A 60948-nucleotide genomic window follows, 5' to 3' on the forward strand; every position below is an offset into this window, starting at 1 on the left:
AGCTTTGAAAAGAGACTGAAAATTGGGAGCCACATCTACTGATTCCTGAGCTGTGAACSTTCTTTTTCCATGTTGATTCTGTGTCCTTTAGAAAAAGACGCGTTTCCACTTCTGCCGCTCTAAGGGCTTGTACAGATTAAAAAAATTGTGATCCTGCTGCTTAACTTTGCTATTACTCTTGCCCTTATCCTTTATTCTAGCCTGCAACAGAGCATTTGAGGTTCTGGTGTGGGCTCCTCAGTGTGTAWATGAGGGAGGGCTGCTGATAAGAGACCTGCAGGGCAGCCCACCATTGAGCAGAAGGCAAGCAGTCTCATGGCATCGGAATGRATAGTGGAATGCTTCATACAAAACTCTAGTTAACTTTCTATGTCATTCTTAAAACAATGATTAAAAGCTATTAGGAAGATGCAGGGTCAGTTAGACAAGCCTGTGTGCGTCCAGCATTTGACCAACACTGTGTCCTTGGGGCCTGTGAGAGGTCAATGCCACCTGCTGGCTCAGAACTACTGTGAAGCCTCCCCTGCACCTGGAGGAAGTAGACAGCAAGAAAATAACCTGATGAGTATTTTCAAGTCTTARTGTAGGATTAGAAAATCCTGCTTTTGGCCTGTTTGAATGCTCATCTGCAGAGAGGATAATTATTTTTCCCCTCCTTTCCAAAGGTTAAGTGTATGGTAGGTGTTCAAAATCTACTACTGAAGAAGGATATAACTGATGTAGGATTTCTGTTTTCTTCTTTACTCTCCTTTTGAAAAAGATATGGCATATTTCTCTCTGTATACTTTTTTAACTACTAACTTAATATAACAACAAATTTGGGTGCTTGTTCTATTTGTCTGGGGAAAGCTTAACTACAACTGCAAGTGTTGTAAAACACACATTTTCAGTGATAAAGAAATGTCTACGTTACAAATATGGCAGAGGTTAGAACAGTAAGGTATTCCAGAAATGCATCACTTCTTTAGTTATTTCTTGAATGTGTGAAGGAGCTTGATGAAAAAACTGGCATTTATGAACTACCCATAAACTTCGTGATATTTTTTCTTCTCCAGGACACTGGAAACACAGGTGTGATGTGAGAGTGTTTGACTAGAAGAGTGAGTTACATGTGCTCTGTTTGTAACTGATTTAGAGGTTTCATTGAATGACCTAGCATGAAAGTTAGCCCTACATAGAGCTGGCGGTTCAGTCAGATGACCCTGAGGTCCTTTTCAACTAAATTATTCTATRATTCTTTAATATTTAAGGTCCTATGTGTGAAAGTAGATATATCTTGTTTCTACCTACATCCAAAACTTTACTGAGTTTTATTCGTGGTCATTTATCAAATGCTTTTGAAAGGATGTCTGCCTTTCAGGTATCTACTCCAAAGTGGGTGATAAAACTGGACTAGCTTTTAGGATTCTGCTAGTACAGGTAGAAAACCTATTTTAACTACAGCCCATACTGGACTCGGACTCACCAGGATACTTGTTTCCATTTCTGATCCTGTGTGAAGTACTGCCGTCCTCTTCTCAAATCAATAGGTTCAAGTCTTGCTGCTAGACAGAGTATCTCTGTGATTTGTGCCACAAACTACTGTTTCCTAGGATGTTCCCTATGCTTGGACTGAGAGGAAAAAGATGGTAAAACTGTCCCTTCTTGCAGCACGCTCTTGTCTTCTGCGCTGTGATCGTTCCTTTGCAGTCCTGTGGAACTGATGAACCTGGTACATCAGGACACCGAGGTGCTTGAAGTTCAGCTGTTAATATCTTTCTCTTCCAAATTTCTTGTGTTTTTTTTTTTTTTTTTCCTTGGTGTGTGGATGCTCTTTAAGTACGCCTTTGAGATGTGCTATCTTAAAACCTAGGAGTCATGTAACACTGCAGTAAGGTAGCTACAGAAAAGCCTAAGGAGTGATTGTAAGTGGCAATACGGGTGGACTCAGAGTTCAGTTTAAATGGACCTTCAGTATTGTGGTTATGTCAGAGTAAAATTGATGTTTTTAAAGTGCATTTTAAAATTCTAGACACCCTGTCTTCTAAACAAATGTACTTGTTTGTGTCTGTGATAAAACYCTTTATGTTCAGGCCTACTAATGTGGAGGTGCTGTTGCAGAAAGCTGAAAGAAATTCTAAGAGTTTGCATGTAAATTTTATGATGAGAAGGTGAGGGATACCTTGCCACATCTGTGAAGCAAAAGTAGCTATTGGAAACTGCAAGTGCCCTTCAGGTTTGTCAACATAGAGAGTGTTTAATCTCTGCAGTGGCTAATTCTTTGAAGTTCTGCATTCAGACTTGTTTGGTTCTGTTTCTTGGAAGTCCCAGTCCTTCAAAGAAGGACTTTACATGTACTGTAAGTTAATACTTTTTGTGTATGTGTATTTGCATATTATTTGGTGTCATAGCTTTCCATTTGTATAGTTGTTGCAGAAGGAGCTCTAGGTGACAATGGTTAGGAATGATTAAAAACAGCTGTTCTCTTGGACACTTCCRACCGGCCTTCTCCAGATACTTTTTCCAGCTTGGTTGGTTATACGCACAGCCTGAGCTTGTCTTTGCATTGAAAGTTTGCCAGAAGCCAAAGTTTTGCTCCCAGGCCAATGCACCTGCCTGAAAACACTAAGCTCAGTGRATTTTTACGTGTCATTACTTCACCTAACTATCTCTGGATGCAGGAGCTTTCCAATTGGTGTTCTTGATGACATCTGCTGAGAAAGTTACTTAAAAGCAGGGTGGAAGACTGCAGTTTAGAGCTCCGAGGAAAATGGGCATTTCCTAGTCATTTCGGCCTAGTGTTCCATTATGCTGGAGAGAGTTGCTCTGTTGATAGTTTGGCTTCTGTGTATGCTTTATTACAGCACAGTTACTGAAAACGTCCAGTTGTATAGTACATTATATATCATTTAAACCCAAATCCAGATTAGGTACATTAGTGGAATATACTTGGTCCTGCGGTACAGGGACATATTGTTTTATTCTTAGTATTTAGAGCCTTTGAACCTTGGTCTGAGTGATTTAAAAAAAAAAATCCTGCTTTGACTTCTAAAAACACATAATGATGGTATTGAGTAGAAAGGAACAATGCGTAAAAAGTTAATGGGAGGCTACTGCAGCCTGCCTTATTGATGAAGATCACTTTTGTTCATAGTCATTTCCAGCAGGTTTGATTTAACACTTAGCACAACACAAGGAGTAGCTGTGTTTTGTTCATACTGATTGGAGGAGAAAGAAAAAAAGAAAAAATTAATCACCTCCTTTCTTTGGTTCCTTTTGGCAGAACAAGATCCTTTCATCACTTTTTTTTTTAAATTAGAGAAATAAGTTTAAGACATTGCAGGCTAAAGATGAAAGTGTAACATTTCATAGAACATCTTCACCCTGTGTTCCACGATGTATTGGTTAAATCCTTGGGCACATTGTTACGAATTAAATTGGGGCTTGTTCTTATGTTTTGAACACATCTGTGCACACATACGTTTGTGTGCACCTTGGTGCTCACCCAACTTGAATAGCAGTATATATTCACTGTCGTAATCTTGGTATAGGAATTGTATATATACAAAATCATATTCTTTTGTTCCAAGGACCCAAGTTCACTTGCCTTCAGGGTCCACCAAACTTTGGAGCAAAAAAAAAATGGGCCTGTGTGTTCTAGTGTTTGTAATAAATACTACAGTTAGTATTTATTATATATACTACATATATATATACTACATATATATATACTACAATATATATATTGTATATATATATATACATATATATATGTATATATATAATATATATACTACAACCTCTTTGGAGGTTCTACTCTGTTATCTTTGAGTTTGTGATTATTAACATGATTTATAGGAATAATATCTTTTTATGCTCTTGACATAGCTGATAGTAGATAACAGTTGTGAATATTCTCTAATTCTAAACTTCGTTATTTTTAAAATAGTTTAGGATAGCAGATTCTAGCTCATTTGCTTAAACCAATACCTCTTATGAGACAGGTCCCAGGTTCAGAGATTCAGTATGGGTTGTTTTTATGTCTTACAAGATGCAGACCTGCTGCGGGATTTTTTYAGTATATAACACTGTACTTCAGCTTCCTGTTCCTCAGCAATTTGAGGATATTATTTGACTAACAAGAGATTAGTCTGAGGTGCAGTAATAATCTCGGCTTCCTTCATGGTATCAGTTTTATGCTGCTATTTCCACTGGTCTACATGGAGTGTTAATCATGGTGGCTTTGCTCGTGCTTCAGAGGCAGTAGAAGTGGAAAAAATAAATCTAGGGAAGGGAAATGAAACATTTAAACCGGATACTGCTAGAGACTTCTYCGCAGTTCTCTGCGACCCTCTTCCCAGGTTGGTGCTCATAGTCGTTAACTTCTTAACCTTGATTCTGCGAACAGGTCCTCTAGGAGACACGTTTGTGTGCTGGTCCTTGAAAATGGCKTGGAGTGAATTTTAGATTCCCGAGACATTGAAGGTGTCATGTCTTTCTGTCTGAGTTTTGCCCTTCTTTCTATCACAGTCCTATTCTTATTTTTCGGGTGTGAGGTTTGGGATTGAAATTCAGGCTGTAGTTGTTGCCTTGTCTAGAAATTCTTCTTAACATAGTAAGTTTTTATTAGGACAGAATCCAATTTTATTGCTACAAAAGGTGAATATCTGAATGTCAGCACCATTCTACCATCTAAATACTACAAGTTTATTATCAGTAGATAATAAACCTTATTTAGTCTTAAATACCTTATTTGTAGTCATTAACAAAACAGAAAGTGTGGAAAAGAAACTTTCTTACACTTGATTATCAACTTTAGCACAATTTAAAAGCTTAGAGTTATGATTCTTTATGGAGAATGCCAGACTGGCTTGTTTTGGTTTTTGTTTTTTTTTTTTCCCAGAAGGCTAGAAAAATGGTTGCATCTGCTGGTACGTATTTGTAAAACAGTATGGCCTTCAGTAGATCACTTCATAAACAAGCAGTGCTCTGAACTGAGGTTCAGTGGAAGTGAGCCTGCCCTGTGCCATGAATTTTGCTGGAATGATGGAATATTTCATGGTAAAGAACACATACTAGTCCCTATACAGTGCCAGAATAGTGCTGAAGCTGCTTGAGGCTTCCTGTGTCTCTGGAGCTCACATGTATGAGTGCATGAGTATCTATCTATATGTTGATACTGTTATCTGTAAATTGTCAAGTGTTTGAATTCCTTTCAAAACTCATTGGATTGCCCTTTGACTAGCTTGCTTGCTACTTGTTTCCCTCTTAATAGGGAGTGCAACTGACTGGGTAGTTCAGTCCTGGATGCTGTGTTTGTTTCGATTGCAACTTTTAAGTGGGAACAGAGGCTTGCAGGTGTGTGGAAGCACAAATAAGTGAAAACTGGGCTAGCTAGGATGAYTTGTTTCAAAATAAATTTTCAAGAAATAAAAGCCAGAATCTAGGCACTTCTATGAGCTATGTGTTTCTTGTAAAAGTCAGGAAAAAATGGATAAGAGTTTGGCATTTCTTTAGCTGAGACAACCACAGATTGTAAATAAATATCCGTTAATCAATTAAAAGGATGTTGCAGCTAAACAGCTGCAGTGCTAAATAAACTAGCATTAACCTGAAGACAAGTCTTTAATAATTTGAAATGATTCAAAAGGGTAGGGTTGGCTTTTGAATTGCAGCTTGTCTATCATGTTGTTGTTGCATTAAGCTCAAAATGGTTGTGATATCACCCAATATAAACCGAACACCGTGGTGTCGTGGGAGCTGGATTTGGAGGGGTTTAGTTGAAGCTTGGGTAGCGCCGAATGGGCAGCGCTAGTGTGGGGCAGAGGAAAGGGCACCGGAGCTTCTGCAGCCCCTCATTTCCTGTTCTAGGGCTTGAGAGAATGATGGTGAAAATGTACGTGCATAGTGTTTGATTCCCTTCATAGAGGAAAGCTTTGCAAACTCATAAAATGGTTCTCTCTCCATAAAACTTTGCAAGAACYGCTGGTTTCATTCTTGAATATCATATTCCTGTTACTACAGGMACTGATGCTTAAGTCTTAGAGGGACTTTTCATTCCTCTGACTTAAAACTGGTCAAGGATGGTTATATTCTGTACGTGTCTCAAACGGAGCAGTACAGATATTGAAATGCCTAGAGCTCTCTGGAAAAAGTGGGCAGTAGTTTAAGGCGGTAATCCATTGGTGGAATGAGGGGAAATTATTTGTGCCARATTGAAGKGGTGTTTTTGCTGGAACTAACTTGAATGGCCCAGCAAGGTTTTTGTTCTGCCTCAGGTGATCAACTGCTATTCTTTCATGGATGCTTCTTATAGATGAGGAATGACACCTCRTCTTTTAAATGCTRGTGTTYATTCATTGGATATTTGCTATGATTAAATCTACAGCAAGTTCAGTATTTTGCACTCTGAAGAATTATTTCAAACAATGGAGACACCCTCTTCACTTAAATTGCCATTGAAGYTGAGGAGATATCTTGCTGAATGCGTAGTTTGTGTTTTTTAATCTTTTTGTAAAAATAGAGATGTTTTAAAGCAATTTTTAGACAATTGTGTAGTGTGTTCAGGGCTTGTTTACTATGGTAAATATGTTAACACAACAGAATTTGATGCAAGCAAAGCTGTGTATTTCACATTCTCTGCTGATTTAGCTTTTGTATCTTGCTTTTGGAAAACTTAAAGTAGGTCCAGATGTGATGCGTGGGCTTTGCCCCAGCACCCRTATCTCTCAAATGATAGCTATGTAAGATAGAGAGCTGGTCAGGCTCTTTTATTGTTGTGTTCAGGAGAAAAAAACAAAACCTCAAAACCTTTATKTTTTTTCTTTTTCTCTTTAAGGTTTGGACCCCATGGAATCCCTGTGACCATATTTCCTAAAAGGGAATACAAGGATAAACCTGAAGCCATGCAGCTCCAAAGTAAACCATTCCAAGATGAGGCACAAGTGAAGTGTGAATCTAATGCTGCAGTCCCTGATGACTCTTCCCCCACGCAGCCATCAGAACCCAGCTTAGCTAAAAGCCTATGGACTTCTAAACCACCTCCGCTCTTTCACGAGGGAGCTCCGTACCCTCCTCCTTTGTTTATCAGGGACACCTATAACCAGTCAATACCTCAGCCTCCACCCCGGAAAATTAAGCGGCCCAAGCGTAAAATGTACAGGGAGGAACCCACTTCTATTATGAATGCTATCAAGCTACGACCCAGGCAGGTCTTGTGTGACAAGTGCAAAAATAGTGTTGTTGCAGAAAAAAAAGAAATTAAAAAAGGTGGCAATGCAAGTGACTCTTCAAAATATGAGGATAGTAAAAAAAGAAGAAACGAGAGTGTGACTACTGTGAATAAAAAACTAAAGACTGATCATAAAGTGGATGGAAAAAGCCAAAATGAAAGCCAGAAAAGGAATGCTGTGGTCAAGGTTTCAAATATTGCCCACAGCAGGAGCAGAGTAGTTAAAGTTTCTGCACAAGCAAATACTTCGAAAGCGCAGTTAAATACAAAAAAAGTTCTCCAGAGCAAAAACATGGATCATGCAAAAGCTCGGGAAGTCTTGAAAATGGCCAAAGAAAAGGCACAAAAGAAGCAGAGTGCAACCTCCTCTTCCAAAAATGCACATTCAAAGGTCCACTTCACGCGGCGTCTTCAGAACACCAGCTCAGGTTCCCTCCCACCCCGGTTGCGTTTAAAGCCACAGAGATATCGGAATGAAGAAAATGACTCTTCTCTCAAGACAGGACTTGAGAAAATACGGAGTGGCAAGATGGCAACTAAGCCCCAGTCTCGCTGCTCCTCCACCCGCTCAGCAGGTGAGGCCCCTTCAGAAAATCAGAGCCCCTCAAAAGGCCCTGAAGAGGCCAGCAGTGAGGTTCAGGACACAAGTGAAGTGCATGTAACTGTTGATCAGGATGAACAGCAGACATTGGGCAAGAGAGGCAGCAAAAGCAATATAACGGTTTACATGACCCTTAATCAAAAGAAATCTGACTCTTCCAGTGCATCAGTTTGTAGTAGTGATAGCACAGATGATTTGAAATCTACCAACTCTGAGTGTAGCTCTACTGAAAGCTTTGATTTTCCTCCAGGCAGCATGCATGCACCTTCCTCCTCCTCCTCCTCCTCCTCTTCAAAGGAAGAGAAAAAGCTCAGTAATTCCTTGAAAATGAAAGTCTTTTCCAAAAACGTCTCTAAATGTGTCACACCAGATGGCAGGACCATATGTGTAGGGGACATTGTTTGGGCCAAGATTTATGGCTTCCCTTGGTGGCCAGCCCGTATTCTTACCATAACTGTGAGCCGGAAAGATAATGGCCTTTTAATTCGACAGGAGGCTCGTATATCGTGGTTTGGGTCCCCAACAACATCTTTTCTTGCTCTTTCACAACTATCCCCCTTTTTAGAAAACTTCCAGTTGCGCTTTAATAAGAAGAGAAAGGGCCTTTACCGCAAGGCCATCACAGAGGCAGCTAAGGCTGCTAAGCAGCTGACTCCCGAAGTTCGGGCCCTGCTGACACAGTTTGAAACGTGAACATGGAAAGTAAGGTAGGCAAGAAATCTGAAGGCTCCGCAAACTCATAGCCTAGTTACAGAACTACCATGAAGGACTTACCAAGTCAGAAGTTGCACTCGGTTGACTGCTCTTTTTATACTAAAACTGTTCCATTTGTAGCGGTTTCTTGGAAGTTAAACAAATTGAACATGCAATCATAGCTAGCCTAAAGTAAGAATTTCAGTATTTTTCAAGTTTTTGTTTCGTTTTGTTTATTTTTTAACTCCTCAAGCACCCGATGCATAGGAGCCATAGCCTCAGCTGAAAGGCAGCTTATTTGCAGGGAATTTTTTAGTAGTTTCTACCCAGTATGTACCTAGTTGCTGTGTGGCAAAGGGTTAACACAAGGGATGAACGTAGTAGCTGTGACTTTTATTTTATCTTTTTGTGGCCCATCAGGGAAGTATAGAAACGTAAGCCTTGTCTAAATGGTCTTTAAACGTTATTTCAAATAGTTTCTAATGTATTTAGTCTGGCCGGTGCAAGTGGGTCCAAAGCGCGTGTAAACATCTTAGGACGGACGGCAAGCCCCAGTCCACGAGGGCTAGTTTAAATGACATTAGAAAACTTAACTCAAATTTTTAAGGAAGAAAAATTCATGTAATTTAAAGACCAGGTTAAATGGGGTTTTAACTTAGTGACCACTTCTTGAACACTCAGCCTTTCTATGCACATGGGGGCACAAAYATAACACTTCAGGGTCGGAGAAGCTGAGAGGGATGCCTGTAGCTCTAAGACAAAGCTGAGAAGTTGCTCAGTATTTGGGATCAAGGGCTGTTAATGCTGCATAGGTGTGAATTATAACTTCTGGTCTTTCTTCCTGAAGAAATCTTTCAGGCCATTTGCCTGGAGGTTTAGATTAAGAGAGGCTTTGTTTTGAATGTGTAAATAATTGATTGCTTAAATTGGTCAGATTTTCTCCTGACTGGTTGTTCCTAAATTCTTAGGATACGTCCTAGTAAATTACACTTTGTGAATTGTCAGATGTGTAATTGTTGCATTTTGGATGTATCTAACTTTTTTTTTTAATATTTCCGTTTAAGGTATCTGTTTGCAGGTCAGAAAATGAGAATATGTAATTGTGTAATGCTCTGAAATGTAAAAAAGCAAAATGTAAATAAAATTGACTAAATCAGAAATATTTGTGTGTGTTTCTCAAAAAGCTTTGAAAAAATTTCAGGATGTTAGAGTATTTTATATGTATGCCGTGTATTGAGGACACCCTTTTAAAAAGTAAATTGTCCTTTTTTTCCCACTCATTTTTAAAGATAACTGCTTGATATAAAATACTACTTGTATACTTAAGATTTAATTTTGAGATTAAGCAATTATCTTTTTGCTGAAGCCCTGTAGAGGGCTTTCTATTTGAGCTGAGGTGCATCAAAATTTTCCCTTAATTTGGTTTGATTCCRTATGATTGAAAAAAGACTGTGGATAATGTTACTCGTGCAGTGGGGCAAAGTTTTCAATTTTTTCCATCTGTCAAAAGCCAATGAGACCCAACTCTCCCCTGTTACCTCGGCTTTTCTTGCATGTCTGTTGCTCAGTGTTGGGCAATTTCATGCAGTTGATTTCACTCCCTCCCATTCCCCTCCTTGTAGTTTTGGTCCTTATCTGACCATACAAACGACCCTGTCTTCTCCCACCCACTCCTGTTTCAGCCTTGCACTGTCTTGTGAAGAATTTGTCAACCTTCATCCTAGAGCAGTTTTCATCCAGTATTTTTTCTGTAATTGCCCCTGTGGGCAATCACGACAGATGTAAAAATTTAAGCCTAGAATGAAATTAGGTTTTAAAGATGTAAAAATTTAAGCCTAGAATGAAATTAGGTTTTAAAGAGATGTGAAAATGGGGATTTAATCATCAAACCCTTAAACTTTTCAGCTTAATCCTAAATCATATTCATTCATGCTACTGTGTGGTCTTTCCAAAGTGTTCAGCTTATTTTAACCCTTTCAAATTGTTCTGTTGTGCCCACAGAACTAACAAATCTAAAGTGTTGAACACATGGCAGTCCAAATTTCCTGAGAAAAGTGTGGTAATCTGTTAGGTGCTAATTGAGCTTCCAAATATATTGGCTTTTTCTTGGCATTCTGTTACTACAAAAAAAAAAAAAAAAAARAAARAAAAAAAAAAAAAAAARAAAAAAGTCAATGCTTTTTGAATGTGATAAACACACAAATTTCATAATGCAAAAATTCCTGTTTCAGTCCTATGTATTCTTTCCTGCAAACAGAAACAGTTGCTCTATTGGAGTAAATAAGCCTTTGTTCCTAAAGCAGGCTGCTTTTTGAAGCCGAGAACGCAGGCACCAGGGTTAAGATGTCTGAGCTGCAGCTTCTTCAGGTTCAGAAGCTTGAGCACACTGGTTATGTTACAGTTATTCTGAGCCAGGTAGTGGTAAAAATATTTACCTTGTTTTGTGCCTTTTTTTTATTAAATACGCCAGCTTTGTGCACTAACTTTTTCTAGATAGAAGTTAGTACTAGAGCATACGTCAAAGGTTGCTCAGGTGGTCACAGCTGAAATAAGAGCTTTAAGCATTGGGGTGAGGTTTCTTTAGGTTGTTTCATGGTCARAAAAAAGCTATTAGAAGATTTCTGAATTGTAGTTATGATACTTGCTTGATCAGTCTTTTCAGGAGTGGTTATTAATGGGCATCATTGCTTTAGATTTACCTGGTTTCAAAACAGCTTGATAATTTTTTTTTTCCCATGAAACACATTAGGCCAAAAGCATCCTGTTCGTTCTGTTCTGCTGTCTGCATGGTTGTGGTATGGATATTGCGTGTAGCTTTAAAGGTCTAAAAGCTAAGCCAAAGCCTAGTGCTCTTTTAACAGGAGAAAAAAACACCAAAACAAAACAAAAAGAACTATTAGGCACGCATCTGATCCCAGCAAAACTAGCTGATAAAGCATGGGCTGCTGTTCTGGCAGCTTGGTGCATGTCTACCACGTCTAAGTTAAATTGGCAGCATAAATGATTTACCAAATAACATGACAGGAGTGTGTCTTTACAGTGCCAGGATAAGTGCATCTGTGTAATTAAGCTGGGCAACTGTTGCAGGCAGCCTGTGCCTTGTGAAGACGAGCACCAATATAGACAGTGACTGTAAGTTTTCTATCAGTTTAAGGTAATAAATTGCAGAAGATATGTTTTCAAATTAAATTCAGTCCCTCTGTATAGTTGGTATTTCATGGCATTTCAGTGTGGGGTGAGGGATAGTAATGAGTTTTTAACATGAGTATGCTCTGCCTTTGTAGAGCTTTAAATTCAGTTAAGTGTTTGGGAGAGTAGTGTTCCAGTACTTACAAACTTGTCCTTTAAAAGGGCTGTTTGATAGTAGGATTGTTTCATAAATGAAGCTAAAAGCAAATGGAACATGTTTGCGTGTAAAGAGAATTCTGTGGGAATCTGAACATTCTTTATTTTTTCTAATCAAAGTTATAACGGTATATGGCAACACTTAAATGAACCAAGCATCTCTGATCATACTGTATTTTATTTTGCATGGTGTTATCTTTAGTTTGGAAGCTAAGAGGACTGAGAACTACTGCACCAAAAACTCTGAGGGGAAAGCGCAAAGTCCTTCCCTTCTCACAGGCCAGCTGTGCAAGGCCTAGCAGATTTGGTTTTTAGCATGTTGCAGAGTATCAAGAACAGGAGGAATTTCTAAATGTGATCACATTTAAGAAGGATCGTGTCAATGGAAGTGCTACGAGTTAYTTGCATTGCTAGCCTCAGGTTCTTGTTTTAGCAAAACTCCTTAGTCCAGAAATTAATTTTCATTTATGCTGTCCATTGACTTTTGCATGAGTTACCATTGTAGAACAGGAATGAGAACCTTGGAAAACCAATCTCAGTAGCTAGTCCTCAGCAGTGCTAGCCAGGGTGTTCTGAACAACATAGAGGTAGAACTGGCTGCTTGGCTGAAGAGCTCAGGAAAGAAAGAAGCTAATAATCCACACAAGGCAGTTTCAATTCACTTCTTTGATATTACATTCCAGCAAGTACCAGAATAAGCAAATTCAGTCACTGCAGTGGAGTCACCGTTATAGTTATGGCCGTGCATTGAAGAAAAGTATAGCAAGCTGATAATTACAAGGGTACCAAGACAACATTTTTGTCAAAGCTGTTTAAGCATGTAGGTAGGTATCGTTGGTACAAGCAAGCCAACAAGCATGAACATGATCTTTCAATACAGAGCTTACAGCAATTAAAGGTTGGGATCCTGTGTCTTTTCATTTTTTCTTTCAGGTTAGTTTTGTAGGGATGTAAATGGAAGAGTATTACGGGACCAGAAGGAAAGAAAACCCAGATACACGATAAGGWGGTGAAGTATGAGTTGGTTGCCTAAGGAAAGTGCTACCTTGCATATTCAGTAGGCAAAAGGGAAGAATGGTTTGTCGTTTGAAGAGCCTGCAGAAAATTCTAGTGAAATGTGTCTTTGTCACATAGGTGAACTGTTCAAACTTCTTTCCAGAATATAAATTAAAACTATGGAAGTGGAGTGGCTTGTTACAGGATTTTATGTCAGTTTAGACTATGCTTATATTAATTGTAAGACTTATTTTTAGCCTAGGATGTAGCAGCATACCTTCTGTAAAGATCTCCTTTTGTGGGTGTGCACTGGCTATAGCTGCAATAGTTTAGMAAAATCTTGCCTATGAACAAGGCAAGTTTTACCAGTAGCAACAGAGGTCTCCTTGCATAACCAGCTCGTGAGTTTCTTCTGTGGCTGAACTCATCAGTGATTGTCCACATTTAACACGGAGGCAGTTAGAAGCCTGTGGTATCGATAACCTTTAGTAGCTATCCAGCTATATAAAGATCCATTAAATCCTGTTATGTAAGATACAGATGCAAGTATTCAGCTTCAAAGTATTTTTAATTAGTATTGATAACCTCTGTATGGGCATTAACAGTCACGATGACAACTTCCTCCACAACATTTAAAATACCTCAGTGCTGTTTCTTGAGACAACTTTATAATTCAGTTTTAAAGGTTCCCTCACTGTGGTGGTTATCTTCCTGGTGTGTATATACAAATACATATATACATATATATAAAATATATATATATAAAAAAATAGATTGTGGCCATTTAACTAGGTGAAATAACACCTTCTTGTAAGATGGGTTTTCTCTTCCCTGCTCATCTTACTGGCATTTCTTCACACTTGTTCTAGTTTGAACTCATCTTTCTGGGAGATTAGTGGTAAGAGCTTTATCCAGTACTTGATGTGGAGTTTTACAGGAGTCTTCTAGAATGACAGTAATTTTCCCTAACGCAGAAATATCTCTGAAGACTGTTTTAATTGTTGCTTTCTAATAGTAGCTGGAAAATATATATTAATCTATACTATAATTTAGATTAATTCATACACTTAAAATAATTTAAAAAAAAAAGCCTATAACCAAATTGCCATCTATGAAAGAACAGGAAGAAAACCGGCAATTCTTGGGCATGGTTAGGAGACAGTGGCTTACAGACTGTTTTGTTGGGCGTATCAAGTTCAGCAACTTTGGGCTTAACTACATGGGGAAAATTGCAGCATTGACAAGCTTAGCCCCAGTTACTGACATTTGAAATGAGCTCAGGTCCACACCCCCACTTATTTCTGGAATTTTTTTCAGTGTTCTTGGTATGGAGTAGGATGAGTGACATGTAAAATAAATGTCATTCATAAGAAAAGATCTGAATATTGGCAGACCTGAGCCACCTTTCACTTCTAGCAGGGAGTCCAGTGTTCCCAGGCAGCTGGCATAGGCACAGCGCTGCAAATTCGTGTAAGTTGAAGCAGGAAAGAAATAATCCTGCGTTCCAAGTTTGAATTCAGGYTTTGCTCTCCCAAACAGATCATGAAGACAAATGACTTTGTGGAATTTATTTGGTTACATGTTGGACTAGTTATTTTCAAGATCAGGCCACATGAATTTTTAACAACTGCAATGTGGTCTCTATGCCAATGATTTTATTCCTCAGTCCAGAGACGAATATGCTATTGGAACTGCAAATATTGGAAATATGCAAATAACTGAAGGATAAGTGCAGAGACAAAGGGGAAATATGTTTCCATTTGGAACTAGGACAAGAAATAATTGTTAAAATTACAAGAGAGAGAATTAAGAGTAGGTGCTAGGCTGTTTCTTCCAATTATAAGTGAAATGCTGCAGATTGTTTGGGAAGTTTTGTAATTTACAGAATTAGAAGCTTTCAGAAATGATAGCTGGGCAGCCTTTGGGCAGGAATGGACTAGCTGAGTTCATCCTGCCTCCGATCTGGGATATGGCAGATGTCCTATCCAGAGCCTGGTGTGGCTCTGCTTTCTGTAGTTTTCTTATTAGCAATTCTGATTTTGGAAAAACTCAACTTTGCCTGAACATGTGTGTGCWGTGAGGTATCCTGCCCCATGCAGTCCTGTTCTCAGCCCCGCAGGAATCACTCTGGGCACGATGGGAGTGAAGCCCTCTAAAAATACATCCTTAGTTTCCCTGCTAGGGATAACTGTGCTCTAGCCCCTGCCAAGGGGCCTCTTCTATATAAAAAGCTGATGACATTGTTTATATAAAATGTCGACTACAAATGAGCATTCCTTTTTTTTTATATAAAGCATTTTGGTCAGTTTTMAAGTTTTGACTGCTGGTGGTTTTGATGTCAGGTGTGTGATGTGAATAAGAAATGTGCTGCGTGGCAGTGGAGTGCTCCGAAGCCGTGATGGGAAGGCAGGCACACATGGCACTGCCACAGAAGCGGAGGGTAATCCCCCCATTGCCGCTTGCTTTGCTCYTCTAACGAGCACGTAAAGGGGAAGAAGGTACTAAAATGATAGGTAAATGGCTTTCTGAAAGAAGTTTAGGCTTTAGGGTAAGACTCTCTAGCTGTTCTGTGTGACCCAGATACCTACACGGGTGGCCACGCAGCRAGTGAGCTGTTTGAATGGGCGTTTCACAGATACCTGTAAGCTGTTTCATGTAATCCGGTCATCTGAGCATCTTTAAAACTAAAGTCACCTTGATACTTATTTTACTAAGGCATGTCATAGGAACTTTCCTAGGATGTCAACACTGAATGACACACAAAATCAGTTGATGTTTTTCACAAGGATGTAGGTGAATGCAGTGAGGGGCAGATGAACAGGTCATTGTGTTTGCCAGGACTAGAAATGGTCTGGGTGCTTTTTGCTCACAGATCATACGCTCTTCTGGTCCTGACACATGTGGAACACTAATTGGAAGGAGACTAACAACAAAATCGTTTTCTTTTAGCCTTCCCTAATGCTTCCTGCTGGGCATAAATTGTGTCTCCTTTGCACTGCTTTTTCCTTTTATGTTAAAAATAAAATACTAGGGAAGTTTTTTTTCTAGGGACTAACACTGTAATATCAAGTGGCTGAGGCATGAGCAGTAAGAGGAGACAATTTTTATCAGATTGCTGTGACGGGCTTTTTGATATGCATTTAGCTTGGATTCCTTGATGATGGATGATGTTTGTGAAAGTTCTCGAATCGCTCCTCTGATTCCCACCCAGTCCTTCAGCAAAATCAAGAGACAAGTCCTGCTTCTAAAAATAGCTTCCTTCCCAGAAAAGAGAGAAATCAAAAATGTTTTCCTGTATTTCTGCTAGAAAAAAAAAATCTATGTAAGTTGTTGTTAATAATTTTATCTGAAGATTTTAAACATTGAGTATTTTTAGTTGGAATATCATACTGGCAATATTAAATTATTTTAGGGGAAAATAAGCTTTTTGGTGAGATTTTCAAAAAATACTAAGGGGTCTAGGGACCCAGTCTCTTCAGATAAGTTTATATAAAGATGCTAGTTTTGGCAGGCTTTAGAAATTATTGATGCTGTGTTACCTATTTCAGAGAATTAGACAACTGATGACTGTGTTATTACTATTGGCTTTCCTGCTGATTAAGAGCCTGTTGTTAAGGAGCCTGTTAGGCTGTAGAGGACCATGACAGTTCTACTTTCTTTTCAGTAATTCATTACCTGGAAGATAAACCTATTTTCATTCTATAACTAAGTAGAATTTGAGTTTGCAGCCATTATTCCCCATTTGCTGTTTCTTCTCTTGCATATCTTTGTATATAGGATGAATCTTGGCCTCTTGAGGAGGTTGCATTTCTGTTACTGTAAATATTCTTAATTTGGAGGTAACTTGGAGGAAACTTWATTTGGAGGTAACTGCGTCTTTTCCTTTAAAGTATGTGATGGCAGATCTGCTGTTTCTGCTTTCCTTGTCCTTCTGGGCTGTCCTCCTCCTCCATGGTGACATGACGGTTGCCCTTTTGCTTTTCCTTTGAAGAGCACTTAGAAACGCGGTGCTGCCTTCTCTAGCCATGGCTGAAACACAGGTGAAACCCAGGGAATTTTCCTGTTAAGAAAACAGAATCTGTATAAYTCCCAGGAAAGCAGCTCTGTAAACTGGAGGCAATCGAGACAGACTTTTATGATATCAGGCCATAAGCCAGAAAAGGCCCTTAGCCCTCTCGATGCTTGTCCTAACACCCATGCTGGCCTCTGTTTCCAGTTTTTTATGGTGAATCCCGAGTCTGCAGGAGCTGGGAAGCGCTTACTGTGTTGTGAGGAGCGCGGCTGCCCTCACACTGAGGAGGTGGCCCTTGTGGAGCTGCAGGCYGTGGGTTAGGCCAGGCAGGGCCTGAGCCCTATGAGTGACTGATAAATGAGACAAATTGTGTCCGGTGACACGGAGCTGGCGAGGCGGGCTGCCTTCCTGGCCAGAGCTGTGTCCGAGCGACACGTTATTCCTGTGGCACCAGGGCCTTGGCGCCCTCCATGCTCCTGGGAAGTCCCGGGATGAGGAGCCTCCCTCAGCGCTCTGCATTAGGGGCTGCAGGGAGCACGGGGATCGGTGTCTGCACGTTCCTCAGCCTGCCCTGTTCCTCAATCACTGCATCTGAGGAGCCTGTTTCTGTATGTTGATACCACATTGAACCTTTTCTATACAAAATACTGCTRCAAACAAAACCCAAAAGCCAATATATTTAGATTCAGGAGCTAGGCTGCAATGCAAGATTATTCCTCACTGGTCTGTGCTCCATCCTTATATAGCCCCCTCAAGTTGGCTTTACTGCAACAATACCAATATTCCATCCCAGAATTTTCTATATTCATGGCTTTTCAGAAGCATGCAAATAGCAAGTGTTTGTTGGCATGTATTGAAAGGACAAATTTCTGCAWTAGTCAGAAAACTTATCTTGAAATAAATTACTATTTACAATTTCTTTTCCTAAGAATTTTGGCCTCAAAACCATAACTTCTTGGAGAGCAACTGGTCTGTTTGCTTTTTCATCTTTTGTTGTCTTAGTTTTCTTCAGTCCTGCAGTTACTTCAATAAATATAATCCCACCTGGAAAAAGCCTTTGAATTGCAGTTTGTAGATTGTGAGGGACCAAATTGGGATTTTTATTTATTTATTTATTTATTTATTTTAAGTCTTGAAGAATAAGAAACAAAACTGAAGGAAACTGCAATATACTTTGATCCATTTCCTTTTTTAAGCAGCAACAAACAACAAATGGCAGCATTTTACATCCAACTGATGGGTCCTGCTGCTCCCTTACAGTGTCTGACAGACCACTGTGGATTCAGGTGGGGGGTATTGAGGTTATCAGTGAAACTGGCAGGTCTGCCTGGTTTAAGCCCTACCTTAAGTGAAGGGGCACTGTTATCTACTAATCATATATAAAGCAGGTTAGGAGAGAGCTAATGAGTTACCAGTTATTTTATTCCACTTATCCTTTTGAGCACTTCAAATACAGTCTGTTCTCCCTGACCTAACCTGAGGTCACGATTGACATGTACTTTCTGGAAAAGATCCACAAAAAGTTTCTCTTTAGACTTGTTTATTAAATTTTGTATTACATCATCAGATTAAATACCATGAGAGTTATAAGGTAAAGGCCAAATGGAATGATTCTAAAATAAGGCTCTATACCTTAAGCCAGCAATACTAAAATGCGTGGGGATCACATCTTAGTAGGAAGCATCTTGTGGGCAGTTCATCCATTGCCTGTGATTGTAGGCACTGCCGTTGTACKCCTTTTAATGAAACTTAGTAGATAAATCAAGAAGGAGAGTTGAAAAAAGGGTTGAGCAGCAAGATCTCAAGGACCAGCTCCCAAGTGGCAAGTAGAGTGTAGCTGGGGAGCCACTGCTCTGAGAAAATGAAGCTATTTTTCTTCTTAYTACCTCTACCTTTGTCTTTCTTTCCAAGGCCCTGATTACAGCAGAGTATCTGTATTTAGGTTCAAACTTAATATATGTGCTTAACTTTAAAKGTACACTAAACGTCATGGAATTCAAAGCACAAAGACAGATATTTGATATTATTTGGAATTTGAGCCTAGAGATGTACTTACTTCTTGCACTTCGTATGGGTGCATGCATGTCTTTATATCTTTTTTTTGTTGCATAGGAAATAGGACAGCAAGGAGAACTTAAATTTATTGTAAATGTAGTTTGATTTACATGAAGAATTCATTATTTTCCCTTTTTGGTATGAACATGAAAGAATTTGATTCAATATTGTTCTGTTGCAATAGGTTTGGGGTTTGGTTTTTATAATCTGAAATTTGTTGCTAGTAAAACACAAACTGGCTTTCATTGCAACGTAAGTCTAGTATCCTGGAGCCACTTGAGCGGGTGCCTAACATTCAACAGGAGAAGCTGCCTGGTCCTATATAAGGACATTCTGGAATCTTTCCATGAAAAGAATCAAAAAGTTGCACAAAGAAGAAGTGGCTTGTTCAGTAACTTGAGTGCCATGTTTATAACGGTCAGATTTTGCCTGGCACTGATTCTGAAAAGCACTGTGGCTGTTTCAGCTGCTACGTTGGAAGAGGATGCGTGAAACAAAAAGTCTCATCCCTTCCGAATGAGGAAACGCTCGCCATGGGTAACGGCTCGCCTAGCTAGACAAAMTAGTAGCTGTACACACGGGCGGGTGATTGAACCAGTTTGTTGTCTTGTTTCTTCCTTTGCAGCTCACAGAAGTTTGCTAGCTAAACATAGCGTCCCTAAGGCTTGAATTTGGGAATGAGCCTGTATGAGCATCTTGACTCAACTGTCATCCTACCTTTTATAGGATTTCCAATATATCTGAGTAGTGTTGGGTCCTGTGACATACAATAAAAGCTTCTCTTTGCAGGACTTCATGGATACATGACACAAACTTAATATTAGTTATTTTGGAGAATCTCATACTGATCATATGATTTAATGACCAATATKGAAAGTTTTGTGATCCAGGATGCTGTTGGTTTAGTTACCTGCACCAACAGTAAGTGTTGTTTAATACAAAAGAAAAATATGGTAGTTCATTATATGTGGCCTCCTTCTCCTTAGAGAGGTTCTGCGCATTTATGTTGTGCAGCTGGGAATGGAACATAATTAAAAAGGGACTTTGTTTTATAGAAATCCTGAGTATCATCCCCAAATGAGGGTCCATTGAGTATTAGAACAAATGCCTATGTGGTTCTTTAACTTGACTCTGTGTGGCAAATATGCACGTCTTTGCCTGGATCTGTTAAATTTCATAGTTACRCCTCTTTTCCTCCATAGCAAGTTTCCCAGAATCTCATTCCTGTTTTAAACCTTTCTACTCCATTATATAAGATAAAAAATGATTTTTTTTTCTGTCTTTTATGTTGTCTTTTCTTGGCACCATGAGCAGTGATTGAGAAATCCCAGGGATTTACTCCTTTTCTTCCTGGCTTCCTTTGTGTTAGTGCTGTTTTCACAAACTTCACTTTTCTGCTTCTCATTTTTTGTCTCTTTTGGTTATTATTCAAGATAGTTGTTCCTTTAGAAAGAACTTTGGGATTTTCATGTCCATATTCTGAATCTCTTATTTTAATTGCTGTTGGTCCCAATGCTTTGACAGTGCTGAAAAATGTGCATCTGTAGCGAAAGAAATATTGGCAGTTTAAGCTTCACAGAATTGTGAAAGGAATCAGTATAACTGGCCTGCTTGGAACTTGTTTTGCCCTCTTATATGTGTTTGCTTGCTTGCTTGCTTGTTTTGAGCTAAGGGTTTGGACTAGGTGAGCTCGGGTGGTCTTCTCCAACTTGTCTTGAACTGTGGTTTTCAATGTTGCTGATGGCAAGTCAGTGCAATGCTAAAGGTTACTGAGTGTTGGTGGTCTCATGGACTTTTTTTATCTGCTTTATCATTATTTTATAGAGTTGCTTGCTGAAAATGGGGAAACATAAGCACTATTTGAAAAGGAACACGATTAGCAGCCTAACACCATGCTGCTCCCTTGTGTTCCTTAGGCCTCACTAGCTGTGGGGTACAGCGACAGGGGAAGCTTTAGTTTTATATTGCAAAGTGCACACCACTGTAGAGCCTCTGTACGTTCATCTCCTGCCTTCATTAACTATCTCTAAGCTACTTAAAAAATTCTCTTGATACTGAAACGGGGTGAGAGACAGCATAGATCAGCATGGAAGCTTCTCCAAAAACTCCAGTCAGCTGAGGCGCTTGTTCACTTGTATATGTCTTATAATGTAAATATTTTTGATTTTTTCCTTTTGCATCTACACTGAATAGGTGAACTAGTAACTTTTTTGCCCATCACAGATTCTCTTTTCCTACTTGTGCAGTGTGTGCTGGAAGACGTGTAACCATTTTCCCTTTCTCTCCCCTTTCCAGCTCAGAGACACTAGTCAACTGCTGTTTTTATGGACCTCACTACACTGCCACGAAGAGCACCAGCTCATCAGGACTGAAAGAATCTGAGACTGAACTTGTCCTATTTTTCCTCTGAAATCTTCACCAAGTAGTAAACATTTTTTTGAAGGGGATGGGGGGGAATATGTTAAGGCGCCCCCTCATACTCTGTTAGGGCACCTGTACCTAATATGTACATTTTCTTTAAGATTTAAAAAGATGTTAGGAAATATTTTATAAAACTTTTTTGCAATAAATGACGCATGAAATATTAAAGACTATATGACACTTAAATGCAAGGAACCACTTGAATTATTAGTATGAAGAATCACTGCAAATAAATGGTTTTGTTTTTTCTTTTTTTTTTTGTAATGTGACAGTCACGTTTGTATGTTTTGATAGGTGCCAGTGTGGAGCCAATTGCCTGGGAAGCTGACTGTAACTTTTGAACTTTTATTTTAATTCTTAACTTTAGCATTGCAATTTTCCATTCTATGAGGCTTAGTTAGTATTTAGTGCAGGTGTTAGAAGAGCTGTGACCTGTGATCAAAAGCATGTCCAAAACCAGTTGTATTGTAAAATATGAACAGTCCTGCTATATGAGACCAATATTTCCCACAGAGATGATGGAAAGGACAGTGACCACAAACTCCATTTACCTCTGTATTATGGGAAAGCTCCTTCTGTGTGAATATGGTTGCATTTTATTTATGCTATTTTAACACTTAGGGAATTGAGGATTGTGGAAAAACATCGAGGGCTACAACACAGAGAGTAGCATTTTGCTTATGATACTATAACAAGACGAGAATCATGAATGGACAGGGATTAAGTGGAATGGCATTTCTATTTCCAATCATGAGTTAATTTTTCCTTTTGGCATAACTTTTTCAGATAGGTAGCTAGTAGAACAAAGGTTTTATTAGTGTTTCCGGTGGTTGATATGAGTTGCATTGACTTCTTTGAATAGCTRTAAATCAAAATAACCAGTGGATTTTATCCATGTAATTGCCCTCCCCCAAAAGATATTTCATAATACTTATTTCAGTGGACCTAGTAAATCCTGAATACACTGTTAAAATACTGGGTTATTAAATATTAATTTATTTGCCACTGATTATTTGACAGTATGCACACTTTCCAGCAGTATCACTTCTTAGATTAAATTCCCTGCTAAGATCATAATCTGGAAAACAAATATTTGTTTGAAAGAAATGAAAAAGCACACATAATCTAACAAAAGTCAAGGTTTTGTTACTATAGGAGTATAAAGACTTGTACTAAACTCTTTTTGTCCTTACTTAACATCCTGATTCAACTGAAGAAAATGAAGTGTCTTTGGACAGATCATGTAAAACAAAGGTACCTTTCTGGAGGTACATGTGCCAGCACAAAGATAATTTCAAGTCCTTTATTTATGGAGCTTGAATTAAGAAACCTCACATTTGAAGTTAGGACAAGTCTGTTTTAGGAACCTGTTGCCAGTTTCAAATGCTAGTTTTTTTAAATTATGGCAGAGAGAAGTGGGAGGCTGGAAGGTGGTGGGACAGTGATCTGAGTGCAGGGAAGGCTCTCAGTAATACCTGCACACTGAGGCAGTTCAGGCTTGGTATTTATTAAATTTCTTTTTTTAGAGGTAATGTATTTATAAAATCAGAACTCGAATACTCTCTATTTCTTAAAAAAAAAAAAAAAGAAAAAAGTTGTTTAATTATGTACAGTAAGTTCACATTATACCTTTTTTGATTTGTTTTTTTGAGATTAATATTTGTTCTACAGTGCTCTTCCTTCTCACCATAGTAAGAAAAGGATCAGCAGTCTGGTCTTGTCCATGGCCTAAGATTTGACTAGAATTTAGAGAGAGTGGGACATTTGATTTGAGGCAAAGGGCAGTGAGTTGGTGCAGTGAGCTGGTGTGCTAGCCTTTTACCTCTGGGGACCAAACCCCAATTGCAGCGATAATGACTTAGGGTCTTGGCCTAAAGAATAGAGCTTTTATAAACACACACACGCACGCACGCATGCACACATATACACACAAAAGCCACCAAACAACATGGCACAAACCCGTTTCTGCTCAGGAAAAAGGCCCAGGACTSTACTAGCAGGGTTATTGCACATTGGGATTGAAAAGTGATTGATGTTGTAAGTAGAAGCCAGTAGTGCCTGCCTGTGTGACATCTGACTCTTAAGCAGTGCTCTTATTCCCTCACCTGCACGAGCACTTGTGCACAGCAGCTAAAATATAAAATACACTTAAGAGAGATGCAGGTCTCTGCATTGGAAAATATGGGTATATAAGCAAATAGCATAAAGATAGACAAGGTAGCTACCTGTATTTGGATTTGTTTTCTGAGAAAGTATTGCAGCCATTTTGTTTGAAACCAGATTTTCATTTTGAAATGAAATTGTCAGGGATATTCTAATGATAGAGAATTATGGTAATGTATTGCTTTTCACTTTTTTTGCTTTAGTTGCTTAATATTTAAGCTTTGCTCCGTGCTACCTTCTTGTCTGTATATTGAATGGTCACTATGCCTCCTTCATTTTGTAGACTTGAATGAGGAAAATATGATTCACCTTTTAAGGTTTGCTGAGAAGTAAATGATAAAGAATGTTGTGTAACATTTATTCAAATAAAGCCTTGATTTTTTTCAGTGCTCTTTTAAAGGGAAATAATGTTGAATAATGATTTTATGTTGTAACTTCCTTGTTCTATTAGTCCTTGACCCCCAAGGCTGTGGTTTATGTTTAAAGTTTTTGTTTTTGTTTTTTTGAATTAAACAGAGATTAAACAGAGGCTTCTAATCCACTGTTGGAATTGTATCTTCTGGACAAACCTCTGTGCAGCCCCGCATTTCACCACAGTGGCTAAAACGTGCGGAGTCTTCACCAAGCCAGATATTTTCCACAAGGGATAGGAAAAAGCTTTCCTTGTCCTCCTTGAGTAAATAGCAAGGAAAGATCACGCGTGGAGGCAGGTGCAAAGCGAGCGGGCTGGCTCTGCTGCACGGATGCGATGGGAGGCGCGAAGGGTGAGAGGAGGCGAGCGGATGTCTCGGGAAGGGCTCCCTGCCCCTGCAGGCCCCGGTGCTGCCCGGCCGGGCTGGGCGATGCTCTGGCGGGAAGGACCCGCAGCGGGAGCACAGCCAAAGCGACAGGTACCAGCGTCTGCTCCTTGACTAGTCCTCAGCTGCTGCATTAACGACTGGGACCAGTCTGCCCATCGCAGGTAAGTGTAAGAAGCTCTGTATCCATTTAGGGAAGAAATGCCTTGTGCCAAGGCCACTGTCTCCTGTTTGTGCCTCAGGTATTGGGCCCCAGCGTTGTGGATGGGGAATGTTTCTTCGTGGGGAGAATCCATAGGGGTTGTGTGTTCCCAGCAGATATGAAATAGCATTTATATGGTTCCAATTACATTTTTCCAATTACATTTTTATTAAAGGAAAGGTATCCTAATTTAACTTGAGCCCTTAGATCATCAGTTAAGCAGCTTAGATAACTTTGACTTTGAGGAAGTTTCAAGGATTTTTTTTTTTTTTGTCATGACATGAGAGCCAGGAACTAGCAGCAGCTACAGAAATACCGGCCGTTTTCCAAGTGAGGTTTTTTGTTGCAGTGCTGTAGCCAGAAGTCTTTCCCCAAAACTGAACTAGCTTCTCTGAATGAGCTGGAGGGAAGTGCCAGAGCGCATGTGCACAGCCTGCAGCAGCTACGGGCTTGGCACGCTCATGCTTTCAAAATCAGTTTGATGCCTACTATAACTGTGAGCAGGATCTCCATGTCTGTCCTTTGCTTGGAACGGAGATGCAGCATATTGGGTTTTTCTTTTGCTTTAGAGGGTTGTTTCTCACCCTGGCGGGATTACAGGAACTCCCATTTTCTCTCTCATTATTCGGTCATTCTTGCAGCAGTTCCTCCTGAATTGCTTCTTCTCATTAGGATGAAGAGGGGGGAAATCCTGCTGAAATGTAATTGCTCACTAATGACTTTTCCTTTGTGACATTGTGCTGGGCACGGCTGAGCTTGCTGCATGACTATGGCACCCACAAGGCCCCTAACCCGGGGGATTTCAGAGAGCTGCAATTACCCCATTGATTAATCTTCACTGTGGTAGGCGGGTGATGAAAGCACAGCACTAATCCAAGCTGGGCGCTGAGGGCCGTCCCGCASGGGCTGCTCCGCKATGGTGTTTGCTGCTTCCCGAGGCATCAGGAGGGAGATACTCAGTGAGGGCAAAAGCGCGTGGCGCGGAGCTCGCTCCGCGGCTGGTGCAGCAGGTTTGTGGTACTGACAGCACRAGGCCCATGCACAGCGCAGGGAGTTTCTTTTTGAGGCGAGAGCAACGGGCAGACTCCGTAAGGAACGGGGTAAATGGGGACTCGGGAGCTGAGGCAGTAAACTGGGCCGCAGCCGCGTGCTCGTTGTGGGGCACTGGGTGAGGCTGCGGAGGCCTCTGCCCGGAGCCACATTACCTCCAGCTCCCGCCCGCCACGTCCTCCAGAGCTGGTTAGAGGACGAGGGGCTGCCACGCTCGAGGGGAAAGGCCCTGTGCAGCCCCCGTGGGGCCAGCTGGGGACCCAGCGAGGCGGGAGCCGGCCTCCCATGCGTAAAATGGCCGTAGCTGAGCYGCGCAGGAGGGCCCGGCCTGCTGCAGAGTTCTGCGCCGTCTGAAAAAGCAGCTCATCCTTCAGCTCAATGAATGGCTAAGTAAAGCTCAAACTGCCAAATGCTAATGAGCGTGCGAGGAGGCTGTCAGCAGAATGACAAAGTAATAGCAGCAGGCCCCTAAGCAACCGCAGGCATGGGAACAAGCCAATGCGAATATTGCTGGGGTATCAACTGCCACTCACTGGTGTCATTTTCCCCTGTTGTTCACTTGTCCTCACTCAAGTCCTTGTAAATGGATTTGTCACTCGCTGTCTCCGTGCAGGAGCGGCTGAGCGGAGTCGCTGCTTTAGAAAGGAAGCGCTGCTTGTGGTTCAGCTCAGTCTGGAGGGCGGGAGCAGGAGAAACGTTTTGTTTTCTCATTCCTGCAGTGCTCCCAGCATTTTTACTTGCGGTCGGTAGCTAGTTTGAATGGTTCTGTTCATGCTTTTCCCTTGCATGTTTCTGTGGATTTTGTTTTTATTTACTCGCTACATCTGGAGCACAAACGAGGGGCTGAGGTGGGCAGGCTCCATAGCAGGACGTAGTTCTGGGGTCATTCCGAATTTGGGCTCTTTCAAAGCCAAGTCAAGCCAAATACCTGTAACTCTGAAATCCAGAATTTCGGCTGAGAGCTCTCAATCTAGCAGCTTAGGGGCTTGGATTTCTAAATGGGGTTATCTTGGTTATTGAATATTAAACTGGGTCTACTTGCTGCTTCATTCAAGCGTTTAAGTACTCTGAGTTACCAGAGAAGGACTGGGACTGCTTTTTCAATGATGTAAAGGGACYGTACTAAATATAAGATCTCAGAAATACTAATACTGTTCAGATAGATGTGGATAATCCTTTTGTGATTCACTGGTTTTGCTTTTTCCCTTTAAAATGAGCTCCRAGAGCAGGGACCATCTGAAGCGTACATTTTTATTAATATGCTGAAACAATATTAGAGCCATTAGTTGCATTTGGTGTAACAAACTCGCTGTTGGCCCTATGTGTTACAGCCTCAGTTGTATATTGGYGTGGACCGGGAACACATGTGCGCATTGGTCCCAAGAGAGGGACTGTTAGAGGGCTCAGGACAGGGCCTGCAGTAGTGCTGCCAGCCTCCTTTTTCCCCTAGAGTTTCCAAATATGCCAGATCCCTCCTTTTTGGGAGGATAGAAAAGTGCCTTGGTGTGAAATGCTGCACTCAGCTGAGCWGATGTTAGTGAGTCCCTCCTCAAAGGGCCCTGCATGGTGCTTGGCACGTGCCAGCTGCGCTCCAGGAATGCACTGAGGGCTCCATTGGGCATTGGGAATGCTCCAGTGGGCGGAGTTGTCGACTACCTTGGGTAATACTGTTCCCCTCATCCCCTTTCCTAAGGCTTAACTGATGTGTCAGCCTGTTTTCTGGGAGCGCCTCCAGTGCTTCTGCGCTCAGGTCCCTGCAGGACAGCCTGTATTTGACATTGCAAAGCTGGAACTGGAAAAGAAGAAGCGTGCCCAGYGGTGTGTCGGTATGTACACCAGGCCGATGGACATGCCTGATGTGTGAGGGCTTCAACGTCCCTCGCTGGAGTTGGCTGCTGCACAGTGGTCCTGTTCCTCATCAGCCACAGTGTGAGAAGCACACACAGGTTCACACACCACACCACACACCWAAGAGCAGTGCTCATCACTCGCTGAGGTCAGCTGGAAGACGTGGGGCAGGCGGTAATACCAGAACCCTGTTTTTTTAGGCTAAGAACACCGTCTCAGTGGAGGCTATTTCCACTTAAGGAACATTGGCTTTTAGATCTTCTAGAAGCCCACCTGCTTCTAGAAATGGTCAAGTATGGATGATGTTTGCACCAGTGTTGAGTCATAGCTGCAAACGGTGAAGTTTCCAATTGGAAAGATCACCACTGAACATGCAGAATCAGAGGAGTAAAAAAAAAAAAAGTGGTTAATATGTTTCAGCTGTTTTTAAGATGTTTAATCTATAAATGACTTTGCTCTGTCAGGCTGTAATGACTCTGGCTTAATGCCACAGCAGCCGAGAGCCTGATGATTTACTGTGCCTTGGGAGACTGTTTCTTCAACAAACTGGCTAACCCGAGCCTCTGCTGATAAAAGATACTCCCTAGCAATTACATCCCTTCAAGCAGGAGGCTGCACAACTTTAAGCCACTGAACAAGAAATTGCTGGGGTTCTTCCAAACAGGAAAAGCAAGGGAATGACCGGTGTGTTAATGCCACACATTAAATGAGCCCATGCACATCTTGCCTGGTTTTGAAAAGCAGGAGGATGCTCGTGTAATTGATCCTTGGATGCAGCAGCCTGCAACAGAGCTTGGCTATTGCAATAATCCTTTAGGAATAGCACAGCTATTTAAAACATAGGAACGGGTGCCTAGCGGTATCTTCTTTCTGTGCTGTCTGTGCTAGTCAGTAAAATGTGGATCTCAAGGAAGTTTTGTGCTGAAATGTGCTAATTGGGGAAGGAAGGATTCAGCTTCAAAGCTTGGTGCTTTCTGAAATCCTAAACACTCGAGTGAAACGAGTTGAGAGATGTTACAGATTCCTACTGAATGGATGTGAGATGGATTGGCAGCATTGCGGGGTATGTCAAGGGTATGAGCGCATCAGGGCTGCTGTTCCCGAGGATAGAGTCTTGCCTGCTGCTGTGTTGCTTAGGACTGTGTTGCAGAAAGCAAGTTTCAGGACATGGATGGAGAGTTTGGGGAGGAAGGGAGATATTTGTTTGTTCTGAGACATGTTAAACCCCCCAAATCTGTGGTGAAGTTGAGGGAACAGCAGGTGCTCAGCTGAAGGCCAGGCCTTAGCTTGCAGGCAGAATCCAAAATTAGCTGAAAAAAATGCTTTTGCCCAAGCAGTCTTTACCAGAAACACTGTGTTCCCGTGAATTTGGCAAAGCTATTGAGATTCAGGGGGTCTGGATTTCATATGCTTGCAGGCTGAGCTGATCTTGTAGACCTGATTTTGTGCTCTGCTAGGGGAAATTGATGGACTGGGCTTTTATGGTTACTCCTGATGTGCAGCTGCAGGGGGTATCTGCCTTTTCTGTGCACTTTGCCCCCTGTGCTGGGGCCCATCRGCTCCGGGTAATGAAGGCTGGCGGGAGGCAGCTGAGCCCTGAGTGCTGCTCCCCGGCAAGGCCTCTCCAACGGGCACAGCTGTGGTGCTCCCATCAAGAGCTGCTTGCTCACTAGAGCTGTGCCCGCTYGCTGGCCGAGGAACAGGTCCTCGAGCAACGAGGAGAAGGGGGGAAGAGGAGAAGCAGGAGGCAAGGTAGGGATGGGGCTCTGCTGCCCAAGAGGCCAAGATCCTGTATGAGGGAAGAGGAAAAAGGAAGGTTGCGGGGCAAGCGCAGGTCCTGCTACTCACACAGCTGGGTCATGCTCCCRTAGTTCTGAGTAGCTCCTGTTGAGCTGGGCTTGAACTAGCAGGTCCCAAGGGACGCAGGAGCCCAGCTATGGCTGGCAGGGAGAGGGGATGGTGCTTAGGGCCAGGGCAGTGGCTAAGCGGTACCACGGTTGCTCTGCGGCCGGGACATCGCGGTGGCTGCAGGCCTCACGGCAGGGCAGCACGGGAGGCCGTGGGCCTCACGGGAGGCCGGGTTCCTGCAGCAGCCCTGGGCCTGTGTGGAGCTGCCATGAAAAACAACCGGGAGTGGGCCCCGYTCTGCGGAGCCTCCCGGGGTTGTTTGGACAGCTGCACGTTGTTGAGGAGCCTCAAAGTCAGGACTTTTTCTGGGGCTAACAAAAGTGACAGCATTTGCCTCTTCAAGAACCTGGGTATCCACCTTTGAGCTCTCTGAAACGTTAACTTTGGCCGCTCTTCCAGCACAGAGTGTCCTCCTCAGCACAGGGCAGCTCTGGGGGAGCCGCGGAGCGGGGCGGCGCTGGCTGCTGCGCCCGCTGCAGGAATGTGCTGAATTGCTACGTACCGGGACTGCAAGGATCCTGTAGAGGAGTTTTTAGTACTCAGTGATCTGCCTGATGCCTTGAGTACGTGAAGGCAGACTGGAAATTGCCCTGTTTCGTGACACACTCTGTTTAATGGCCTGCAAAGCCTGCAAAGCCTCCTCCCAGCTGCTGGGGGACTTGCTGCTGCAGGTGGGGCTCTGGCTGCTCCCTGGTGGAGGTTTTAATTCTAACCCAAACCCTCACCCTCAACCTGCTCTGCACGTCCAGGATGGTGCTGGCTTGAGTACTGGTGGAGGAGCAGAGGTTGAAGGCTTCTCCCGTGGGTATCCCGCTCCCGTTACACATGAAGAGTGATGAGATTATGAAGTGTAGCATGTTGCAAATAACCTACACCAAAATATCAGATGAGGCAGTTTCTGCTTCCTTTGTGCTTCTTTCTCATACCCTTAACATTTCTGTACAGCAGGAAGGTTTGCACTGTCTCACTACTAAGAAAAATAACAAGCTTTGGAATAGGGTAAAGTAGTAGAATGACCTAAGCGACAGGACTGGCACTTAGTGGGTATTTCCCCTTCAGAAAGCGGGGAGAAGGTAAAAGGAGCAGTTTTAGAGAGCTTAGAATAATGAGGCTACTAAGTCTCTACCGAGAAATATGACGATAAAGCTACGGAAAAGGGGATAGCAGGAAAGCAATGAGCTACTCTGTATGGGCATTTGTAATGAAAAGCTACAAAGAGGAAAATTTTACCTTAAAAAAAAAAGAAAGCTGTAGCTACAGAGAGACTGTAGACTTCTCATCTCTGGAATCAGGTACCCTCGAAGAGGCTCATGGAAGGTCTGAAACACAGCACTCGTGTTGCCGAAGGGCTCAGCGCAGTCTTGGTGTTAGCCATGAGCTAACACCGAGTTGTGGCCTCGGTGCGGCCGCAGGGACCCCAACCCCAGCCCTCCCGTCCTGAAGGTTGCAGCCCCAGGCAGTGCGGCAGTGCTGGAGTCTACCCAGGCAGAGACCTAAAGCAGCCCTGTCTGTTCAGCTTTCCCAAAAGACCAACAGGCTGCTACTGTGTAAGTGTCTCCATGGAGATAAAACGCCAGATACTATTTTTTTCTTTTTTTTATTTTACAGAGATTAATAAGAAAGAACAAAGGCTGGGAGCTGAAAACAGACATCTCAACGTGGAAAAAAGGCGCRTGTTTGTTAGAAACAATAAGGGTGAGTAACTGCTGGAACAAATGAACAAGGGAAGTGGTCAGTCTACAGCACTCACATTTAAAAGATTAAGTTTCAGAAAACATTTTTTCCTATTAGAGGTTGTGCACTGAGCATGTGTGATTCAGAGCACWGTAGCAACATGATGAGTTTGTGGCCAATTACAGCAGGAGGAAGTACCAATTACCTTTCTGTAGACAGCTGTGACAACCAGTTTAGACTGATTTTAAAAAATGCTCTTTTAAAAAAAAGTAAAATAAATGCAATTGTTCAGGCTTTGGGCTGCAAAAGGACTTCTTTCAGGCAATTAATTGGAATTTTTAAGTAGRACAGAACTTGCTATAATGGCAGATAACACATTTCAGAGCTTCCTGTTCTAGCCAGAGTGGCACTTGGAGCAGATATGACCTATAGCTTTGAGTCCTCAGTAATGGTGTGTCCAATTTTCACCAAAGCTAAGCTGCTGCTTTCACCTGATAGAATTAAATTGCAAGTGTGAAAAGCAAATCAGCTGCAGTCCCTTAGCTTCATTTGTCCTTCTCCGCTGGATGCCTGATGTCTACCTGTGGTTTTAAAATGAAGGGAAGCTGCACCCTTTCTCAACATGTTTGCATATCAGGTAGTAATTTCAAAAGTTCCACTGTGCCTTTATTTGCAAGAATAAGTTAACCAGTCTCCACTCAAGAGGACAGAGGCACTCCAGGCCTTTAAAGTTATGAAGCAGGAGTGGASCATGAGGAAAACTTGCCCCTGAGCTCATTTGTGTGACAAAACAGCAGGTTGCTAAGTCACTGGCTGTAATTTTGCACAGCAGCCCTACTTTGGTAAACACACACACCTTGTGAGTAAAGATAGCAATTAATTGGTAATAACCAATGTATATAGAAAATTAGAGGCATCTCCAGTACTTTCCAAGTCCTTCCATGGGTATGTACACTGCCACTGAGTATTGCAGTGAATTGAGCAGGACCCAGACCAAACATTACGTAAGCAGCCTCACGTTGAGTGCTGCAGGAGTCCTGAGTATTGGTGAACAAGCCTAGCTGGGCTCCCTTCCCAGCCTGTCAGGCGGGTGGAGGGTTAGCCGATGAAGAGGTAAGTGCTCATCCTGCTCCAGGTGCAGACACTCCACTTCTCCCAGCAGCAGGGAGCCTGCGACAGCAGGAACTCTGACGTCTCGACCCGGCGCACGCTGAACGGGGAGCTCTAGGGATGTATGAGTCAGACACAGCTCCGCAGCTCCTCGCCTTGGGCTCTGGCCAAGCCTGTGAGCTCCAGCTTGGTTGTGCTCCTGCCTAGGGCTCCTTTGGAGCCTCTTGGACATCTCTGCTCCCTAGGGCTGCAGGTTTCAGGAGAGATTATTCACATTTTCATTAGTCTCAGCACACTGCCTTACCTAAGAAGCCTTCCCAGCCCCTGAAGAGCAGAGTAGCTGCATAGCTGCCAGCTCAGGGCCTAGTTACCCTACCCGGCCCCGGGGGGCCTCCTGCATGTGAGTGGACTCTTCTCCCACCACTTCCCCTCGCAGTCCCAGTGCCCAGGGAGCTCAACCCTCCTCCTTGGTGCTGGGAGTCCAACCCACCCCACTGCTGGCTGGGATACAGCTCTGCTGCGCCCCAGCTGCGCTGAGGAGCACAGGCTCTTTAGAAACCCCTGCTCCGTGGATTGACCAGCTTGCCCAGTCTTTACCAGTAAAGAAAGCTGGCCTCCCTCCAGCAAAGCACAACAGTTAAAGTCTCAGAACATGGAAATCATTGAAACTGATTTCTGTTATTTAGTTAAATGACATTTCTATTAATGCAGAAGCTGTGAAAGTCTGCACAGGCCTTGCTGTGACTAAGGGCCTCTCCTTTCAATGATGGCATTATTTAAACCTCTAAACACATTCACTGCAGACTCGATGCAGCTTGCAAATCATGAGGCAACCAGAGAGTAGAAGCAAAATGCAGCAGGACAAGAGTTAAACAGCAGCAACCACCCCCCATCTGCCCAGACAAAATGAAAAACAGCAGCACAAAGAACTGTTTGCCCCCCCCACACACACCTTAGCCTGGGAGATGCCCCTTTCAGGCATATCAGTGTAAAGCGGGGCTTAGGGCAAGGACCAAATTTTCACCCCTTTAATGTCACTTATTTGTTTGCCATTAGGAATGYTTGCAATGTGAATGAATCTCAGACAAGCAAATTCCTGTAATTTTATCTTACCATTACAAAGCATAGGTATATAGTACATAYACTTTTATTATTTTTTCTGAAGATGACAGAAAGCTTCAGTGTAGGAGTGGCCCCAGTGTTGATTTACTGATGCTACTGCAAGCAAGACAGAAAAAATCGTGTCTCAAAAGTGTCTTGCAAATTTGAGAGTAGCTATAAACATTTTTAGCAACAATGCCACCATTAGAAAACTTGGTATGAGGCAAGAACTTCACAACCCAAACCAGCAGAAATATCAAGCCTTTATTACAGAGAAAAATTACTCCACAGAAGTTGGCTTGCTTGYATGCATGCTCTCAGGGACATTCACCTGAAGAAGTGCTTCTGCTAGGTTCATTAATTGCCCAGGACACCATTAGGCTTTGCATTTGGCTACAGGTACATGGGCATTTTGATTCAACTCAACTGCTTGCTAGAATTTTGTTGCCAGCATTGAACAAGCCCAGGATAGAACCTGGCTGCCAGGCAAGCCAAACACCACGATGGGGGGAAAACAATAAATTAAAAAAAAAAAAAAATCACACACTGGACACAATGTTATCACTATGAGAAGTCAAAAGACTTGCTTTACACCCACATTTTAAATAATTCCACAAGCAGGGAGATGAATATGTTCGAGTCGATCTTTACTTGGGTAGAGTGGTAAATGTTGGCAGAATCCTTTCATGGTACATGCAAGCACCGGGTCATGAAGCCTCAAAGCCAGCAGAACTAGACTGAATTAGTGTTATCTGTTGTTATTGGGATTTTGAACAAAATTAATGGAGTATGAACCAGTCGATGAATCCTGTTTTATCTGGAAATTGTCTGTTGATAGGCCAAACTGGCGGAGAACCAAATTCCCGAGATCCTTCAGCTTGCCTACCATGAAAAAAGAGAAATAATGTGTGAGTAATAAGCAGAGAAGAAAACTCCCATTGAATTCTGCCTACTACACAGACCACCTGCAAGAAGTTAAGGTAAGCGCTGTACAAGTGTCTCCCATTTGTTAAATATGCAGGCTTTCAAGTGCATTAAGAAGAAATTCCAATTAGAACAGAGTCGTTGCCAACTTTGCAGCTGAAAACAGATCACCTCAGCAGTCCTGCATGGTCTATGAGGCAGCCTTGCTGGACACTCACGGACTGTAGACACTTGGCTTGTGGCTACCTAGATTTGCTCAACCATAGGCTCTTGCCACGGTTTCTAAGTCAGAACAAAGCCTTGCTCCCCCTGGATTTAAGCTCTCAACTCACAACACTCAATTTTCAAATATGAAATGTTGAGGTCCTCCTGTTTTCACTGTAGCTATAACTCTGTGAACATGCAAATATAACCACCAAGTTTCCTAAACTTCCAAAAGAAACAGAAAGATGAGCTGCAAACTCTGTTTGCTTGTTTTGTGTTTGCTTGCACATATTACTTTAAATATGTGCATATTGACATAAATAAGAACAAATCTTCCAAGCAAATGCCCCTACAGTTACATTTGAGGCATACAGCAGCACTACAGCCATTTTGCTTGCAAAAAACTTAGCAACTTTCCATAGACTATCTCAGTTGTGAAACACATTTGATGCTATTTTAGGCATCTTCTTTATTTCTATTTCTAATCTAATTTTTTTAAAGACACCCAAGACAAATCCTCCCTTGAAGCTCCCCGTTTCTGCCCAGCAGCGCAGCCCCCACTCCTGCCATCTACTAGGTTTCCTTGCTCTAACACGCAGAACACTCAGGATTTAATGAGGGCTTTGGTGCTAAGCCACACTGAAGCAGTAACTTCACAACAATCACGTACAAGTACAGAAACATAAGGAGCAAAGTCCTCCACAAGCCCTGTACAAAGAGACAAGCAGTATTTAYGCTATACAAATGGAGCACAAAGGGATCAAGTGATTTGCCTTGCATGACACGGCAGGCCCGTGCCCGTGCTCAGAACAGAAATCGTATCAAAGTCTTAACTTATCCAATTGATGCAAGAGATAAGGGGYTGTTTGGCAACAGCTTGACTTGAGCATCACCACAATAAACCAAAATATGCCACTTTTGCAAGATTTAATTGAGGCAGGGACAGCTTTTTTGAATACAGATTCACAGAAAATATGCAAAGACGGCTGAGAGATAAATATAATCATTCTTATCTAAAGAAAAACTGAATACTACAAAAAGAAACCAACAGTTATCAACACTACTGCACTCCTACATATGTCAGTTTAATTAAGGGCTTGTGTCAAGGTGCTGGTTCACACCTGGGTATCTTTCAGAGAGCTATATAATTACTTTAAAGCAAGACTAATCTTTGGGGATCAAAATGGAAATTTTCCAGTTTCATGCAGGAAGCAAACAAACAAGAAAWAACTTCAACCTACTAAACAATCAAATGGTGGAACAGTATTTTTCTTGAATTTTATTTTACCCTGCTGGGATTAATAGCTGAGGTGGTCAAGTGATTTGGACAAGGTCATTCCCGTGTGGCTCAGCTAAGATTAGCTGTGTTGTACCAGTCTATTTGTTTTAAGCTACACTACCCTGAAGATAAACAAACTATTAAGCCAAGCTGATAATTTTTACACTGCATCTGAAAAACATTTTGGTTACAGAACAGAGAGGTGCTCCTGACAGCATCTCTGTCACTGAGATGAATACATTGCTATGTGCTTTTAGACAGACGACTGGGCATTGCTGAGCGTCGAGTTTTGGGGTGAGACGAGTCTTTGTCTGTCCACGGCAGAAGCCTGGCATAGTCCAGCATTCCAGGGGCCAGTCGTGAACAGTTTATGAGCAATCTGAGCCTTGCAGCTGGCTCGGGAGCAGGCAGACGAGTTTGCCCATTTCAGGAAACAGTGAAAGGTCTTTTCTGATCAGAGTTACGACGACGGCTCCTTTCCGGTCACACTAGAGCCAATAAACACAGAAGAACTGTCCTGGTAGCCTTGCTTGCAGCTAGGCCAGTTCTTTGAGGGAGGCTGAAGACTGCGTTATAGTTAATATTATATTCTTCATCTCACCCAGCTTTGATTGAATAATTAAATGCAGTCATAGGTCACCTTCCTATTCCATCATTTAAATCCACGTACAGCGGTATCTTTTGGTACAGCCACCCTTATTAAATTGTTAATGAAGGAGAAGAAAGCCTTGCTTTTTCCAAGAACAAAAGCCCAAAGCGACGCTCCTGCTGCTTGCAGCACATAAACCCATCATTGTAGGAAAGCACCATTTCCGCCTCCCCCTCCCCTTTCATCCCTAAATTAAGATTTGTAGCTTAGTCCCTTCCCCTCCTTTCTCCTTTCCCCACCAAAAAAGAAAAGCTCTCTTAAAAGAGATATTGTGCTTGGGGGGTAGAGGAAGAAAATAAAAATAAAAGAAAAAGAAAAGAAAAAAGCTTGTGGAGCTGTGACTCAGCTCGGAGGAGTTCTCAGCAGCCAGATGCTCATTTATCCTGGAGCGGTGTCAGTCTCCTCTGAGACAGAAGTTTGATAGACCTTGTTGTTCTCAATATTTTAAAACACATATGTCTACTTTTAACCTGGAGCTCTAACAACTAAGCTTATTCTTTAAAACAATATTCACAGGTCAACTGGAAAACTAACCAATCAAATTAATATTAGGCTCAGAAGTCAGTAATTCATTATTCACCTGAACTGTCTGTGGCAAAAGGGAGATGCACAAGATTTCTCASTATTTATAATGACACAGCCAAAATTGAGTCTCTTTTTGTTACAGTTGCTAGTGTTAAATGCATTGTTTGGAAGTTGAAAAGCTGGATACTGTTTATGCTGGATACAAAGTTATGCCTTAGAAATTTCTTGATGAAATCTTYGGAAACTTACCTTACTTGCAGCACCAGTTGTGAAGGCACTGAAAGAGCCAGAGCAAATCTGCTACCCTTACCTAAACTAAAGGCCTGAACTAAAAGCAACAGTAACACTTCTTGTTTACACTATTTCAAATGACCTCAGTTCTCCCCAGACTATCAGGGCTTTGCCTCTTACTTTCAAATAAGCGTTACCTTCAGTACATTAAAAAACAAAAATAACAAAACCACCTTAAGCTCTAAGCCTACTCTATATGCTGATCTCAAACTGCTGGAAAGTAAACAGATTGCTCAAAAGGTCTAGGTAGTAATTTTTGATAGGCTTTCCTGTCATTCACATTAATAACCATGTGCATTTTACTGGTTTTCAGAATGCACTTATTTATAGCTTACAGTGTGAATCCCCATAGTTTTTAATTGGATTTGATGAACTCCATGTGCATAAGCTGGGAAAAATACATGGCATGTTCTATAGTTATTTAAATAACTAATTTACTTAGTTTCTATGTAACCTTGTAGAAAACTGTACTGCATTCAAACCTCAGGCTGCTAATCCTTTCTAAAACTGCATTCCAAACTTGCCCTCTTCCAACGTGCTTTCTGCAAAGGACTGTTCCAAGTTATCACAAATGAGAGCTTTTCCTAAGCAAGACTAACTTGTGGCATGACACCTGGAAATTTTCAGCTTTAAAGTTAGAAGAAAAATTAAAAATGAACACTGAAGATGGTTAATAGTGGCTCACATCTTGAACCACTGAAGTAGGGGATGCTCATGTTGTGAAAGCATAAAGGGAAAGAGCCCCMTGAATTTAAAAACTACTATGAAAAAGTGCTTTAAATTAAGCTTTAACTACATTATGAAACTCTAGTAAACTGGGGTTTGCTGCTACTGAGCAAACTTCATTACAAGTGGAAGCAGTCACCTGCAAAGAGGTGGAAAACAGGAAAATAATTTAAATGCCAACACCAGCTTTGGAAACGTTAAACCTCTGCAGAAAACACAGCAGAAATGCACTTGGTATGGCAATAAAACATATTTATATTTATAAAAAAAGTAATCAACTGCATTAATCACATGTGCTACCATTTACATGCAAGAATTCATAGCTAGGGTGCCAAGAAGCGAAATCCAGCTAAGAACGCGTATTCCCATTTATTTACACTCAGTCACTTAACTTCCTACAAACTATGTGGTAACAAACTGGAGCACAGGAAAACAGGAAACATGGAGATGGAAGAAGCACTTTCCAAAAAAAAATATATATTTTTAACTGTGCCTGACACTATGCTGTGTGGATAAATGCCATTAACCAAGTCCTTGAAAGGGAAGAGTTGAGGCAGCTTAGAAYGAATACAACCATGTGAATGTCCCAACCACCAGGCTGTTTCGGGTGCCTCCCTTCCCAGCTCCCCGATTCCCACCTAGCCCATGGCTCTGGGGTCTCTCTCTGGACTCCTGTAGAACAGCAGCGTTTGGAGAGGCTGGGGAAGTGTTTCCCTTGCAGGCCCCATTAGTCAGATGATGTCACTACTTCCTCTCTTGCAGCCAGGATATGGGGAATTGAATCACACTTAAAAAATGAGTCTGGTTACTGCCATATCCCAAATTTAATTTCAAATGTTCTGTTAAGAGAATGTATTACATAAAAAGTCCTCAATTTCTGTGCTACACTGGTGATTGCAAGCACAATTATGAGCAAAGCATCACCTAGCCAAATGACATCCCGTAATTTTGACAACATATGTGACAATTTGTGAATCCTGTCACACATGAGAGCCCAGGATACACGTAGGCTTAGATGCAGCACTACCTCATTCGTATGCTGCGTGTCCAGCCTGGCAGTTTACATCTGAGCATCTCCATGAACATACTCATCATCACTGAGAAGGGAGTTAGGAGAAAGGATTCCCTTCTCTGGAGTCCAGCATGGAAGACACTGAATTTATTTAACCTGATTCTCCACAGAAACCCTCTTCCCTTTCCCATCCCAAACCCTCAAGTCTACTTAAAACAGTCTGTCAGCTATTACTTGTCACACCTAGAATTAGCAAACAGGTAACTCCTGAAATAGGACAGGTCAGTCAACTTCTTTTTTAGGTAATCAGTCATTTTCCTTGCTCTTTTGTGTGATTTTCTAAACAAGATGAAGGAAAAGAATTAAAACCTAATTTTAAATAGCACCATTTCATAAGCTATCTGAATGGTAGGAAAAAAGACATAAGTGCTTTTAACTAGGAGCATATAGGCAATATTGGCAGAATTTTTCAGCAGATGGAGTTTCTTTCTGGAGGTGGTTGTCTCTCCCCTGAACTACTATGAATACTTAATTTAACTATGAAGCTTGAACTTGTGCAATTAAGTGCTTTATTCTTATTAATATTACACATGAAAAGCTATCTTGCTTGGGTAACTAGCTTTAGTTATCCTTTTGAAATATAACATTCCATTTCAAATATTTTGGAAACAATATCATACATCACAATGATGGGGTGGCATATATTTAAGTTAGTTGTATTAATTAAATTCCATTTCCTATAAATGGTTTCAGCCAGTAGTATCCTTTAGTACAGAATTATAAAAGTCAAAAACTATGAACACTGGAAATGTAGTTAGGAGCCTGGATTCTATTCCCAGCAATGCCTAAGGCCTCTTTGCAACGCGAGGCAGGTTTGTTTCAGCCTCCACACGCACAGAATTGAGCTAATACAAAAATGAATAGTTATGAAGGCTAGGAAGTCTATTTGTGGAAAATGCTACATTAAGAACCAAATGTATTTYTTCAGACATAAGACCAAATATAGCTACACAAGATCAAATACAAATGACATTTGAGTTCAAGATTTGGTGAAAACCCTGTCTTTGCCCTTTTTTAGAGAAGGATTTCTTTTAAAGGTTTACTTGCAGGACAGGAAAGAAATCCAGTKTCAAATCTTTCTTTCTCTTTTTCATGCAATTAAACCATTTTTAGGAAGTCTGAATATTTTCCTTTAAATTTATCTATATTTTTCTCAGTAAGAGAGCATTATCTGGTTACAACTTACTACTAGTAAAATTAAACAATATAGAACTAGAAAGCTGTGTTTGTTTAACACAGAACAAGCATTTCCTTTGAGACTTACCTTCTCTAAGTTTGATATGAGAGATCTGTGTAATCAGACATTTTTATTTTTCTAGGACTGTTAAGATTATGGAAGCAATTTACATATATAAGCTACTCACCTATCATTTCCTTCTTTAATTTTTCATTCCGCTCTTCAATTTGTTGAGGTAATCGCTGTAGGAAGCAAGAGGGAAAAACAGAATCAAAGGGATGCATTTCAGCAATGCTGTGGGTTACTGTGGGTCRCTTGTCTACCCATAGCCAGGCTGCACTGTTCCTGGCTTAGCAGCAASCACTCTGTCATTTGGGAAACCTATATTCACCCTGTTACATCAGTTCACGTAAATAGTAAACTGTAATTTGTAAGTGCCAGTTTCATACAGGCATTTATTTTCACTGCTGAAAAGCAGATCTGATCCCTTTTCCTGGTATTTTAATTGGCAAGTTTATGGAATTTAAGAGACTTAGTGCTAAACATATACTTTAATTCTATCTCCTACGCTGTGTGTGTTTAATTTGGGAAGAGAGACTAGATTTGGAAAGGAAAGTCTGGAAGATCTTGAGTTCAGACAYATGCATTTTTTGTTATTCTGAACTTCAGAACTGGTGCTAGTGTTAAGATCTGTTGCATCATCCCAAACAAAAAGTCTTCGTARGCCTTTTTCGTCGGCCTTTCAGAAGCAAGTACTCCAAGCTTTTATACCGTGCTTATCACCATATAATCCTGCCATTTAAGGATGCAATTATAGTCATAACTATGCTCTCTTCTTGTGGAGGTCAGAGCAAATGAGACAGATCTGCTCTAATGGTGCTATCAGTAAATTAATTACAGCTGCTGACTGCAGTAACAGGTGTGGGATTCACTCTGCACACACTTCCTTTGTGATAATTGCCTTCTGAACACAGCTAAAGAACTCAATTTCCTGATCTTGTTCCTTCCTGTAATTTATAGTTCCAGTCATGATGCATGGGTTTGTCATTCTCATCATACTGCTACAGTGAAATAAGATGTTCACCTCGAGAAAAAGCCCCTTGACAAGGCAGCCTGATGATTCTTTCTTCTCCAAGCAGTACACGCTGGTGAAGACAGGCAAATACAGCCCATTTTCTGCAGTAAACGGGGAAGAGAAATTGTATACCCCAGAAAGCCAGACGAATGCTAAGGAATATAATGCAGAGACACATGGCTGGCTAACCTGAAACCAGCCCAGGCCTGGTATCGCCACCAGTGAGCAGATGTAATTAGCCCAGCCAGACCCCAGCTGACTTGTGCCGGCCCAGAGGGGCTTATTAACAGGGGGAGATGGGGGCCCGAGTGGCTGCACGGCGACGTGCAGCTCTCCCCAGGCTCCAGGCTCAGCCCGGGCCAGGAGGCGCGCGCAGTCTCGGAGCYGTTGGCACACTCGGCAGCTCTCTTTAGCAGGAATGAAAATGCTACGTCCGAAATRCACATTCCGTGTTTCATCCACCTGAATATTAATGTTGCAAAGACTGTTTCTCACCGCTGCCAAAACGCTGCAAGGTTAGTTATCTATAGCAAGGAGCGCAGCGCCCAGCTGCCTGCGGCAGGTTTGTGAGACCCCTGCCCAAGTGCAGTCTCTCTGGGCAATTAACCCTGCTTGCCTGTTCTGCCAGGGCCCTGAAGCTGGAATCACACAACACTGCCACACACCTGCTAGAAACACAGCCTCAAGATTGATACCACATAATTAAACACTTTCTGGGAAAGCATCAATAGGGATTATTTGGCAACAAAACACTAATTTCAAACTGTTTAATCTGACATTGAAGATGTCAGAAGTAATTAAAATGTGCCTCATGGGCCTCCAGGGCCAAACATTGGTGCTGAGCTCCTGAAATGCCAGCAGCATTGAAATTATGGAGCAGATACACCAGAACCAAAGCAAGAAATACTGTGCACTGAAGGCTTTTAAAAGTCATTTAACACAATTATTATATGCAGTAAAACAGTACGCCTATTATCTTCTATATGTAAAAATACGAAAGATTGGTCTAACAGATGAAGGTTATGATTTGCAAGTAGCCTTGATGCATCATTATTAGTGGCGGGGGTGAAAGTGCTACACTATTTCTGCAAAGACTGGACTTAAGGTTAACATAGAGCAGAGCCGCAGTTCCCTGTGTACTACAGTTATATTAATTGCATACATGGAATTAACAATATGGTGGATTGTTTTCTACTGTGAAATTTCATTATGTTTAGAAGCATGTAGAACTAGCTATCCATCAAGCATTTCAGTAACAAATCTTCAGGATGAGTTTTAAGCTTCAGTTTCAAAAGACTGACTGGCTCTCCCCTGCAACTTGATACAGAACAGGAGCAACTCGGAGCAGAATGCCCTAAATCCCATTGAGGTGTAAATTGAGAGCGTTTGGTACAATGTGTTCTGCACCACATGTCAGCCTAACATCTCTGCCTAATAAAATGAGGCCAAGGAGCAGAAGGTAGATGTACAGTCAACCTCTGTACTTCCCAGCTACAAAACAAGGCAAAAAATCAGAACAAATTACTGATCATTCTAAAACATTCTTGAAGGGTGGCCAGGAAGAACATTCTCTTCTAGCACAAATCTCCCCTAGCTCCTGAGCAAGGGCTTATTTGTGAAATTCTTAAAGAGACGAGGCACAYGCACTGAAGGAAAATCGTGGCGTCGCAAGAGGTAGGAAGGACCCATATCTTAGCYACAGAGATTTCCAGCCAGCCAAAAGAGGTATTTTCAAACCCTTACATTTCCCCCCACCTCCCGACACTGCTCTTGATCTGTGGAGTTGATGGCTGGTGGTTCATGACAACCCATCTGCTCTTCACAGCTGTTTTTTGTATGAAGAGCTGCTAAAATGTGCTAAGAACRCACATCCCTTCTACATTAGTATTATTTTACCAAGTAACTTACTATATTACACTAGAACCAGAAAAAAGCCTAAGATAATGTTAAGAGACTGCAGAATACTCTGGAAGCCGGAAAAATGAAAYCATGGGACTTCCTTTACAAACGTCGGCTGACTCCCTAGTTGAATTACRGGATCAGTTAAGCGGGAGGCTCAGCTAGAGGGCTGAAAGAGGCCAACACGGAGGCACTTTTCTCGGCTCGGACAGACCCATCGCACTCCCCACGCACGCGKTAACGGTGTTTGACCAGCCTGTCACTTACTAGGCACTGCCAAGAGCTGGGTGCTCAGCGCCCCTCTGCCCGCATCCACCCGCACGAACAAGGACCAGGGGCTGCTGCAGAGCGCAGCAAACTGGCCGTGTCACGGGCTGCCAGCCCAGTCGCCACTGCCTTGGCTGCACGGGCCTCGATGCCCAGAAGCCACGGCCATGCAAAACGGTTCCCTTTGGGGCGCTTTGCTTGCTGGCTGTTCTTCCTTTAGGCAGGGCTAGTCTACCAGAGTGACACAGAGGACCAGGTGTCCCCACAGGGCTAGACAATGGCCAGCACCAGGACACAAGCACACCGTGGCAGGCAGCGCCGCGTAGCTGCTTTCTGAAGCCTCTCAAAGCCTTTAGCCTCTCAGGCCTCTGAGCAGCCTTTAAGGGGAGCTTTCGGTACAAAACTGGTCTCGTTACCCACTACCCCTTGCCTTGCAAAAAGACCCAGTGACCTTGTGAAAAACACCATTATTTTTCACATTTAAGTATTAACCTCCTAAATGCCTCTAGAAAAAAACTCATTTCTTGCTAGTATTTTACACAAAGAGTTCCTTAAAACTTCAAATCAACAGGCAGTGGGAGTGACTGTAAATCCCCATTGAGTAGGGATTATTTACAAGCTATACTGGGGTTTTGGGACCCCTTTACTTTTGTTCATCCAAGTCATCCTGTCCAAAAACCCAAGGACACTCTGAAAGCATTTTCTTACACTTACGGAGACAGAAAAAAGATACCTCAAGAAACCTTTAATCTTGAAGCATTTGTAATGTTGATTGAAAGTGGACTTTGGAGCACAGTATTAAGCTGCAAAACTCATTTGGTTTGGTAACGAAGAAAGCCGAATCAGGTCACACTGCTGTTTGTGACMACAAGGTGCCATTTCATTCAAGTGAGAGACTAAGTTCTTAAAGATATAAGTGAGTGTTAGTAAGGCAGCCAATGCTCACTGAAGGCATAGCAAAATGTCAAGAGAAAAAAGTCAAATGGAGAAAATAAACAAACAAAAAAATCAGGCCTTTGAAGCAGATTTTCAGGTCAAATGTAGCTCTAGCTCCCAGTTTTGATACAAGCCTGTCTCTGCCATCCCCAGTGTTGTATAATTAACTCAACAGAAAAGTAAATATTTTAAAATCATGCCATAAAGGCATTGGACTCCAACTTTGCCAATGAGGATACTGAAGGACAGACCAACCAATTACATAGCTAGCAAAATCTGTGTTATGAAGTACCCATATTCTGGTCTCCAAATTGCAGATCCCCTTGAAGTGATAGACGCTAAATGCAGCTGTGGTCATCAGTGGTGGTCAATGCGGTTATCACGTTTCTAGCACATGCACTAACTCAAATACCAGGAGAATCAATGTCTAAGATTTATTAGAGGTTTATCAGCATGACGTTTAACAGACCATGTTTGAAAGGAATTATTTAACGAGATTACTGCATTGAAAAGGTTCCATATATTCTTGGAGAGAATCAAATTAGAACTGCAGCTGAATGGTTGGGAAGGGCTTTTTAACAGGTAAAGCTGTATTTTTATGTTAACAGCTCAGAAAAGCCTTTTTACTTTCACACATGCTTTATGGAGGTTAAAAAAAGAACTAAGTGTTCTAGACTTCAAAATGATCATGGAAGTTGCAGCAGTTCATATCATCTTCCCTATATAAAACCAGAAGAGAAAACCCGTACACTTTTTGACTTTGGCTAAAGTGCCTGTGAAGCAGCATAACCAGGACAAACAGCACTCAATACTTCGATAAGGCAAGAAAAGGCCTTGTTTTGCTGTTAGCCCAAGGTGTGCTGGGATGGCTTACCATGCAAGCTTCTCTGGCTTGATGAACTGATGGATCTTTTTCTAAGATTGTTTTATAATCTTCCAGGGCTTCATCTAGTTTTTCTGTTTTTTCATATAGTTCTGCTCTCCGCAGCAAAGCTCTAATATAGTTAGGGTCTAATTCCACTGCTAGAAAACAAAAGCAAAGCACAATATTTTACTTGAAACATTTCTACACCCCACTACACAACAGTGAGTATTAAATTCTTGATGTTGGCAATTATCATCTCTATGATATAGCTTAGAATCAAGCAGAAGAACAGTTTTAAAAATAAGGTATAACTCAAAGGCATATCTTGCCTCTGCATATATAAGTCTAATGCAAATGATCCTGTTTGATTTAATACCTATAATCCACCACTACATATAAATGATTTACAATGTGCAAAAGTGGTTAATTTTACAATAAAATATATACAGAGAGTAGAAACAAAGCTTCAGAAATCTGCAGGACAAGATATATTTTGATATTTTCTGTATATATAGTAATAATACATTATTAACTATATAGAGCCCTTCCCTGCTCATCTCAGAGCAAACTGAGACAAACTCCAGRAAATCTACTGGTGTTCTTCTGAATTTCCTGTAATATCAAACAGTCAAAACCAGGCTGGGAATCCATAAATGGCTGCATGAGCTCTGTTGAGTCTGTAGCGAGTCACACTGATTGAATTTAAGCTTATCCTCTCCTTGTTCCCTTGGCAGGCAAGCCCGTGTTTACTGGTGCAGGACTGAATGCTAAATTTAACAGGAACTTGCTAACAGTAATTTCTCAAGAATTTCTGCATTCAGTTTTCATCATAGAGACAGTATGAAAGTCTGCCCATTTTATAAATGCTAAACCATTAACATTTTTCTCGGGACAATTAAATCCCGGATTCTCCAGCTAACATTCTAGCTTATTTCTTCGGGAAGGACAAAGACAATGCTACAGTCAGCAAATTGCAGGTTAGTGTGAATTGCTCTGCTGTGCTCTAAAGTGTTGCATTGCAGCGTGTAAGCCAAGTCCCTGGGGAGTGTCAAGTGATGGTCGGCTTAAGGCTCAGTGCTGCAAAGCAGACTCATTTCCGTTCAGCTACTGTAAAATTAACAAAAGTRTGGGTTTTTTTCAAACTGCACCACCTCAAATGACAAGAGCTCAGTTAAAATTTGCTACCTTCGAGTATACTTTTAGCATATACAAACTCATATTTACTGTACCAGCAATACTGGCACTCAGCCATTGGATTCATTTTCTGATTGGTAAATTAGACTTTTTCCCAGCTGTCATGGAGTTTAACAAATATTCGAAGGATGAGTGAGTGGGTGGAAGCAATAAAGCACCACGCGGCTGAAATGATTTCACTAGGCGTTGCAAGGATGAAACAAAGCAGGACAAGAACTGGAAAGTGTAATGACAAAGCCAAAGCCTTGCATAAAAGGGACTTGATAATGCCTTTAATTCCACAAAGCCACACAATTTTTCGGAAACTGGAATTAAAGCCAAGACTGGGCAGGCAGAAATGGCAGGTAGAAGAGAGTTTAAAATAACAAGTATAACGAAATGTCTATCAAACTTTTACTGTCTGAAATAATTTTTCTGTTTTCTTGTATGAAGAAAATTCCTGTGTGCTTTTTTTTTTTTTTWAAMMARRRRRGKKTTTTTTTTTCTTTTTTAATGGAGAATGTTTCCTCCATTTGGAGGCTTTTTCCAAAAAAAATTAAGTCCCGGGCATACGATTTTCACTACAAATTTTCTACAAATTGCAGAAAGGCACTAATTGTTATTTATGTGTGAAAGATCTGGCACAAGAGTAGGACACGGGAAYAAAGTCCTACCTTTGCTGCAGTCACTTAGGGCAGCTTCCGTCTTGTCCTGGAACATAAAATAATTGTTATATTTAAGTCATATTTCTTAATATGACATATTAAGTTAAAATATTTAAGTCATATTTCTAGAGAAACCAATTATTTSCTACTGCAAACAAAAAGGTTCGTCAGACATTCCAAGAAACTTGGATGTTCATCTAATCAAGGCTGTTCATAGCATTGCCTCTGACTCAGAGCTCTTCAGCAGGGCTTCACTCGTCTCCATGCAGGCTGCAGACCCCACTGATGAGGCTGCCCTCGAAAGGCTGAGCCACATCTGCAGGCTCAGCCGAACAGGGCGACAGCCCTTCCGCCTTCGTCAGTTAATTAAGGGGTTGGAATAGCTGGTTCCCAAGACTCCTGGGTAAATTCTTGTCTGTATGAGATAAGACATTTTGAAAGCAGATACTGCCTTTAGCACCGATGCTGCTTTCTCTGCGAGGGCCAATGTGAGAGACTTCCCGAAGCGGCAGGGACAGGATTTTTGAGCACCCAGACRAGGAAGATGAAATTCAGACAATCTGTTTATAATGGGAGGAAARAAAAAAGGCAGAAGAGCCAAGATACATATTGCAACAGAGGGATTCTGAACAGCTGCTACAACTGAAAGTTTCAGTTTCATAATTCTCCTTGGTAAAACTAAGTGTACCAGCATTTCTGCTGGGAACATGAGAGATCAAGCAAACAGCAAAACCCACAAACAGCATGATTSATTTGCCATCACTTACCCTTCACTGGATTTTATGATCACATTTGTCATATAATCAATATATAGTGCCTAATAAAATAAAAGAACATTCACCTGTTTCATTTTTGCAGCAGCTCTGTTTGAAAACAAAACAGCCCTGTCTTTTTGGAAGCAAGCTGGACAAATYTGCAGAGCCCTCGTGTAAGAGTCTTCTGCCTCTCCATACTCTGTGGATGCAATAAGAAAAAATAAAGACTATTCATTTCAACTGGCAGTAGAAYCAGTGAATCACATGGCTGAGACCTCTTTGGAAACATTTCTCCATAYAAGATGCAATATTAAACCAGGTAAGATGTAACAGTAACATGCTATTGCACTATTATTATACCTGCTCACAGCTACTAAGGAGATATTTTTTGTCACAATATCTTCAATGACTTAATGGTCAATCATTTCAAAGCCAGTGTCACAATATGGTCATCAGTCATCATCAGGCCTGGCCTAAAACAAGGCCTGCTGATAAACCACAGGGGATTATCAAGTTATTTCTTTTCTAAGGAAGGTAGAGCCAAGGAAGGAAAAGGCCCTATGCAGTCTCTGAGCAAGGTTCTGCCAGCTGACAGGCGCATTCTCCTCCACACACACCACCTCTTCCTGCACACATCAGCTAACGACCATCAGGTGCTTCAGAGAGCGTTTTGTTCTGAGCAGGAAGTGCTTAAGCAGGCACCAGCAGCTCAGGCACACTGAGGAGATCTGCCAAAGAACCAGCACGCAGAGGCTGGGGATGAGATTTTACAAAAGGGCTAGGCCACCACTGCAGGTCTGCTGCCCTCATGAGCTCCCAGCAGGTCCCTTCTGCCTCCTCTGATGCCTGCCTGAATTGATAAGCTGCTTAAAAACACCCCCGACCTGGGTGGATCACTTTCTGTTAGCTGAAATGGCTGAAGAGTTTATACAAGTCACAGAGTAGGCTAAAGGGAGGAGGCAGAACTGCACGACCAAAAGGAAGAACTGCCTGTCTCATCTAAATCACACTGAGCTTCATTCACTGAATGAACTAACTTAACTGGGTGATGATGGACAAAATACTCCTTGTGTTGCAGCATTTCTGCCACATTTGTCAACTGACTTCATTTACTTGATACTGCATAAAACACAGTGAAGGCAGGAGGTGGGAAGTGCATAGAGAAATAAGGTCATATATCTGTACTAATAAACAAAATATGTAAGGAAAGGAAGGAATACATGTTAATAATTTTGTGTCAGAATAAAAACTAGGCAGTGTAACAGGGATTTGAGATTATGGCAGAATTAAGATGCTTCTAGTATAACATTAGAGGTTAGTTTAGAAAGCAAGTTACGATTTAATTATTCACAGGTTTTTACTTCCATGGAGTCATTAATAATTACTTTATAATTAATTACTTTAATATAGCCTGCCCTTTCAGGGCTACACAAAACAATGTTTTTGTATCTGCTAGTAAGTATAGAAACATTTAGTGACTTTTTAACAAGTATGCACTATACAGTGTCTGGCAGAAACTTTTTCAGCAACCTGAACAGAGTATTATTTAAGACAATRGTAGTAAGCTCTGAAGAGACAGCAGACTTTTAACATAAAATTGACACCACATAAAATGCAGTGATTGTAAAATAACTTAAAGTTCATGGATTAAAACTTCACCAAACAAGTACCCTTCCTTGTCAGGGCCAAAGGAGGGGGGGAAAAAAAAAAAGGCTTCCAAGAGGAGGGCCAGTCTCCAGATCAAGGTGTACTGCTGGGAAGTGGAAGTTGGCTGTTTTCAGCCCTACTGCCTGAGAGGAGCTTGAATCCAGGYTTCTAAGAATGTGCACTGAAGAACTCAGATCCTAGCAAATGCCTGTCTGGATTAGTAAAAAAATCTTGGCACTCCGTAAGCAGTCAATTCTGTAYCATGTTTTTGGATTTTAACATGTAGCTTTCATGAATTTTGTTATAGGAGCCCAAGTCTTTGCTGATCTAAACTCTTTAGGCAGGCTGCATCTCCTTCTGTTCCCAAGAGCTGGATGGAAATAYAGATGTTAAAAGAAAGATCTTCCTATGGGCTTTCTACAAAATCACAGTAAGGACTAAATATCAACTCAAAGATTATCTGATTTAGCCATGTGAAATTAGAGGATTATCAACCCACCTCCTTTCTTGAACTGCTCGTTTCCTTTCTCCTTCAGGGTTGTGCTCTCCTTTCTTCTTGTCTGCAAAAGGAAAGACAATGTCTCAAAGTATTTAACTGAAATGAACAAGTAGGTCAGTCGCAGTTCTGAAAAAAATATGAACGGAAATCAAAATAAAATATAACTAGAAACAAATTAACTAGTAGCACAATCACTTGCTTGCAGTCATTCTGATATGATATTCCTYAGGGATTCATAAAGCACTAGATGATACTAGCTCGACTCTTGGTGCTCCCCTTCACAGACAACAGCAGGYTCAAAGGATACCCATAGCGAACTGCACGGCTTAAACTTTGCTATCTTTTTAATTTGCAGGTACAACTTACTTCCTTTCTAACTACATTTAAATCAACCAGAGCACATCAACTACATAGAAGGTATTCCAGATGTTTACAGCAACGTTGTGTCAGAAGTCTAACTCAGAAGTCAACACTCACCTTCAGAGTCAGAGGGAAGAATGCTGTGCTTACTGCATCCACAGGTAATATCACCTGAAAGATTTCTAATGTAAAAAGTGACTGGTGTATAGAGTACTCCCCCGTACCCTCCCCCGGYACACACATGGTTATCCAGCTTTGAGCGACTGCAAGTTGAACGCCCAAACACATATTTCTCCTCATTAGCAGCTGCATTTTTCTCCTTGCTGCAACACTTAGTATTGCTCATTGGCAGCTAAAGCATCGAACCCAGGGGCAGGAAGATGGTTCTATTAGTGAAAATTACACACACTGTCTTTTCGAGCGTRAACAGCACAGTACTCTTAGCACAAGCTAAGATGACATGAATGATCTCAGCCTTTGACACTGAAAATACAGGATGTCATCAAGCCATCCACATCTACAAAGCAAACCTTTCACATGCAGACATACCTCAAACAAAACCAAAGCCCTATAGGCAAGACAGCATCAGCAAGAAGCAACAGTCATGCTCCTGAACCATTTCTATTGCAGAAAATGACCACTTGCCCACTCATTCTGTCCCCAACACATGTGTGCACAAAGGACTTAAAATCAAGGTGTCCATATATTGCAGATAATTGTGCAAGTAAAAAGCCTACGGTATGAAAAGGAGCAGTTTCGTTTCCTGCAGATTGGGTAAATCAAGGATTAATGCAATTATCAATATCGCACAGAACATCTCCTTGGAAACAGCTAAATATAGTTCTCTTTGTAGAGCACTTCACCATCTCGCTGCTGCCAAGCACCAGGCAAACAATACAAAAATCAGAGGTTCTCTCCACTTGCTCTTATTGCTTTTGGAAAGTAATTCCAAGCACCATTTTAGTAATAAGAAACCACAGTTTGCTGCAAACTAAGGTCAAGGAATGGTATTCAGTTGTCACACAGAAAACTACTCAGGAAAATCTCATGTGACCCTTTCATGATGTGCTTTTTAAAAAGCAACAAACATATTCTGGATAAAACATGCACCAGCATTTAGCARCTGGCTTCCTCCAGGGTGGCCTGACAAACTATCACAAGCTCTTCAAGAATGCCATTTCCTCCAGTGTGCATCAGCCTCGTAGTGCCATCTAAGTATTAGCACACAAAACGGTTTGAACATTTAAGAGACTAACTATATTAAAAACACAAATTTTTTACATATATGTGTCACTTAGCTGCTTAATACAATATATACTCAGTATGTGACTACATTTGAAAGCTACACCCAAACTTTGAAACTGGGTCACTGCCTTAAATACACTTGTCACTCCACAGGGAAAAAAAACAAAATATCTTTAATCCAAAGAGAATGAAAGCACAGCAGAAGTCAGTCTCACACCAGTAAACAAAGTCAGATTCCAGCACAGAACAGGCTTGAGAGATGATGGTCCTCCAGGAAAACATAAAAGATCTACACAGACAACCCTCACAACATAAGTGGGCCCGTAACACTACCTCTGACTTCATTGCTCATGACCTATTTAGAATTGGCCTTTCAGTGCCATTAACCGATTCACTGTTGCATAAGGTACAGTTGTGTGCAAAATATATACAAAAAAGAAATGACTGTTTCTCTATGAAGTGCGAACTGTGGCACAGTTGCAGTGTTCCTGACAAAGAAACCATACAAATCAAGGAACACTGGACAAAAAGCTTCCCCTGGATTATTATTTGGTTTCACCTTATTAAAAGTATCACAAGAAATTATATGCTTGCCCCATTTGAATTACTAATATGAATAATATGAAAACACTTTTGAAGTGAGAATGCTTAAGGAGAATAAGAATCTAAAAAAACATACATAATAAGACATAAAAGAATAAAATAACATTGTGTGTCCTTCTTGGATACCCAAAGCAGTGGCTGGAGAGGCAACTGCAGGTTGCCACACGGTTCTTGTGACACTGCCGGGAGAGGGAAGTTCTGGGCGMGTGGGAGCTCAGGGGCTGTGGCACCAGGAGGCTGGTGTTTCACACAGCCCTCTTCCCCTCCAGGTCCCTCTGTGATGCACCCTCTAGCCTGCCAGCCAAGCTGCACAGCCTGGGAGGAGAGGGGAGGACTATTATTCACATCCTTGTTAAAGACACGCGGATGTCAGTAACAATCCCACTGTCATTTCTGACTATTTGACCAGAAAAGGTGCTGCCTAAACTCRTTTCAGAAGCCAGAGCACTGCTAAGAGCACCTTATATGGCTTTGCAGCTTACGCAACTCTTTGGGAAACAGCTATGCAAGCAATGCTGTCTGGGCTCAAAATGACAGTTTCTGCACTAGCCTGACCAACACGGTCAAGACACCCATGTATTATGGGGTTTAGGCTGTCCCTTGACATCAGGACTGGTACAGTTTGGGAAGTGCTTTCTGAACAGATGAAGCTCATGAAGCACCACACGTCTCACTCTGGTTGTGCATTTGGGGGATCATCCTTTAGCAATACAGAGTAGCAGATCACCCCTGAAAGCAACACCCCAGCTGTCTCACAGAATGGCAGAGTTAGGAATTTATCTCCTCGTTGTGCTGGCCTCTAAAATCCGTCATGTATATGTGGTATACATGCATAATTTATGCTTGCATATATATGCATTTCTCTAATATATAAAACCTGATTAAAAAAAAAGAGGAAACTGAACTATTTTTTACTAATTTACATTTATTCTGAAAGGACTGCTGGAGCATATGCTGCATCCACAGTGTCATGGTGAGATTCAGTTTTCTATTCCAATTAAGGGTTAAAGAGAATAAAGCTCAGTTAGAAGACATAATGTCCTTACCCAGTATGCCGCACTTGCAGCTTAGATGGCCAACTGCAAATTGACTGGTCATCAGTTTACTGTGATTGTATCAGCCAAGAGTGAAAAAATTGCAAGTGACTTGTCCTTGGGACAAATTTTGCACAATGTCATTTCAGTATCTCCACCCGCTCATTTTTCAGAAAAAAAAGATATAAGTAGCTGCAGGGCATGCTACCCATTCTGCAGCAGGGAAGTAGGTCAGACTGAACTCCTAGAATGCTCCGCCTAAGGAGAAAATATCTTGACCCACCATATTCCCTCAGGCTGTTCATATATGAGCACTGGGTCATCATCTCCCCAGCTCACACTACATAATGTTTTCTGCTGTACAAAATAAGCAAAATCTAAATATCTTTTTTTTTTTTTTTTTTTGCAAAGTTTCTTAATATGAAAATGACAAATTCCAAGCGGCAGGCATTTCCTTTTAATTACATTAAACTGGTGTTATGATTCTTAAAGAAACCATCTGATTAGAAAGATTTACAGATTTGGATATTGAGGTACAATCACCCATATTCTAAAGAAATTAGGATCTTAACATAAACCTGTCTGGCATGCAAGAGGTGGTGAAGAGTAAGAAGTGATGAGGTGATGAAAAATACAACTTAGCCTTCTGCCAGTGAAGTAAAACAACTCAAAAAAGGCCATCAAATGCAGTCATTGACCTCTGCTTCTCTACTAAAAAGCCCAAGGTTAAAAATAAAAGCATTAAAATTAGGTTAGTTTAACTATTAGAGAAGAAAGCAACTTATGTTTTAATTGCTTTTTTTTTTTTTTTTTTTTTTTTGCAACATAATAAAAGTATCTATATGAAATCCTCAAGCATAGATGGCAGGAGCTGAAGGACAAACACTGTCATAGCTTGCAGTGCTCCCAAAGCCTCTTCTGGCTGGTCCTATGCATTTTATTTGATCAATTCATTTAACTTTGCTAGGGAACCATTCTTGGCTCCAGTTTTGTTAAGAGAAGAAAATGTGCTCATTTCTTTCCAAGGCTATCTGTATAGCACAGCAATGCACAGCTGCATTTTATATACCCTTCTGTAAGGTCAAATAGGAGTCATTTAAACCTTCTGAGGTTCAAAAGRTGCACGGAAGAACGGAATTTAAGCAGGTAAGGAATATATTTTCTGGCTTCAAATACCAATTCTATTTGTAAGACATCAATTAGCAGTTGTCTGCTTCCCCCTGCAGTTTTGTGAAGCTATTGCTGTATGAGGCATTCAGTGATTTGAACTTCAACTTAAGGTTGTAGACACTCAAACATCCTTGCAAAACTGGCTCGAGTTGTCACTTCAGAACTGCGCCAAATCCAGCCTCTCACTCAAGATGTTGAGCAATGAGCAGTGCGAGACTCTGGAGTCTTCTGGCTCCCAGTAAGGATGCATTAACCTACCCCTCGCCAAAGACTACATTTTCCTGAATTTTTAAGCAGTACTTTCAGATAATAGGTCATATGCACTCCAGAAAGTCAGTTTAAGTTAACATGCCAGACTGAAAACTTGACCTTTCCTGACTGACAATRTATGTCATTTGCCCACTCCTGCTGGAGATGCGATGGCCTCAGGCAGGGATGTGGGGCTGACCACTTAAATCTATCGCCACAGGAGTCAAAACCTCTCGTCAGAGATAAGCTCTGAGTTTTGTAAAACAAAGATATCAATTTGACAGCATCACTGTCTTCCAAGAAATACAAAAATGAATATATGACTAAAATCAGCAGCACTGAAAGAAAAAGGAATAGTTTATGACTTTCTGAAAAAGTGTCATCCAACAAAATAYGCACTTCTTTTTAGTTTATAAATAAACTCAAAGAATTATAAATTATAGGGAGAGATTTTATTATAAATTATACAGAGAGACATCAGCTTTTATCCAGGTTCTCGATAAAGACAGACAGCTGCAACTAAAAATTCATCTTCTCCTACTATGATTTGACCAAAACAAATTACTTAATGTTGCTGCTATACTGTATACCAGATTCAGGTTAAGAAAGACTATTTTAATAATTAAATCATTTATTACATTTCACAAGACTACACTGTAATCCCTTCAAAACTCAGTAGTCTTGCAAGTGTCATCACTACAGAATGAATTTTGAATGCTTATGAGAAAGGTAAACAAAAGATATATTCCTTATTTGCATTGGTCAGTGCTTGCCAACACTTCACTGCTGTACTGCTGTACAGTCGCTTGCGTTTTGTCCCACGTGTTAAAAACTGGTCCTCTCACTTAATTCTTTCTCAGTGCAGTTTAGATCATCTCCTAGTGACCAATACCTGAAATCTGCTCTAAATCACAACTAGTTTCTTTATATCCTGTCTTCCATTTTGTACCTTAGTTTTTATTTTGTATACTCTACAGAAAACAGAGAAACTAGCTGATCTTCGATGGAGTAAAGGTCACTACACTATATTCTGGACAGATGCCTGGAACTAGGAAAACATCAAATGCTGAAATGAATTACTACACCTCAGAAGCCATTTCAGAAAAATCACGGTTAAATCTTCTCGCTTCAAACCCTGAAAATGCAATTTCTACACAGAAGATGCAATTTATGGAAGAGCAATGTGATCAGCCTGAAGCAATGTGTGTGTGTGTGTGTGTGTGTGTGTGTGTGTGTGTGTGTGTGTGTGTGTGTGTGTGATTTAGCCCAGAGAAAACATCTTCTGCACAACATCACAGGTGTAATTAAGAAAGTTTTGCTCTTGCTCAGTAAACAGTATCACTTATTTTTTCACTAAGGATACGCTAACAAAGAATGTCCTTTACTAGACCCGTGTTCTTTCTCTCACAGACAGGTTTACCAGAGTTTAGATAGAAGTTAAGCAGAACTACAGCCAGCTGCAGCTCCAAAGCACATGGAACAGACCATGGAAGGGAGCTGCTTTTGAGGAGTATTAGCCATTTATTCCAGGATCTTTATCAGCTAGAAAGGAAGGCACTATATCAAACACAGGAGCTTTCTTAAGCTCTTCTGGTGCTTAACTCTTTGTCCTGCAAGGTCCAAAGAACAAGACAACATCTGCCATGATGGAAGAGCACGCGGGATTCAAAATCTTGTTGCTGGATAAACTGATAATTAATGGCTGTCCCTCCAGAAGAGGGCTGGGTCAGACTGAAACAATTACCATGTAACAGCTGTTGGGTGTCTTCTGATTAATTCTGCAGACTAGAGCAACGTCAAAGCCATCACTGTCAATGACAGCTAACCAGAAAATCTGTTTGTAATGCATCAAAAGCAATTTACTGCTCAGTGGCTCTGCTGAAGCTGCAATCAGCATGCTTAAACAAACCCAAAACTTAGGAAGAAGAATTTTGTTTCAAGCTGCACAGTTCTTAAAAAGCTCATTTTAAGTCCACGCAAGTAACRTGACTCTTGTCTTTGCTACATCTGTTTTTTCAGAATATTTGTTGCAGGTCTATGTCCTAATAAAGTCTTCCCTTCGAGGTCTCATTTTACTTCTTTGTATAAGAAGACTTGATTTCTTGTGACATCATTTCCCTGGAAGCAATTCCTACTTCATAGCTACTGTACACAGCTATGAAACTATAACTGAAAGAAAATACACAACCAATTGCTCCTTCCCTTTCATCTCTAGCAGCTTCTGCGTGGGTAAGAATTTCTGCAGTGAGCTGCTGCTGTGAAAGCCTGCGCATGGATACACAGAAACACAGACTGAACACKGCAATCTGCCCCTGCTCCTTCGGGATAAATTGGGAAAGCTTTCTTTGCTACAGCCTCACTATCTGAAAACTCAAAAACAGTAATCTAAATGCAACAGTTAAAATGCAAGTGGTCTTAGTTTAAAAAAGAAAAATACAGTAGAGGTATGGCTGCATCGTTTAGATAGAGCCAGGCTATCACTGAACTGCATGACCCAAGTACATAACTTATGTTTGTTGCTGCAACTACAGTTCATACAAAGTTTTTCTTACTTGGGCAAGTAATCTACTTGAAGAAAGTGTATCTATACGCAAATAGATGCCATCATGAAGCTGACATTTGATGTCTACTTTAGGCAGCAATGTCTTTGATCTAAAAAATACAGCATTTTTTTTTTGGTCTGAATCAGTGCCCATGGCTGCTTCCCTGCACACTGGCAGACACAGGTGCTTGCACAACAAAGGAGGCTGCAGAGGTCGAGAAGGACGAATAAGCACTACCTAAGCAGCCAACGCAGCGCTGCTGCTGAGCGCCTCGTCACAGCCTACACAGCCAAATAAACAAGCTCTGCGTAACTCAGTCTCATTTTCTCCAGCTGAAAAAAAAAATTGTGCTACTACCCTTCATCTCAGAAATAACCTTTTTAGTATCAAGAAGGACGTTAAAAGTGTTTGAAGAAATCTGGATAAATGGACATACAGAAGTTGTACTTGGAACAGAACTGAAGGACATATCCTTAGAACTTGTAGAAAATATAGAAAGTTTCATTTTAAAAATGAAATAAAATTTGTAGGCATCAATTTCATGGTAATTGATAGAGTTAGAGTTCAAATTCAGGAACAACCGAACCAGGAACACCCTGGTTCTACTAAAAAGAGAATGTAAGGTGATGCAAAACAAGCACATGTGTATGGGTTATCACAGCAGTTGTAACAGCTGCTGTAAGCTTCTCATTCATCTTTCATCTGTAGAATTCTTGAGCTCTGTATATGACAGATACCAACAATATTTTGTTAGAGGAAAACTAGCTGATTTCTAGGACTGTGTATATATATGCTCGGCTTGGAAAATTCTATGGCCTACAAAGTTCACAGTAAAAATATTGCCAGGGTAATAACAGTTACGGTGACACTAACATGCAGGCCTAGGAGAACTGTGTTTGTCAGAACTGAGAAAAGTTTGCTCAGGGAAAATACTGTAGCTAGAAAATAACTGAGCCAGACTTCCAGTAGGCATGCAGAACAAGGATAAGGGCCAACTGTCATAAGTCACAATACTGGAAATTCAGATTACACATAAGGAAAAGGACTTCTGCTAGGAGGGTGGCTGAATATCAGAACAGTGCCCTACAGAGGCTGTAGAATCTTTAAGCTTGGAAATGCTCAACACTCAAACACAGCTCTGGAAAACCTGATCCAGCTGATCCACCTCTAAGCAGGTTACTTCCAGTCTAAGTTACTCTGATTCTATGTATGTAGAAGGTTCCCCCTTCCTACATATGGTTAATAAACAGGCCAAGTATAAGCTTTATTACTGTAAGGATAGCAAAACACTCAAATAACTTGTGTAGGCAGTCAGTCACTGGAGGTCCTTAATAGCAAGAGACATATGTGTCAGAAATGACATCAGTATGGCTGATTCTGCCTCGAGGCAAAGGATGCACCAGATAACCTCTTGAATTTTTTTCAGTTATTCATTATTAGATATCAAAGAACTACAAACAGCAAGTATCATTATGCCCATTTATACAKATGGAGAGAGAAAGTGAGATATGAAGTGATTTTCCTAAGGTCAAGCAGCAGACAAGTGTTACATTTAATCTCATTCTTATTTCAAGAATTTAATATGTTCTCCTCCCCCTCCAAATGCCATACTGCTTTTCTGTCTCAAAAACCACGTTAGTGTGACTATCTGTATGCACTGTTGTCTATACAATACAGGTGAAAAATTACCTTTACCTTCACTGGTGTTCTTTGATCATGAGAACACTCCAACATCAAGGGAACTACCCGAGCAACTACTTGATTATAAACTAGTGCAAAGAAATTTAACCTACAATTTAGATTTCACTTGCCTCTTGGAAAGTGGCAAGTGAAGCTTGGAAAGCTCTTGCAGTGCTTTCATCAATATTCAAATTTTAAGTATAATTAGCTGCTTGTTGAGATAATTCAACGAAATTCTCAAAGGCTGGATCAGCTCTTTGAAGCACAATCTGTTTGACACACCACACTACGTAATTCTGTTCTTCCCAACTTCCCAGAAATACTGTGTTCAGAAGTTAGGGGAAAAAAAATACTTTAATACGAATGGTATATCAGGATGTGCATTTTAGTTTATCGTTCTTACTTCCCCTACACTTGTGAACACAGGTTGCAAAAAGAGGAATCATACATCTGAAACGGATTTATAATTTTTCTCAAAGTTAGAAAGCAATTTTTTTTTTTTGTAAATACAAGGTGACTATGTCTATCTTAGAACTCTAAAAACAAACTACTGTCACTTGGCAATATTGATTGACGGTCCAAGAAAATCCCTAACTGATTCACTCAAAGATTTATGGGGAAGGAGAAAGGATTAAGGGGGCTGTTGGGCTTCCCCCGTGAGATGCACCATTTCTATCACAATATTCAGTTTGTTATCCAATGTTTTGTCCAGAGCAATGGCACTCAAAGCAAGGAAAAAACAAAATATCCTCACCAAATATTTATGTGTTTAAACTGTTTTGTTTAAATCCTTTTTAATCTAAAAGGAGTTAATTCAGGTTAAAGTTGAAAGTACTACACAAACAAGCCTTTCAAATGTCAAAACTACCCTGAAACCTCCTCTGAGTTTCTGTAAAGCACCTTGCAGCAAATCAGAGGAAAACAATGAATGTACACAAGCTAAACAAGAAATGAGCTGATTTTTGTTTCATAATCTCTTTTGGTTACAGTAACTACACACTGCGAGCTCAGCAGCACATAAAAAAAAAATCTCCAAAGGAATCTGATGAACCAAAATGCTAACTAAAATACTTGTTGCCAAAAGCAAAAGATTAAGAATGGTAAAATTGGGCATTTAAGGAATTTTAAAGGCCTATTTACATGCTAACTTTTATGCCAGAAGGGTCACAGATCATCCAAAAGGGTGACATTGAAAATGTGTCTTTTATGGTCAACTTTAGCACTTTGTATTACCTGTTTTTCTTCTTCTGGCATATCTTTTTCTAGTTCTAGTAAGTATTCTTCCTCTAGCTCTGTCTGCTTCCTTGAGCTATTCTCATCATCGTTCTGTAAATCCCCTTCATCATCCGCTTTGGGTTCTTTTGCCTCAAAGGAGTCATGACAGTCATGGAAGCTCTCATCCTCTGCCGGGGGCTCCGAGGCTGAAGCTGACGTGCACCCACGCTCAGTGTTTATCAGATTCTGTGCCTCTTTAGGACCAGCTGCCAAAGAACTGGTGCTCTCAGAAGACTTTTCATCAGAAAGCGTTAAGTTATGGAGTGACTCTTCAGGCGGCCTTGAGTCTTTAGATTCTTCCATGTCAGACTCCTTGAAGGGGGTAGGATTTTAGGAAAGAGAGAGAAATAACCCTCAGTGAGACTAGTATAGGAGCCTTGTCAACTGATGACTACTGAGGAACTTGARGTTTGACCCTCAGATAACTGTGACGCCCTCAGAGGCCACGGGGACCAGCACGGGCCACTCCATCCCACTGCAGAGCCACAGGCCAGCTCCCTTCACCCGGCCCCGGTCCCTGCCCCACGCACCCCCCGGCTCCCCGCAGGGCCCCCGCGCCGCCCGGCCCCGCAGAAAAGCCCTGCGGCCGCCTCAGCCGCCGCCGCGGCGAGACGAGACCCCGGCGGCGGGCCGGGCCCCCGCGCAGCGCGCGCCGCCGCAGAGACCTGCTCGTTCCTTCCCTTCCTTCCGCCCGCGCCGCCCTCTCACCCCGCGGCCGCTTCCTGACGCGCCGGCCATGACGAGCGCGCCGCGCGCGGGCGGCTGGGGCCTGTAGTCTCGCGGCGGGGCGTGACGTAGGGGGCGACGTCACGGCCCGGCCGTTAGGGCCGTTAGGACCGTTAGACACTGTGCGCGCGGGGCGGGTGTGTTTCAGGCAAAGAAGGGGCGTTCTGCCTGTTGTATCCCGCACAACTGCCACCTGCCGTGGAAGGGCACACGGATGTGAGGAGAGAACCAGCAAATCTGGGTAGATGT

At 41.4% G+C, this 60948-nt stretch overlaps 2 protein-coding genes across 3 annotated transcripts in view; one reads left to right on the forward strand and one right to left on the reverse strand.

The window, feature by feature from the left end:
* PWWP2A (PWWP domain containing 2A) overlaps window positions 1–9581 on the forward strand; it is a 13762-nt gene extending 4181 nt beyond the window's left edge. For both annotated transcript variants that reach the window (XM_026047606.1, XM_026047607.1), the window contains one exon: window positions 6818–9581. In XM_026047606.1, the coding sequence (XP_025903391.1) occupies window positions 6818–8504 (1687 nt within the window). In that variant the 3' untranslated portion in view covers window positions 8505–9581. The remainder of the gene's footprint in view (window positions 1–6817) is intronic.
* Window positions 9582–33437: 23856 nt separating this feature from the next.
* On the reverse strand, window positions 33438–60650 carry TTC1 (tetratricopeptide repeat domain 1). Its single transcript, XM_026047589.1, has 8 exons — window positions 60639–60650; window positions 59932–60285; window positions 49815–49875; window positions 47755–47867; window positions 46923–46959; window positions 45085–45233; window positions 40221–40275; window positions 33438–34068 (listed from the first exon to the last, which is right to left on the reverse strand). Exons 2-8 carry the CDS (start codon window positions 60274–60276, stop codon window positions 33935–33937), a joined length of 894 nt encoding a protein of 297 aa, XP_025903374.1. The 5' UTR covers window positions 60277–60285; window positions 60639–60650; the 3' UTR covers window positions 33438–33934.
* Window positions 60651–60948: the final 298 nt, after the last annotated feature.

The sequence above is a fragment of the Nothoprocta perdicaria genome, unplaced genomic scaffold (genome assembly GCF_003342845.1).
Source record: "Nothoprocta perdicaria isolate Ctin4 unplaced genomic scaffold, notPer1 scaffold_5, whole genome shotgun sequence".
Lineage (NCBI taxonomy): Eukaryota > Metazoa > Chordata > Aves > Tinamiformes > Tinamidae > Nothoprocta > Nothoprocta perdicaria.